The sequence below is a fragment of the Haematobia irritans genome, chromosome 2 (assembly GCF_050003625.1).
Source record: "Haematobia irritans isolate KBUSLIRL chromosome 2, ASM5000362v1, whole genome shotgun sequence".
Classification (NCBI taxonomy): domain Eukaryota; kingdom Metazoa; phylum Arthropoda; class Insecta; order Diptera; family Muscidae; genus Haematobia; species Haematobia irritans.
Genome location: NC_134398.1, coordinates 190,317,733 through 190,389,821, shown reverse-complemented (window position 1 = coordinate 190,389,821; position 72,089 = coordinate 190,317,733).

The window sequence follows — 72,089 nt, the reverse complement described above, 5'->3', positions numbered from 1 at the left end:
TAGAAAAATCGGGCGGTACATATATATGGGAGCTATATCTAAATCTGAACCGATTTCGATGATTTTTTGCACATATAGTTAGTGCTATAGAAGACTACATTTAGCCAAATTTGGGTAAGATCGGTTGATAAATAAGGGTTTTATGGCCAAATTTAGAAAAATCGGGCGGTACATATATATGGGAGCTATAGCTAAATCAGAACCGATGTGGATGAAATTTTGCAGACTTCAAGGGCGATGGAAATGATTACCTTTTGCCAAATTTGGTGACGATCCGTTTGAAAAAAAGCGCAACGTGACCCCATTTGTCGAAATCGGGCGATACATATATATGGGAGCTATATCTAAATTTGATCCGATTTCTTCCAAATTCAATAGCCCAAAAACCTCCCTGTACCAAATTTCATCAAAATCGGTTAATAATTGCGACCGGAATCCTGTGAACAACAAATACATGGATAGACGGACGGACACCAAGCGCTAGATCGACTCAGGAGGTGATTCTGAGTCGATCGGTATATATTTTATGGGGTCTAAAATCAATATTTCTGGTAGGCACATTTTTTGGCCGATCAAACTTATTATAACCTGACCACTATGTGGTTTAGGGTATAAAATTTGGCAAAATATTCTTTAGAAATAAAATTTTGACAAAATTTTCTATAGAAATAGAATTTTGACAAAATTTTCTATAGAAATAAAATTTTGTCAAAATTTTCTATAAAAATAAAACTTTGTTAAAATTTTCTATAAAAATAAAATATCTTAGGGATAACTAAGTAACCAGAATAACCGATAACATTTTCTATGGAAATAAAATTTTGACAAAATTTTGACAGAAATAAAATTTTGTCAAAATTTTCTTTAGAAATAAAATTTTGCTAAAAATTTATATAAAAAAAAATTGGCAAAATTTTCTTTAGAAATAAAATTTTGACAATATTTTCTTTAGACATAAAATTTTGACAAAATTTTCTATCATCTGTTTGCAGTTGTTTGTTCGACAATATATCAGAAAAGGTTTTAAATGAGATTGGTATTCTATTTCCCAAAAAAATCTTGATTTTAAAGAAGCAGAATCTTTGTCTCGGACTCAATACCAAAATCCTTAAGGAAAGGTCAAAATCATTGAATATCCCTACCAAAAATAATTAAAAAGTGTCTATAATGACCCCATCCAATTTACAATATCTTTTCTCTATGCTATAAAATTGGATGTAGTAGTAGTAGTAGTAGTATGTGTCAATGAGATTCTGACACACCCATAAGTGGTGACTAAGTGTATCCTGCTAGCGACACAAGCATATCTTAGGGATAACTAAGTAACCAGAATAACCGCATTAATGCCACAGATGGTTGTCAGCGAACAGGAGAGTTGTTCTCCACATTTTTAGATGCTGTCGAGGTTTTGAGGAGGAGTTTGAGGAACAACAGGCCAATATGTGTAGGGGTGTGTGTGTGAATAGATGAGTGAAGGTTAGAAATTAGGTGTGGTCAGGGTTGCCATTTTGGCCCGATCGGACTAAAATTGGCCCAAAAAATTATTAATTTTTAAATTTGGTTGATTTTGGTCCATTTTCGTCAAAACTATGAAAAAATTTTGTCTAGGAAGAAAATTTTGTAAAAATTTTATATGGAAATAAAATTTTGCGATAACTTCCTTTAGAAATGAAAATTTTCCAAAATTTTTTTATAGATTTGAAATTTTGACAAAATTTTCTATGGAAATAAAATTTGAACAAAATTTTCTAATGAACTAAAATTTTAACAAAGTTTTCCACAGAAATAAAATTTTGTCAAAATTTTCTATAGAAATAAAACTTTGACGACATTTTCTATAGAAATAAAACTTTGAAGACATATTTTATAGATGTAAAATTTTGACAAAATTTTCTATGGAAATAAAATTTTGACAGAATTTTCTATAGAAATAACATTTTGACAAAATTTTCTACGGAAATAAAATTTTGACAAAATTTTCTATAGAAATAAAATTTTGACAAAATCTAATATATAAAAATAAGTCGGGTTTTCCTTCCTGATGCTTTCACTCCAGAACGAACAAACCGATTTCCACGGTTTGGCATTCGTTGGAATGGTCTCGGGCTCCTTAAGGTTTATAGCAAAGGAAATTCAAGAAATGTTTCAACGGAAAAGCGGGAAATCTTTTTATACCCTCCACCATAGGATGGGGGTATATTAACTTTGTCATTCCGTTTGTAACACATCGGAATATTGCTCCCCATAAAGTATATATATTCTGGGTCGTGGTGAAATTTTGAGTCGATCTGAGCATGTCCATCCGTCTGTTGAAATCACGCTAACTTCCGAACGAAACAAGCTATCGACTTGAAACTTGGCACAAGTAGTTGTTATTGATGTAGGTCAGATGGTATTGCAAATGGGCCATATCGGTCCACTTTTACGTATAGCCCCCATATAAACGGACCCCCAAATTTGGCTTGCGATTGCTCTAAGAGAAGCAAATTTCATCCGATCAGGCTGAAATTTGGTACATGGTGTTAGTTTATGGTCTATAACAATCATGCAAAAATTGGTCCATATCGGTCCATAATTATATATAGCCCCCATATAAGCCGATCCCCAAATTTGACCTCCGGAGCCTCTTAGATGAGCAAAATTCATCCGATCCGGTTGAAATTTGGTACGTGGTATTAATATATGGTCTCTAACAACCATGCAAGAATTGGTCCATATCGGTCCATAATTATATATAGCCCCCATATAAATCGATCCCCAGATTTGTCCTCCGGAGCCTCTTGGAGGAGCACAATTCATCCGATCCGGTTGAAATTTGGAACATGGTGCTAGAATGTGGTCTCTAACAAACACGAAAGAATTGGTCCCTATCGGTCCATAATTATATATAGAGCCCCCATATAAACCGTTCCCCAGATTTGATCTCCGGAGCCTCTTGGAGGAGCAAAATTCATGCGATCCGGTTGAAATTTGCAACGTGGTGTTAATATAAGCCTGCTATAACCATGCCAAAATTGGTCCATATCGGTCTATAGTTATATATAGCCGATCCCCAATCACACAAAAATTGGTCCATATCGGTTCATAATCATGGTTGCCACTCGAGCCAAAAATAATCTACCAAGATTTTATTTTTATAGAAAACATTGTCAAAATGTTATTTCTATAGAAAAATTTGTCAAAATTTTATTTATATAGAAAATTTTGTCAAAATTTTATTTCTATAGAAACTTTAAACTTAATTATATACGTATTTAATCGGCCTTTTTCAGTTTAATATATACCACGTATGGACTATGTGGTATATATTACAGTGTTAGGAAGTTTTAAGATACCTTGCCATCGGCTTCAGTAGAAGTTTCTACGCAATCCATGGTGGAGGGTACATAAGCTTCGGCCTGGCCGAACTTACGGCCGTATATACTTGTTATAAAATAATTTTATTTTTTCAAATGCAAAATGTTCGGAGAACGAAGAGGGTAATAACGTGGTGAAAATAGGGTACCTCATTTTTTTGCCCGACTTTTTAAAAATTGGGTCAAAGTTCTCCGATTTGGATGAAATTTCCAAGGAAGGTTAGGGGTGATGTCTAGACAAAGACCCGATATTTGGTCGCGGAGGTGTACCAGCCCTTTATACGATGTTTTGTTAAAGTACCGTAAAAAAACAAAAATTATCTTTCTTACGTTAAGTTTATAGAGAATACGCCGTGAGATTATGAATTTATTATGGGGTACTTGTTTGGTCGGAAAGGGGGACCTCCCCGACTTTTTGAAAATTTGGTCGAGGAGGGGCCTCCCCTTTGTCCGACTTTTTAAAGTACAGTGAAAAAACTAAAAGTTGTCGATTTACTAAAAATTTTACGGATATCTTGGGAGAGATTATGAAATTTATATGAGGTATATGATTTTTTAATATTTGGTCGGGGCAAACTAAAAGGGCACAGGAAGACATCATTTCTCCTCAAGTACATACCGTGGAACAATTAAACTTTTCCAATTTACTTGAAATTTACAAAGGATGTGGGATAGGTTATATTATTATTGGAATGGATATCTGATTTTGTAATATTTGGAAGGGACAAGGGAATAGTGAAGTTGGATAGTTTGTGAAATGAATAAAGGGTATCTGGTCGGGGAGAAGCGAAGAGGGGGGTACACTTTTGCCCGATTTTTTTTTAAATAGATAGTAGATTATTGTCGATAAATGGGAACTCGGTACATAATTTTATGATTTTTCCACAGGCTTCTGCCAGAGTTTTTCAAGTAAACAAACTTAAATTTACATGAAGTTGACAGGCAACGTAGAGGGCGCTTCATTTTCCGGTATATGTTTGGGAAAGGCATGTTCTCCGTGTCCAACAAGTAGTCCAATTTTTTTGAAATGTACGGGACACGAGTGTGGAAACCATGGAGTGTTTAATCAGTACTTCAGTTTTTGTGCCAGACTTCCCCTGACCCTACTCTTTAAAAGAGTTCAAATCTTTTCAAATTTGTTTTCAGATCGAAGGATATGATTGACTAAGTTAACGAAAATATGCTTCGTGAGGCGCAGCGAATCGGGTTACGCTAGTCTTGTATAGAAATAAATAGAAATAAATAGAAATACAAATTTTGAATAGAAATAAAAATTTGAATCAATTTTCTATCGAAGTAAAATCTTGGGCAAATTTTTAACTCTTGAATGATATTAATTTAATTTGGAAAAATGGTCCGATCCAATTTTGGAAAAATGTTGGGCCAAAATAAAAATTCATTGTGGCAACGCTGGTTGTGGTAGTGGCAACAACAGAGCGAACTATAGTGACAATGTCATTTACCTGTAGCATTGAGAGATGTTGACATTTTCTCTCTACATCCACATATTCACATGCATTTATAGATGCATGTATGAATGTGTGCAAGTGACGAAGTTTTATTATGATATACAATAACATTTTTCTACTCTTGTTTAGTTTTTAAGTTAAACTAAATAATCATAAAAAAAGGAAATAAAATGAGAGAAGTCTCAACAGCACACATTTACAAGTATTAGTGGAATCTGCCTTGTTTTATGGTAAAATACTAAAGTCGTAAGGGGACCCTCAAAGAAAATCAACATCAGGGTAATGACAATCTCTCGTCATCTACAATCAGTTGGTCTTACTCAAAAAACCCGGATGAAGGGGAGTGCCTCTTTGTAAAACAACCTGTACGTAGTTATCTTATGATCTAATATATTAAAAACCTGGCAATTTTGTCTAACACCTGGGCCCATCGATTCTTAACCCTTCGGACCTTCTCATAAAATTGATCATAATATTCAGCGAAAAATTTTATCAAGTATGAAAACATTTATAATTACAATAGGGTTAATGTAGGGTATGATATGGACGAGTCCGCCTGACTTTATATCTACAAGGTAGCAGATATGTATTGCATCCAAATTCAAGTTGCTACAATTTCTGATTGATCTATATTTAGCAGGGAAACCGGAAGTGGCTATGGTTAAAGCAGTATTTCAATGTGGATACGTTTTTTTGATTCTTTTACCGTGATAACGATTGCCACTCGAGGAAAAATAAACTACCAAAATTTTATGAAGATTCTATCCAAACATAGAAATAAAATTTTGACAAACTTGTCAACAGAAATAACATTTTGAAAATTTTCCATAGAAATAAAATTTCCATAGAAATAAAATTTTGACAAATTTTTCTATAGAAGTAAAATCTTTACAAAATTTTCTATAGAAATAAAATTTTGACAAAATTTTCTATAGAAATAAAATTTTGACAAAATTCTTCTATAGAAATAATTTTTTACAAAATTTTCTATAGAAATAAAATTTTGACAAAATTTTCTATAGAAATAAAATTTTGACAAAACTTAATATAGAAAAAAATTTTTGACAAAATTTTCTATTGACAAAATTTTCTACAGAAATAAAATTCTGACAAAATTTTCTATAGAAATAAAATTTTCACAAAATTTTGTATAGAAATAAAATTTTGACAAAATTTTCTAAAGAAATAAAATTTTGACAAAATTCTTCTATAAAAATAAATTTTTACAAAATTTTCTATAGAAATAAAATTTTGACAAAATTTTCTATAGAAATAAAATTTTGAGGAAATTTGCTATAGAATAAAATTGTAACAAAATTTTCTATAGAAATAAAATTTTAACAAAATTTTCTATAGAAATAAAATTTCGACGAAATTTTCTATAGAAATAACAGTTTGACACAATTTTTTATATGAATAAAAGATTGACACAAAAAATTTTCTACACAAATAAAATTTTGACAAAATTTTCTATAGAAATAACATTTTGACAAAATTTTCTATAGAAATAAAATTTTGACAAAATTTTCTATAGAAATAAAATTTTTACAAAACTTTCTATAGAAATAAAATTTTGACAAAATTTTCTATAGAAATAAAATTTTTACAAAACTTTCTATAGAAATAAAATTTTGACAAAATTCTTCTACAGAAATAAATTTTTACAAAATTTTCTATAGAAATAAAATTTTGACAAAATTTTCTATAGAAATAAAACTTTGACAAAATTTTCTATAGAAATAAAATTGTAACAAAATTTTCTATAGAAATAAAATTTTACCAAATTGTCTATAGAAATAAAATTTTGACAAAATTTTCTATAGAAATGTAATTTTGACAAAATTTTCTACTGAAATAAAATTTTGACAAAATTTTCTATAGAAATAAAATTTTCACAAAATTTTGTATAGAAATAAAATTTTGACAAAATTTTCTAAAGAAATAAAATTTTGACAAAATTCTTCTATAAAAATAAATTTTTACAAAATTTTCTATAGAAATAAAATTTTGACAAAATTTTCTATAGAAATAAAATTTTGAGGAAATTTGCTATAGAAAAAAATTGTAACAAAATTTTCTATAGAAATAAAATTTTAACAAAATTTTCTATAGATATAAAATTTCGACGAAATTTTCTATAGAAATAACAGTTTGACACAATTTTTTATATGAATAAAAGATTGACACAAAAAATTTTCTACACAAATAAAATTTTTACAAAATTCTCTTAGAAGTAAAATTTTGACAAAATTTTCTATAGAAATAACATTTTGACAAAATTTTGACAAAATTTTCTATAGAAATAAAATTTTGACAAAATTATTCTATAGAAAAAAATTTTTACAAAATTTTCTATAGAAATAAAATTTTGAAAAAATTTTCTATAGAAATAAAATTTTTACAAAACTTTCTATAGAAATAAAATTTTGACAAAATTTTCTATAGAAATACAATTTTAACAAAATTTTCTATAGAAATAAAATTTTGACAAAATTTTCTATAGAAATGTAATTTTGACAAAATTTTCTATAGAAATAAAATTTTAATAAAATTTTCTATAGAAATAAAATTTTGACAAAGTTTTCTATAGAAATAAAATTTTGACAAAATTCTCTTAGAAGTAAAATTTTGACACAATTTTCTATAGAAATAAAATTTTGACATTTTCTATAGAAATAAAATTTTGACAAAATTTTCTATAGAAATAAAATTTTGACAAAATTTTCTATAGAAATAAAATTTTGACAAAACTTTCTACAGAAATAAAATTTTGACAACATTTTCTACAGAAATAAAATTTTGACAAAATTTTCTGTAGAAATAAAATGTTGACAAAATTTTCTATAGAAATAAAATTTTGTCACATTTTCTATAGAAATAAAATTTTGTCACATTTTCTATAGAAATAAAATTTTGTCATATTTTCTATAGAAATAAAATTTTGTCACATTTTCTATAGAAATAAAATTTTGTCACATTTTCTATAGAAATAACAGTCAATTTTTTATATCAATAAAATTTTGACACAAAAAATTTTCTACACAAATAAAATTTTTACAAAATTCTCTTAGAAGTAAAATTTTGACAAAATTTTGTATAGAAATAAAATTTTGACAAAATTTTCTATAGATATAACATTTTGACAAAATTTGCTACAGAAATAAAATTTTTACAAAATTCTCTTAGAAGTAAAATTTTGGCAAAATTTTCTATAGAAATAAAATTTTATTTTTGATTGATTATCGTTGGCCTTTTTATTTTATTTTTAAGCAATACTTATCATAGTTTCGGCTATAGGTCGATTAAAAAACATAGAATTGATGTTTTTATTTAAGTTTTATTTCCAATATTTCGGTTGACTTCGTCAAAACCGTTTTCAAGGATTTATTGTGGTGAGCACAGCTTCACCACTCTGTAAAACAAAATTTTTTATAGAAATAAAATTTTGACAAAATTTTCTATAAAATTAAATTTTGACAAGATTTTCTATAGAAATTCAATTTTGACATTATTTCTATAGAAATAAAATTTTAACAAAATTTTCTATAGAAATAAAATTTGACAACATTTTCTACAGAAATAAAATGTTGACAAAATTTTTTATAGAAATAAAATGTTGTCAAATTTTTTAAAGAAATACAATTTTGAGGAAATTTTCTATAGAAATAAAATTTTGACAAAATTTCCTTAGAAGTAAAATTTTGACAAAATTGACCACCTCCTTTCCTGCTTTGGTGGAGGGTATACAACTTATAGCGCTTTTTAAAGGATCCAAGGTCTGGATTCATTTCTCTATGGATGTAGATCACGACCACATACATACTGATACAAATTAAATATATGCTACATGTTTTTTTTTATTTATGAGATTTCGAGTTCTGTTTTAAAATAAGCTTCGGAAAATATACACAGTCTTACTGTTACGATGTGCGAGTGTCAAAGTTTCATATGTGTGTTGGTGTAGGTCGTTTCTATTTATTGTTATTGTTTTTTACAATGTGTGTGTTTTTTTTCTCTATTAACTTTTTTCCTCACTACTTCCATTTCATTCGTACTCTTGGAGTGTTTTCCATGTAATTTGATTTAATTTATGCCAAGAGCACTAAATGAAAAGAAGAAAAATTTAAAACAAACTAACTTTATAGTAAAGCGCGAGCAAGTTTTTTTTGTTTTTTTGTTATGGCTATATTCTATAGATGAACGGTGCAGATGTATAATTGCAATGAAGGTTGTGATGTTGCAGCAGCAAAGGTGAATATAACGACGTATTGAGGTCGGTATGCAGCACAAATAGTTCAAAGTGCAATAAACTCCTGGTTATAAAGTCATAATGTTTAAATAGCTGGGTGTGGATGATATCAAAGGAATACGGTTTGCAAGGTGAATTGAATTAAATTTGGGGTTATGTTATATATGTATATGCTACTTTGATGATTTCTTCCAAATTATCATATTAACCAAAGATTTTAAACTATTATATTAAACAGGGAATATATAAACGTTTTCACCATATTTGCTATGCATATAAATATTGATCTGAGATAGCATATAGAAATACAGTTCTTATATTGGCAATTAAAATTTCAGCAAATTTAGTTTCTTTTTGTATTTAGAGATATTTCTATAAGAGGAAAAAATATGAAATAGGGTCCCTACGGCAAAATTGCCACCATCGGATTTATCACATTTCCCTTGGAATGAGTCCAAACTGTATCCTAAAGTGTTAATTTATTTTAGATTTTTATTTCAGTATTTGCAATATCATATATTTTGATCTCTCCTATTAGAGATATTTTTTTTGCGTATAAAAATATCCCTTGAAATGCAAAATGTGCTGAATTTTAAATGTTATAACGATTTGCACCAACAAGGAAGAATAAGGGCGACCTTACTCACAATAGACTTTGATAGTACGATCGAACATAAAAATTAAAATTTTTAAAAATATTGAATTTATACAAAATTTGGACCATATATTATTTTTATAGCTTAATTTTTTTCAAAGTTTAACTTCTATAGAAAATTTTGTCAAAATTTTATTTCTATAGATAATTTTATCAAAATTTTATTTCTATAGAAAAGTTTGTCAAAAATGTTTTCCTATAGAAGATTTTGTCAAAATTTTATTTATATAGAAAAATTTGTCAAAATTTTATTTGTTATTGTTGTTTTTGATCTCAGCTTAAAGCCATGCATTGACTAAACTACAAGTGTAGCTTAACCAAAAGAGGAAAAGTATGCTTGTCAAATTTATTTGGGCAAAGCCCTATAGACTACAAGATGGTTGGATGTACAGCTCAAAAACAAACCGAGTCAACTATATTCAAATCGATGATTTGAGTTTGACAAAGGAAAAGAGATATGCTGGCAAATTTGTTGGTAGTAGCCGACTATCAAACCCTTTTTCGGAAGGTTCAAGTGTAATTCACTTTGGGTTGAGTGAATTATCCGAATTTATTCTGATAATTGGTTGATAGTTTTGCTGCAAGTAGAGGATGCTGATGAGGAATGTGGTAATTCCGAAACAGCTGTACATCCAACCATCTTGTAGTCTATAGGGCTTTGCCCAAATAAATTTGACAAGCATACTTTTCCTCTTTTGGTTAAGCTACACTTGTAGTTTAGTCAATGCATGGCTTTAAGCTGAGATCACAAACAACAATTACGATTGAAGAGAAGCCAACAATAACAAACAAAACGAAAAAAATTTTATTTCTATAGAAAAGTTTGTCAAAATTTTATTTCTATAGAAAATGTTGTCAAAATTTTATTTCTACAGAAAATTTTGTCAAAATTTTATTACTACAGAAAATTTTGTCAAAACTTTAATTATATGGAAAATTTTGTCAACATTTTATTTCAATAGAAGATTTTGTCAATATATTATTTCTAAAATTTTTTTTGCCAAAATTTTATTTCTATTTATTCTATTTATATAGAAAAATTTGTCAAAATTTTATTTCTATAGAAAATTTTGTCAAAATTTTATTTCTATAGAAAATTTTGTCAAAATTTTATTTCGATAGAAAATTTTGTCAAAATTTTATTTCGATAGAAAATTTTGTCAAAATTTTATGTCCATAGAAAACTTTGTTAAAATTTTATTTCTATAGAAAATTTTGTCAAAATTGTATTTCTATAGAAAATTTTGTCAAAATTTTATTTCTATAGTATATTTTGTCAACAGTTGATTTCTATAGAAAATTTTGTGAAAATAGTTTTCTACAGAAAATTTGGTCAAAATTGTATTTTTATAGAAAATATTGTCAAAATTATATTTCTATAGAAAATTTTGTCAAAATTTTATTTCTACAGAAAATTTTGTCAAAATTTTATTACTACAGAAAATTTTGTCAAAACTTTATTTATATGGAAAATTTTGTCAACATTTTATTTCAATAGAAGATTTTGTCAATATATTATTTCTAACATTTTTTTGCCAAAATTTTATTTCTATAGATTTTGCTTCTATACAAATTTTGTCAAAATTTTATTTCTATAGAAGATTTTGTCAAAATTTTATTTCGATAGAAAATTTTGTCAAAATTTTATGTCCATAGAAAACTTTGTTAAAATTTTATTTCTATAGAAAATTTTGTCAAAATTGTATTTCTATAGAAATTTTTTTTCAAAATTTTATTTCTATAGTATATTTTGTCAACAGTTGATTTCTATAGAAAATTTTGTGAAAATAGTTTTCTACAGAAAATTTGGTCAAAATTGTATTTTTATAGAAAATATTGTCAAAATTATATTTCTAAAGAAAATTTTGTCAAAATTTAATTTCTATAGAATATTTTGTCAAAATTTCATTTCTATAGAAAATTTTGTCAAAATTTCATTTCTATAGAAAATTTTGATAACATTTTTATTCTATAGAAAATTTTATTAAATTTTTTTTTCTGTGGATATTTTTGTCCAAATTTTTAATTTGTTCAAAACTTTACTTCTTGATAGAATTTGATTAAAATTTAACTTCTATAGAAAATTTGATAAAAATTTAACTTCTATAAAAAATTTCTACTTCTATAAAATATTGGTCCGAATTTTTCTTCTATAGAACATTTGCTCAAAATTTTTTCAAAATTGTATGTCTATACAAAATTTTGTAAAAATTTTATTTCTATAGAAAATTTTGACAAAATTTTATTTCTATAGAAAATTTTGACAAGATTTTATTTTTATAGAAAATTTTGTCAAAAATTTTATTTCTATAGAAAATTTTGTCAAAAATTTTATTTCTATAGAAAATTTGTCAAAACTTTATTTCTATGGAAAATTTTGTCAAAATTTCATTTCTATAGAAAATTTTGTTAAAAATTTTATTTCTATAGAAACTTTTGTCAAAATTTCATTTCAATAGAAAATTTTGTCAAAATTTTATTTCTAAAGAAAATTTTGTCAAAATTTTCCTTTGCCACCATCAAATCATAGATTTGAGTGCAGTTGGCTGGGTTTATTTTCATTCGCCTTGAATTTTTTTAACTGTATGAATTTATTCTGATAATTGGTTGATAGTTTTGCTGCAAGTAAAGGATGCTGATGAGGAATGTGGTAATTCCGAAACGTGCGTCCATACAATCATCTTGCAGTCTATAGGGCTTTTTCGGAAGGTTCAAGTGTGGTTCACCTTGGCTTTATTGAACTGTGTGAATTTATTCTGATAATTGGTTGATAGTTTTGCTGCAAGTACAGGATGCTGATGAGGAATGTGGTAATTCCGAAACGTGCGTCCATCCAACCATCTTGCAGTCTATAAGGCTTTGCCCAAATAAATTTGACAAACATTATTTTCCTCTGTTGGTTAAGCTGCACTTGTAGTTTAGTCAATGCATGGTTTTAAGCTGAAATCAAAAACAACAACAAAAATTTTATTTCTTTAAAAAATATTGTCAAAATTTTATTTCTATAGAAAATGTCGTCAAAATTGTATTTCTATAGAAAATTTCGTCAAAATTGTATTTCTATAGAAAATTTCAAAAAACCAAAATTTTATTTGGTGATAGTTTTGCTGCAAGTAGAGGATGCTGATGAGGTATATGGTAATTCCGAAAAGTGCGTCCATCCAACCATCTTGCAGTCTATAGGGATTTGCCCAAATAAATTTGACAAACATTCTTTTCCTCTATTGGTTAAGCTACACTTGTAGTTTAGTCAATGCATGGTTTTAAGCTGAAATCAAAAACAACAACAAAAATTTTATATCTATAGAAAATTGTTTCAAAATATTTACTTCTATAGAAAATTTGATAAAAATTTTATTTCTATAGAAAATTTTATTTTTGTACTTCTATAAAATATTTTGTCCCAATTTTACTTCAATAGAAAATTTTCTCAAAATTTTATTTCTATAGAAAATTGAAATACCCGTTAATTGGATTTTGCAAAATCTTCTAAAACTTCAAGAATTCAACTAATCTATTAAACACTAAAAAAACCTACTACTTTTGGTAGAATTCATTCTCGAAATCCACGCTGCAAATGTAGACAAATTGCTCGTGGATTGAACATATTGCCAGAACGGCTACAACACACGTGGAACCAGTAAGGAAAGTTTTAAGTCGCATTTTTAGTCCAATCGACTTAAAATTTGAAACAAGTATGTGTTTTGGGTAAGACTAAAAACCTATTGATTTTGGAAAAAATCGGTTCTGATTTAGTTTTAGCTCCCCTATATATATCTTTCGCCCGATATTTGATAATATGGCCCCAGAAGCCAGAGTTTTACTCCAATGTATGTGCAATTTTGTATAGAAAGTTAAATTAATATAAAAGGGTGATACGGTCACAATTTGGTCAAGGGAAAACGCGTGTAAATCGGTGAAATCGTTTATTTAAAAAATCAAATTAAATTTCTTTTTCAAGTTTAATTAGTATAAACTTCTGGAAAAATATTCAGTTAGGCTTTCGCTTTTCCAAATCCGAATTGCCGAGCCTCATGCTTGACACCTTCCATTAGATTTTGTACAGCCACCTTGTCGACCTTCTTCGCCGCAGAAAGCCTGTTTGCTTGAACTGCTGCTCGTCCTTAGCAGTTTTTTTGGTCTTCTTTAGGTTCCGCTTGACAATAGCCCAGTATTTCTCAATTGGGCGGTGCTCTAGCGTGTTGGGAGGATTCTTGTCCTTGGGAACCACCTGCACGTTGTTGGCGGCGTACCACTCCATGGCCTTTTTACCGTAATGGCAAGATGCCAAATCCGGCCAAAACAGTACGGAACAACCGTGTTTCTTCAGGAAAGGCAGCAGACGTTTATTCAAACACTCTTTCACTTAAATTTCTTGGTTGACAGTCCCGGAAGCTATGAAAATGCTACTTTTCAAGCCACAGATGGCTTGCCAAACCAGATATTTCTTTGCGAACTTTGACAGTTTTATGTGCTTGAAATTATCTGCTACCTTTCCCCTTCCTTTTGCCGTATAAAACTCCTGTTCCGGATGCTGCTTTGTCGTAGGTTTCGTCGTACATTACCACACAGTCAAACTTCGTCAGTATTTTGTTTATCATCGCGATTTGGAGTCACTACCTTCTTGTAAGTCGATAGTCTGGCTCGTTTTTTGGCTCGATGCACGGTTGTAGACAATACACCCAGCTTATTTGCGGCATCTCGGAGAGAGAGGTTAGGGTTTCGCTTGAAACTACCGGAAACTCTCTTTGTCGTCTCAGCGGCTTCCGGTTTTCGATTTCCCCCCGATCCAGACTTCCTGGCTGTCGACAAACGTTCCCCAAATACTTTAATTACATTTGTAACGGTTGATTTGGCAACTTTTAGCGATTTTGCCAGCTTTGTGTGCTAGTAGCTCGGATTTTCGCGATGCGCGAGCAAAATTTTGATACACTGCTCTTCTTGCTTGGACGGCATTTTGACAACTGAAGAGTGAATTCCAAAATCAAAATATATCAAAATAAATAGGAGCAACATTCTACACACACACCTTCAAAATGAGGGGTGTTCAGGTTTTTTAAATGCAAAATTGAAAGAAAGACGTCAAGTTTATGTTGACCAAATTTTGGCCGTATCACCCTTTACCCGTTAATTGGATTAAAAAAAACCTTCTCAAACTTCAAGAATTCTACTAAGCTATTAAACAGTAAAAAAAACGTACCACTTTTGGTAGAATTCATTCTAGCGACTGTGAATACCAGAAAAGATTCGAAAAAGGAAGGCCTGTTTTGTTCGAAATACACGCTGCAAAGGTAGAAAAATTGCTCGAGGGTTGAACATATCGCCAAAACGTCTACAATATATATTGAACAAGTAAGGAAAGTCATAAGTCGTATTTTTAGTCCAATCGACTTCAAATTTGACACATGTATGTGTTTTGGGTCAGAATAAAAACCTATTGAAAAAATCATTTCAGATTTAGTTATAGCTCCCATATATATCCTTCGCCCGATATTTACTAATATCGACCCAGAAGCCAGAGGTATACTCCAATGTATTTGCAATTTTGTATAGATAGTTAAATTAATATTATAATCCAACAAATTTGAAGAATTTGACTTGGTATCGAAAGTGTAGATCTACAATGTGGTGCAGGGTATAGTATAGACGGCCCCACCAGACTTTAGACTTTTCTTACTTGTTCGGTGGATTTTTAATGGAATTTGATAAAAATGTTCATCGATTATTTTTAACTCATACGAGTATGCTTCCCTTTCCTCTATAAAATCTTTTGTTTTGCGATGTAAACCATCACTATCGAATGAAATGAAAGGTATATAAAATTTTTTCTAAAGCAAAATTGAATCGCAGCTAAAAATGATTGAAATCAACATGTGGTCACTTAAAAGCTCATATTTGCAGCACATCAACTGAAAAGGACCTTTTCCGCAAATTAAATTGTCCTTTCTGGTATGTGTGAGTGCTCATGTGTGCGTGTGTTTGTGTGCAAAGTACACAATCTTATTAGGACTAACATGATTCCAGCATGTAGCCTCCATGGTAAATGGATGAGCATAGTCGTATTGCATTCCATTGTTTACACTTTGTGTTGTATGCATCGTTGGTTTTGCAACTCCAGAAACGGATGCTACTGCAGCATCAGTTTGTAAATTTGGCTCGAAATGGACTTCTCATGTTTTAAAGGACAAATAAACAAAAGAGCAAACAGATGGTCATTTCTTGGACTGACATTAGTAAATATTTTAGCCCCTCCTCTCAGTCTAAACAGAAAGGATTTCTATTTTACGAGCATGTCCCATGACAGTTGTATGTTAGTGCAGCTATTCCTTTGCCCAATTTTTGGTAAAAATCTTGAAATAAAAGCCAGTGCAATTTTCTTCAAAAGGTTTTTATTTGCAAGTCTTGTGTGTATGGCCAACAAACAATGACCAAAAATGTTGCCAAGAAATGTTCTCCAATTTTGTTTTTTTTTCATTCCAATCTTAACCTTCTAAGAGGTCCTTCATATAAACGCGTCCTTTTCAACTGGAACAACAAGCCTCTTTGAAGTTTTACCACATCTTACAATAGTTTGTCATGCCATTGCCTGGCATTGTATGTTCAACGAACTCTCTCCCTCTCTCTCTCTCGCTCTCACTGCCTCTTATTCAGTGAAATTGTTCGTTAGCCTTTTGTGAAATCTTCAACTGGACAAATGCCACCGGCACTAAACTTGAAAATGTAATTTATGTACTTTTCACCACGACAACCATTTACCCAAGACTCTCGAAAAATTGAAGAACATCTTCCTACTTGGCTATATTGAGAAAATAGTGGCGTACAACTTTCTTTGGCTGTTTCCAAAGCGAAAACTTCTTTAAGTAGGGAAACTATCCTCTTTTGACGATTTTCCTTCGAAATTCTTCTTCTTGTATCCTTTGGTCTTTCTTACAGTTTCCTAGGGGTTTGGATGGGGGTTTAGTGTATTTGTCTGTCCATACTTCTTTTTTTGCTTCCGCATATTTCAACTTCGTAATCAATTACGAAAGATGTCTAGAAATAATTGCTAAAAGAAAATTTATTACATGGCAAATTTTTATTTATGAAGTTCATCGTTTTAGGGGGTTGTGGCAAAAAAATTTGCCTCTCTTAGGGATATGTGTGAGAGCAACAATTCATGGAAGAGCAAGGACTTCGTCTTAATACATTAAGAATTTTTTTCATTGAAATTGAACAAAAGAAAAAAAAAACGAATAGTAACAATATAAATATTTAAGATGGAATAGCTATTAAAAAGATATATGGAGTAGTAGGTCTTTGTAAAGCTAGTTCGAGTATCTGGTTCAGGGTGAGGTGATACATAGTCCGGGATCTCATTACTAATTTTGATGAACCAATCCATTAGACACAGGCAGGGCTGCCAATAAAATTTCACGAAAAAAATCGTCATAATCGTCACTTCCATTTTAAAAATCATAACAAAATCTGCAAATTAAATAATATTAAAACCAATCTCATTTTTTCGGTTAAAAACAAAAATATATATTTCATATAAAGAAGAGAAAATTAATACAATTATGCATTTAACCAACAAAAGCAAATTGTATTCAGTCTTGTATAAAAATAACATTAAAAATTTTTATGCAAAAGAAAATTTTCTATACAAATAAAATTGTTGACAAAATTGTCTATAGAAATAAATTTTTGACAAAATTTTCTACAGAAATAAAATTTTGATAAAATTTTCTATAGAAATAAAATTTTGACGAAATTTTCTATAGAAACAAAATTTTGACAAAATTTTCTATAGAAATCAAATTTTGACAAAATTTTCTATAGAAATAAAATTTTGACAAAGTTTTCTATAGAAATAAAATTTTGACTAAATATTCTATAGAAATAAAATTTTGACAAAATTTTCTATAGACATAAAATTTTGCCAAAATTTTCTATAGAAACAAAATTTTGACAACATTTTCTATAGAAATAAAATTTTGACAAAATTTTCAGTAGAAATAAAATTTTGAAAAAATTTCTATAGAAATAAAATTTTCACAAAATTTTCTACAATGAAATTAAATTTTGATAAAATTTTCTTTAGCAACAAAATTTTGATACAATTTTCTTTAGAAACAAAAGTTGGACAAAATTTTCTAGAGAAAAAATGTTTGACAAAATTTTCTACAGAAATAAAATTTTGACAAAATTTGCTATAGAAATAAAATGTTGACAAAATTTTCTATAGAAACAAAATTTTGACAAAATCTTCTATAGAAATAAAATTTTGACAAAATTTTCTAAAGAAATTAAATTTTGACAAAATATTCTATAGAAATAAAATTGTTGACAAAATTTTCTATAGAAATAAATTTTTATTAATTTTCTTTTTATTCGACCTTTTATCAATATATAATGAAATGATTAGTCAAGCTCGAGGTCTTGAAATAAATTTTTGACAAAATATTATATAGAAATAAAATTTTGACAAAATTTTCTATAAAAAAAAATTTTTTTGACGAAATTTTATATAGACATAAAATTTTGACAAAATATTCTATAGAAATAAAATTTTGACAAAATTTTCCATAGAAATAAAATTTTGACAAAGTTTTCTATAGAAATAAAATTTTGACAAAATATTCTATAGAAATAAAACTTTGAAAAAATTTTCAATAGAAACAAAATTTTGACAAAGTTTGCTATAAAAATAAAATTTTGACAAAATTTTCTATAGAAATAAAATTTTGACAAAATTTTCTATAGACATAAAATTTTGACAAAACATTCTATAGAAATAAAATTTTGACAAAATTTTCCATAGAAATAAAATTTTGACAAAGTTTTCTTTAGAAATAAAATTTTGACAAAATTTTCAATAGAAATAAACTTTTGACAAAATTTTCTATAGAAATAAAATTTTTACAAATTATTCTATAGAAATAAAATTCTGACAAAATTTTCGATAGAAATAAAATTTTGACAAAATTTTCCAAAGAAATAAAATTTTGAAAAAATTTCTATAAAAGTGAAATTTTGACAAAATTGTCTATAGAAATAAAATTTTGACAAAATTTTCTACAGAAATAAAATTTTGACAAAATTTTCTATAGAAACAAAATTTTGACAAAATTTTCTATTGAAATAAAATTTTGGCAAAATTTTCTATAGAAATATAAAATATAGAAGTAAAATTTTGACAAAATTTTCTATAGTAATAAAATGTTTACAAAATTTTCTATAGAAATAAAATTTGACAAAATTTTCAAAATAATAAAATTTTGACCAAGTTTTCGATAGAAATAAAATTTTGACAAAATTTTCTATAGAAATAAAATTTTGACAAAATTTTCTATAGAAATACAATTTTGACAAAATGTTCTATAGAACTAAAATTTTGACGAAATTTTCTACAGAAAAAAATTTTTGACGATATTTTCTATAGAAATAAAATTTTGACGATATTTTCTATAGAAATAAAATTTTGACAAAGTTTTCTATAGAAATAAAATTTTGACAAAATTTTCTATAGAAATAAAATTTTGACAAAATGTTCTATAGAAATAAAATTTTGACGAAATTTTCTATAGATATAAAATTTTGAAAAAAATTTCTACAGAAATTAAATTTTGACAAACTTTTCTATAGAAATAAAATTTTTACAAAATTTTCTATAGAAATAAAATTTTAATAAAATTTTCTATGGAGAAAAAATGTTGACAAAATTTTCTATAGAAATATAGAAGTTAAATTTTGACAAAATTTTCTATAGTAATAAAATTTTGACAAAATTTTCTATAGAAATAAAATTTTGACAAACTTTTCTATAGAAATAAAATTTTGACAAAATTTTCTATAGAAATAAAATTTTGACAAAATTTTCTATAGAAATAAAATTTTGAACAAATTTTCTATAAAAATGAAATTTTGACTAAATTTAATATAGAAATAAAATTTTGAAAAAAAAAATCTATAGTAATAAAATTTTGACAAAATTTTCTATAGAAATAAAATCTTGACAGAATTTTCTATAGAAATAACATTTTGACAAATTTTTCTATAGAAATAAAATATTGACCAAATTTTCTATAGGAATAACATTTTTATGATTTTTATCTCATAATCTCGGCTATAGGTCTATAAATTAAACTTGAAATTGTTGGTAGAAAAACAGACAGCGAAGTAACAAGACAGCTCCGCAAATCCTTGAAAACGGTTCTGACGAAGTCAACCGAAACATCGGAAAATAAAAAAAAACAAGAAACCAACAATTTAAAGTTTAATTTATAGACCTATAGCCGAAATTATGAGAAAAAAATCACAAAAATTAAAATAAAAAGGCCAACAATATCAACAACAAACACAAAATAAGATTTTGAAAAAATTTTGTATAGACATAAAATTTTGAACAAGTTTTCTATAAAAATTAAATGAAAAATTTTCTATAGAAATAAAATGTTGACAAAGTTTTCTATAGAAATAAAATTTTGACAAAATTTTCTATAGAAATAAAATTTTGACAAAATTTTCTATAGAAATAAAATTTTGACAAAGTTTTCTATAGTAATAAAATTTTGCCAAAAATTTTTATAGAAATAAAATTTTGACAAAATTTTCTATAGAAATAAAATTTTGACAAAATTTTCTATACAAATAAAATTTTGATAAAATTTTCTATAGAAATAAAATTTTGACAAAATTTTCTACAAAGAAATTGAATTTGGAAAACCTTTTCCATAGAAATAAATTTTTGACAAAATTTTCTACAAAGAAATTAAATTTTGAAAACCTTTTCTATAGAAATAAAGTTTATTATAAATTCATGCCCTGTTCCTGTATATCGAACGAAACCCCATTCGAAAGAAAGGCAGTCACTCGAATTCGAATGAACTTGGGTTTTTGTATTTTTGAAAGTTCGTTTCGTTGTATAAGAATACATTGATTATCAAAAATGAGTATTTTCAAACTTTCTGCCTGAGAATTCATTCAAATATTAACAATGTTTTTTCTTTTTTCTTGACAATTATTGTATATGTTCGTTTATTGCTCGACAACAAAATATGAAGGGACTTGCCTTTCGAAATAAGAGAACAAAACTCAATTTTCTTTCGTTTGGGATACGAAAAAAAGCTTTCCTTCGATATACAGGAACAGGCCATCAATATAAAACAGTTATTTCGAATAAAACATTTTTTTAAATACTAACCAAACAAATTTGATCAAAAACTTCAAAATAATATATTTTTTTTTTTTGTTAATTTGGTAGAAGTAAAATTTTCTTCAAATTTTGTTGGTTTATTCGTGGAACGAGTGGCAACCGTGATACTAACACTGTAGGTTAGGTTAGGTGGCAGCCCGATGTATCAGGCTCACTAGACTATTCAGTCCATTGTGATACCACATTGGTGAACTTCTCTATTATCACTGAGTGCTGCCCGATTCCATGTTAAGCTCAATGATAAGGGATCTCCTTTTTCCGAACGTTCCACATTGCAGTCAAACCACTTAGAGAAGCTTTGAAACCCTCAGAAATGTCACCAGCATTACTGAGGTGGGATAATCCACCGTTGAAAAACTTTTTGGTGTTCGGTCGAAGCAGGAATCGAACCCACGACCTTGTGTATGCAAGGCGGGCATGCGAACCATTGCACCACGGTGTAAAATGAGGTATAGCTCCTACATGTATGTAATCTCTAGCAATAAATTGCAATTTCTCTATCTGACAATTGTCAAATGTATTCTCTCTTTTGCTGGCTCTAAACGAACTTCTAGTAAAAATTGTTGAACGGAGCTAATATCGTCATTTTTGAGGCAAAAATCGGAAACCCGGCATTTGCCATTTTTTGATTAAAAAATCGTCAAAATGCCGATAAATCGGCAAGATTGGCAGCCCTGGACACAAGGTATTAGTAATTGGACTTTCACAAACACATGGACATGGCTAGATCGGCTCAGGAGCCGGCCCTGAGCATTGTTGGCAGAGACACCATGTGTCTATCTTGTGTGGCGAAGGGTATAAAAAAATTTGCTTGCTCCTGAAGGTATTAAAAACCATAATTTTGTTGCGTGTCTAAAAATAAAATAATTACCATAGTTTAGTCATACTAAAATATAAATAATCACTAAATTATTCGAGCGTATCCAAAATTAAAATAATTTATAAAATTACAACTAAACTTTGTAATTATGATGTTACATTAACAAAAAAAGATTTTTATTAACAATTCAAGCGTGAAATTATCACTTTACAAAAATATTCTCACACTCAACACAGTAACGTTTTCATTTGGCAAACAAAGCTATTCCCTCCCTTTTTGGTCTGGGTAAGTCATGATGTGTTCCCGTGTAAAAATTGGTGGATCTAAATAGATATAATCATATCTCAAAATTGGCCGCTTCAGATCTAGGCAGATACACCCAGATATGATGATATAGAATTAGATATAATTATATGTAATTCCATATATAGGGAGATCTGACACCAGATCTACTTACATATAGGGATAGATATAATGATATCTAAGACATTAGATCTGGGCCAATTTTGAGATCTGATCAGATCTATTTCCATAGTAATTAGATATGATTAGATCTTACCATTTTTCGGATCTACTCATATCTAATCATATCAAATTAGATCTCTCAATTTTTACTCGGGTTGAAAACAATTTTATATAAAATTTATAAAGCAATTTCCGACTAAATGGGCATTTCATACACTTTTGATTGTTTTATGTTCCATCATCAAAAAAAAACAAAGACAAGAGAGAAAGAAACAAAATATAACAATGCAATAAAATTTACAAAGGAAAGAAAATGCATTGGCGCGAATAAAAACGTCGATGTTACGCCTTAAAATAAGACTTCAAGCAATGCTTCAATGAATACGTCAAGAAATGTAACGCTTCGATAATAAAATACAAGGGAGGAAGACCAAAACTAAACTAAAGTTAAATTTTTAAATTTATTTCAACACCCCGACAACATTTACCTGCATATCCGCTAACACTTACGATCTTAAGCAAACACATACACACACACACATATGTAAATGGTCTACCATACAGGGTTGCCACAAAATAAGCCAAAAATAATTTGATCACAAAACTACCAAACAAAAAATCATATTTTTTAAAATTTTATTTCTATAAAATTTTTTGTCAACATTTTATTTCTATAGAAATTTTATTTTATTTTATTTATTTCTATAAAAATTTTTGCTAAAATTTTATTCTATAGAAAATTTTCTCAAAAATTTTTATTATGATAGAAAATTTTGTCAAAATTTTCTGTCTATGAAACATTTGTCAAAATTTTATTTCTATGGAAAGTTTTGTCAAAATTATTTTGCTACAGAAAATTTTGGCAAAACTTTTTTGCAATAAAAAATTTTATCAAAAGTTTATTTCTATAGAAATTTTGTCAAAATTTTATTTCTATACAAAGTTTTGTCAAAATTTTATTTCTATAGAAAATTTTTGTCAAAATTTATTTCTATAGAACATTTTTGTCAAAACTTTATTCCATGGAAATATTTTTCAAACTTTTATTTGGATAGAAAAATTTGTCAAAATTTTATTTCTATAAAATTTTTTTTTATTTCTATAGAAAATTTTTGTCAATGTTTTATTTTTATAAAAAATTTTGTCTAAATTTCGTTTCTACAGAAAATTTTGTCAAAATTTGTTTATGGAAAATTTTGTCAAAATTTTATTTCCATTGAAAATTTTGTGAAAATGTTATTTCTATAGAAAAATTTGTCAAAATTTTGTTTCTATAGAATATTTTGTCAAAATATTATTTCTATGAAAAATTTTGCCAACATTTTATTTCCATAGAAAATTTTGGTAAAATTTTATTTTTCTAGAAAATTTTGTCAACATTTTATTCTATAGAAAATTTTGTCAAAATTTTATTTCTTTTGCAGCTTCAAACCATACATTGACTAAACTACAAGTGTAGCTTAACCAACAGAGGAAAAGAATGTTTGTCAAATTTATCTGGTTTATGGTTTTAAGCTGCAATAAAAAACAATAACAATGCTTAAAGAACAAAACCAACAATAACAAAACAAAAAGAATGGAAAAATTTTATTTCTGTAGAAATTTTTGTCAAAACGTTATTTCTATAGAAACTTTTGTCATCATTTTATTTCTATAGAAAATTTTGCCATCATTTTTTTTTCTACAGAAAATTTTGCCAATATTTCATTTTCATAGAAAATTTGGTCAACATTTCATTTCTATAGAAAATTTTGCTAAAATTTTATTTCTCTAGAAAATTTGCCAAACATAATATGACCACAAAACTACCAAACAAAAAAATCATATTTTTCCAAATTATATTTCTATAAAATTTTTTGTCAACATTTTATTTCTAGAGAAATTTTAATTTATTTATTTCTATAGAAAATTTTGTCAAAATTTAATTTTTATAGAAAGCTTTGTCACAATTTTATTTCTATAGAAAATTTTGTCAAAACTTTTTTGCAATAAAATATTTTATCAAAACTTTATTTCTATAGAAAATTTTTTCAAAATTTTATTTCTATAGAAAATTTTGTCAAAATTTTATTTCTATAGAAAGTTTTGTCAAAATTTTATTTTTATAGAAAATTTTTGTCAAAATTTATTTTTATAGAACATTTTTGTCAAAAATTTATTTCTATAGAAATATTTCTCAAACTTTTATTTCGATAAAAAATTTGTCAAAATTTTATATCTATAGATTTTTTTATTTATATTGAAAATTTTGTCAATATTTTATCTCTATAGAAAATTTTGTCAAAATTTCATTTCTACAGAAAATTTTGTCAAAATTTGTTTAAAGAACATTTTGTCAACATTTTATTTCCATTGAAAATTTTGTGAAAATGTTATTTCTGCAGAAAAATTTGTCAAAATTTTATTTCTATAGAATATTTTGTCAAAATGTTATTTCTATGAAAAATTATGTCAACATTTTTTTTTCTATAGAAAATTTTGATAAAATGTTATTTCTCTAGAAAATTTTGTCAACCTTTTATTCTATAGAAAATTTTGTCAAAATTTTATTTCTGTAGAAAATTTTGTCAAAACTATAGAAATTTTTGTCATCATTTTATTTCTACAGAAAATTTCGCTATCATTTTATTTCTAAAGAAAATTTTGCCAATATTTAATGTCCATAGAAAATTTGGTCCATATTTCATTTCTATAGAAAATTTTGCCAAAATTTTATTTCTCTAGAAAATTTGCTAAAAATAATATGACCACGAAACTACCAAATAAAGATAATCATATTTTTCCAAATTATATTTCTATAAAATTTTTTGTCAACATTTTATTTCTAGAGAAATTTTATTTCATTTATTTCTATAGAAAATTGTGACAAAATTTTATTTCTATGGAACATTTTGTCAAAATTTAATTTCTATGGAAAATTTTGTCAAAACTTTTTTGCACTAAAAAAATTTTATCAAAACTTTATTTCTATAGAAAAGTTTATCAAAATTTTATTTCTATAGAAAGTTTTGTCAAAATTTTATTTCTATAGAAATATTTCTAAAACTTTTATTTTGATAGAAAAATTTGTCAAAATTTTATTTCTATAGATTCTTTTTTATTTATATTGAAAAGTTTTTTCAATATTTTATCTCTATAGAAAATTTTGTCAAATTTTCATTTTTACAGAAAATTTGGTCAAAATTTGTTTAAAGAAAATGTTGTCAAAATTTTATTTCCATTGAAAATTTTGTGAAAATGTTATTTCTACAGAAAAATTTGTCAAAATTTTATTTCTATAGAATATTTTGTGAATGTGTTATTTCTATGAAAAATTATGCCAAAATTTTTTTCTATAGAAAATGTTGATAAAATGTTATTTCTCTAGAAAATTTTGACAAAATTTTATTTCTGTAGAAAATGTCAACATTTTATTTCTATAGAAAATTTTGTCAAAACTTTATTGCTATAGAAAATTTTGTCAAAACGTTATTTCTATAGACATTTTTATCATCATTTTATTTCTATAGAAAATTTTGCCAAAATTTTATTTCTATAGAAAATTTTGTCAACATTTTATTTCTATAGATTTTTTTGTTATTTATATTGAAAATTTTTGTCAATATTTGATTTCTATAGAAAATTTTGTCAAAATTTTATTTCCATTGAAAATTTTGTGAAAATGTTATTTCTACAGAAAAATTTTTCAAAATTTTATTTCTACAGAATATTTTGTCAAAATGTTATTTCTATGAAAAATTGTGCAAACATTTTTTTCTATAGAAAATTTTGATAAAATTTTATTTCTCTAGAAAATTTTGACAAAATTTTATTTCTGTAGAAAATTTTGTCAAAACGTTATTTCTATAGAAATTTTTATCATCATTTTATTTCTATAGAAAATTTTGCCAAAATTTTATTTCTATAGAAAATTTTGTCAACATTTTTGTTCTATAGAAAATTTTGCCATCATTTTATTTCTAAAGAAAATTTTGCCAATATTTCATTTGTTTTAGAAAATTTGGTCAATATTTCATTTCTATGGAAATTTTTTTCAAAATTTCATTTCTATAGAAAATTTTGTTAAAATATTATTTCGATAGAAAAATTTGTCAAAATTTTCTATTCTATAGCAAATTTTCTCAAAATATTTCTTTAGAAAATTTTGTCAATTTTATTTCTATAGAAAAATTTGTCAAAATTTTATTTCTATAGAAAATTTGTGTAGAACCTCATAAATTGGGTATATTTTGCAACATCTACCAAAACATCAAGAATACTACCAATCTATTAAAGAATAAAAATTCTACCATTTTTGGTAGAATTATACCAACTGTGGCAACAGTGCTTCCATACCCATATTTGCTTGCTGTGTCATTAAGACCAAAACTAATTGCATTTCCGGTTAATCACAAAGCATAACCAGATGACAATTGATCTGTTACGATTATTCATTCGTTGAACGATACAAGGGTATGGTGGTGTTATGGGATAAGAAAAAATCAAAGACATTTTTTCACAACTAAGGTGGGTGAGAAAATAGTCCAAACTTTCCCATGTACAATGGATTCTATTAAAATCCAATTAGAAATTAACTTTGTTCGGTCAGCTTATTTTCAGTTTTTTTTTTTTTCAACAGAACCAAGACCACCGCCTTAAGTCTATTATTCAGTCTTTATTTAGTTGACTGAGTTAATTTTCCTTCATTGTTTTTTTTTTTTTTTTAGGTTGAGAGAGAGAAGGCGATTGCACTTTAATTGAATCACATCTAACCACACTTTTGTTTATATGCAACAATTCCAGAACATTAGATATTAATTATATTTACATAGAACCATACAAATGGTCATTTAGTAAAATGACTTACTTTGGAGATGGTGGTCGTGGGTGTTTGATTTTTGACCCTACATTGCTTACAATTGAAAAATGCTACGAGTATTCGTGGTTTTTGACCTATTCATAAATTCACATTATGGTCATTAATCTGTAATTACAAACACTTATCGTTTTCGGTAGTGAAGGCAAATGTCATTAGGGTAACCACCACACAATAGGTGCATGCAGGATGACGATTATCATAATGGTGTAAGAAGTGCTTTCATGATGATGATGATGGTAAAGGCGGCGTGTGTGGTTCCTGTAAAATCTTCCCCTTATCAGTAAGCAAACGTTACTTGTCCCAATCTGGGGTCGGTGATAAATTATGGTACATTTTAATTACTTGCCAAAAATAAAAGTTTTGTCTATATCTTATTTCTTTAGAAAATTTTGGAATTTTTTTTTTGAAATTTTTGTAAAAATTTTATTTCTATAGAAATTTTTATCAAAATTTTATTTCTAAAGGGTGATACGGTCAAAATTTGGTCAATATAAACTTGACGTATTTCTTTCAATTTTGCATTTAAAAAACCTGAACACCCCTCATTTTGAAGGTGTGTGTGTGTGTGTAGAATGTTGCTCCTATTTTGATTTTGGAATTCACTCTTCAGTTGTCAAAATGCCGTCCAAACAAGAAGAGCAGCGTATCAAAATTTTGCTCGCGCATCGCGAAAATCCGAGCTACTTGCACGCAAAGCTGGCAAAATCGCTAAAAGTTGCCAAATCAACCGTTACAAATGTAATTAAAGTGTTTGGGGAACGTCTGTCGATAGCCAGGAAGTCTGGATCGGGGGGAAATCGAAAACCGGAAGCCGCTGAGCGAAACCCTAACCTCTCTCTCCGAGATGCCGCAAATAAGCTGGGTGTATCGTCTACAACCGTGCATCGAGCCAAAAAACGAGCCGGACTATCGACTTAAAAGAAGGTAGTGACTCCAAATCGCGATAATAAACAAAATACGACGGCCAAAGCGCGATCCCGGAGGCTGTACACGACGATGCTGACGAAGTTTGACTGCGTGGTAATGGACGACGAAACCTACGTCAAAGCCGACTACAAGCAGCTTCCGGGACAGGAGTTTTATACGGCAAAAGGAAGGGGAAAGGTAGCAGATATTTTCAAGTACATAAAACTCTCAAAGTTCGCAAAGAAATATCTGGTTTGGCAAGCCATCTGTACCTGTGGCTTGAAAAGCAGTATTTTCATAGCTTCCGGGACTGTCAACCAAGAAATTTACGTGAAAGAGTGTTTGAATAAACGTCTGCTGCCTTTCCTGAAGAAACACGGTTGTTCCGTACTGTTTTGGCCGGATTTGGCATCTTGCCATTACGGTAAAAAGGCCATGGAGTGGTACGCCGCCAACAACGCGCAGGTGGTTCCCAAGGACAAGAACCCTCCCAACACGCCAGAGCTCCGCCCAATTGAGAAATACTGGGCTATTGTCAAGCGGAACCTAAAGAAGACCAAAAAAAACTGCTAAGGACGAGCAGCAGTTCAAGGCAAACTGGCTTTCTGCGGCGAAGAAGGTGGACAAGGTGGCTGTACAAAATCTGACGGCAGGTGTCAAGCGTGAGGCCCGGCAATTCGGATTTGGAAAAGCGAAAGCCTAACTGAATATTTTTCCTGAATTTTATACTAATTGAACTTGAAAAAGAAATTTAATTTGATTTTTTAAATAAACGATCTCACCGATTTACACGCGTTTTCCCTTGACCAAATTTTGACCGTATCACCCTTTATAGAAAATTTTGTCAAAATGTTTTTTCTGTAGAAAATTAAGTTAAAAATTTTATTTCTATTGAAAATTTTGTCAAAATTTTATTTGTTTTTGTTTTGTTTTTATTCAGTCTGCTTGTTTCAAAATGCATTGATCAGCTATGATGCGCGCATTCGAGACTGTTGTTGTACGAAGTACATTATTGTACTCTAGTACATGTAATGATATTATGGATTGCTTGAAGCTCATTCTTTGCAATATAAGAAAGCTTTACCAATATTGTCTAATAATTGAAATGAGTAGATCGTCCAATAAAGGGAACTGATGAGGATGTGGAAATCCGAAACAGTTGTCTTCCCAACCATTTTGGACAACATTTTTGCTCTTCCATAACATCATAAAAAATGAGTAATGATAGGCTCATATATATGAGCCATAATATCATTACATGTACTAGAGTACAATAATGTACTTCGTACAACAACAGTCTCGAATGTGCGCATCATAGCTGATCAATGCATTTTGAAAATTTTATTTCTATAGAAAATTTGTCAAAATTTTAGTTCTATAGAAAATTTTGCCAAATTTTTATTGCTATAGAAAATTTTGTAAAAATTTTATTTCTATAGAAAATTTGTCAAAATTTTAGTTCTATAGAAAATTTTGTGAAAATTTTAGTTCTATAGCAAATTTTGTCAACATTGTATTTCCATAAAAATTTTGTCAAAATTTTATTTTTATAGAAAATTTTTCAAAAAAAAAATTTAATTTTATACAACATTTTGTCAAAATTTTATTTCTATAGACAATTTTTCAAAATTTTAGTTTTATAGAAAATTTTCACAATATTTTACTTCTTTCAATAGAAAATTCTGTCAAAATTTTATTTCATTCGTTTTGTTTGTTATTGTTGGCCTCTCTTCAATCGTTATTATTGTTTTTGATCTCAGCTTAACGCCATGCATTGACTAAACTACAAGTGTAGCTTAACCAACAGAGGAAAAGTATGCTTGTCAAATTTATTTGGGCAAAGCCCTATAGACTGCAAGATGTTTGGATGTACAGCTGTTTCGAATTTATTCTGATAATTGGTTGATAGTTTTGCTGCAAGTAGAGGATGCTGATGAGGAATGTGGTAATTCCGAAACAGCTGTACATCCAACCATCTTGCAGTCTATAGGACTTTGCCCAAATAAATTTGACAAGCATACTTTTCCTCTGTTGGTTAAGCTACACTTGTAGTTTAGTCAATGCATGGCTTTAAGCTGAGATAAAAAACAAGAATAAAAATTTTATTTCTATAAAAATTTTGTCACAATCTTATTTCTATATACAAATTTTGTAAAAATTTTATTTCTATAAAAATTTTGTCAAAATTTTATTTCTATAGAAAATTTTGTCAAAATTTTATTTCTATAGAAAATTTTGTCAAAATTTCATTTTTACAGAAAATTTGTTCAAAATTTTATTTCTATAGAAAATTTTGTCAAAAATTTATTTCTATATCAATTTTTGTCAAAATTTTATTTCTATAGAAAATTTTGTCAAAAATTTATTTCTACAGAAATTTTTTTCAAAATTTTATTTCTATAGAAAATTTTGTAAAAATGTTATTTCTATAGAAAATTTTGTCAAAATTTTATTTCTATAGAAAATTTTGTAAAGATTTTATTTCTATAGAAAATTTTGTCAAAATTTTATTTCTATAGAACATTTTGTCAAAATTTTATTTCTATAGAAAATTTTGTCAAAATTTTATTTCTACAGAAAATTTTTTCAAAATTTTATTTCTATAGAATTTTTTGTCAAAATTTTATTTCTATAGAAAATTTTGTAAAGATTTTATTTCTATAAAAAATTTTGTCAAAATTTTATTTCTATAGAAAATTTTTTCAAAATTTTATTTCTATAGAAAATTTTTTCAAAATTTTATTTCTATAGAAATTTTTGTCAAAATTTAATTTTTACAGAAAATTTGTTCAAAATAGAAAATTTTGTCAAAAATTTATTTCTACAGAAATTTTTTTCAAAATTTTATTTCTATAGAAAATTTTGTCAAAATTTAATTTTGCAGAAAATTTGTTCAAAATTTTATTTCTATAGAAAATTTTGTCAAAAATTTATTTCTATATCAATTTTTGTCAAAAATTTATTTCTATATCAATTTTTGTCAAAGTTTTATTTCTATAGAAAATTTTGTCAAAAATTTATTTCTATAGAAAATTTTGTCAAAATATTATTTTTACAGAAAATTTGTTCAAACTTTTATTTCTATAGAAAATTTTGTCAAAAATTTATTTCTACAGAAATTTTTTTCAAAAATTTATTTCTATAGAAAGTTTTGTAAAAATTTTATTTCTATAGAAAATTTTGTCAAAATTTTATTTCTATAAAAATTTTGTCAAAATTTTATTTCTATAGAAAATTTTGTCAAAATTTTATTTCTATAGAAAATTTTTTCAAAATTTTATTTCTATAGAAATTTTTGTCAAAATTTTATTTCTATAGAAAATTTTGTCAAAATTTTATTCCTATAGAAATTTTTGTCAAAATTTTATTTCTATAGAAAATTTTGTCAAAATTTTATTTCTATAGAAAATTTGTCAAAATTTTAGTTCTATAGAAAATTTTGCCAAAATTTTATTTCTATGAAAATTTTGTCAAAATTTTATTTCTATATAAGTGTTGTCAAAATTTTATTTCTATAAAAATTTTGTCAAAATTTTATTTCTATAGAAATTTTTGCCAAATTTTATTTCTATAGAAAATTTTGTCAAAATATTTATTTCTATAGAAAATTTGCAAAATTTTAGTTCTTTGGAAAATTTTGTCAAAATTTTATTTCTATAAAAATCTTGTCAAAATTTTATTTTTATAAAAATTTTGTCAAAATTTTATTTCTATAAAAATTTTGTCAAAATTTTATTTCTATAGAAAATTTTGTCAAAATTTTTTTTCTATAGAAATTTTTGTCAAAATTTTATTTCTATAGAAAATTTTGTCAACATTTTATTTCTATAGAAAATTTTGTCAAAATTTTATTTCTATAGAAGAAAATTGGTAAAGTACCTCTTAGTTGGAGAGGAATATTGTGCAAAATTTACCAATAAATAAAGAATTCTACCAAACAGCAACAAATCTATCATTTTTGGTAGAATTCTACCAACTCTGGCGACCGTGGATGCAACACTGTCATTATCATGGTAACAAGCAATAGTACAAGCAACAAAATACTTATTCACGTTTGAATGTTAGAAGGCTCAAACAATTACCAGTTGTTGGTTTCCAGCTAAATATAAAGCAATCACGCTTGAATTACATCTCGAGTAACTTTATTTTGTGAATGCAATAGATTAAATTGCTTTTGTTCGCATTTAAACAATAAAATGAGCTGTCACTCGAATATATCTATCAGTTGTCAAACGTGTTGCTTAGAAATAATCAGAATTTGGTTGCAATACATATCAGCCATCCTGTGTAGGTATGTAGCTCTCGTATAAACCTGTCCCATGATTCGACTTCTTGAGCCTTAAAGAGAAGCAAATTTAATAATAGCCCTTGAAGTTTTGTATTTGATGTCAGTATATGAATTTAAGCAAATAATTTGTTAGCAGGTCACATTATTTAGTAGGACTTTGTACACAATCCATGGTGGAGGGTACATTAGATGCGGACTAGCCGATCTTTTGATAGATATTGGACTAAAAGTCTTTGGTACATTGTAAAGGAAACACCAACTCCCGTTCTTCATTTCAGTTTTATGGAAGAATGCGATATCATCGTAAAAGAACTTCAGTGCGATTCTAGACAAATGTCCACTTTCGGAGGAAACAGTAGGACAAAAATTGCATTGAAGTATAGAAAATTGGTTATCCAATCAAAACCAAAAAAAGCTTCCCAGATTAATGAAAAATATGAATTTTGTCACTCTCCGCTTTCGATTTTTATAATGGAATCCGGTTAACCGATGAACCGTTGTCGGTTTTGGACACCCTAGTACTTTTTTTCAATTTTGCTTATCATTCGACAGACTCTTCGGAGAAAAATGAAGTATCTCAAAGGAGAAACCCTATTTGGAGTCAACATAACTTATCCGAATTACTTGAAGAAACACCTGGGAAGATCATATTTAAATGGGACATATCAGACCCTAAATATGTATAGTCCTCATACAGACCAATTCTAAGATTTGACTTCTATAGAGTCCTGAAGGCTTAGTTTTCATCCGATGTGCCTGAACATTTTTGTTTTTAAACATGTTTGTTGAATAAAACATACTAACCATAATTTCCATACTTTCGCTCTACGACAACATTAGAATTAGTTTCTGATTGAGTTTGTGTCGTTCTCTATTAATTTTTTGGTTCAGTATTATCGGGGTGTTTGTAGCATTATTGGCATGAATGCACTTTATGCGCTATATAATCAGCTTAAAACCTAATCATTTAGGCTCATAGTCGCGAATGCCACTTAATACTGTAGAATGCTGACACATGCATCACAATAGATGGGGATTTGTAGTAGAATTTAGAAGGCCATGTATATTGAGGCCGGGTTTCACAAAGAAAATAGGTTTTATTTCAAGGACACTTTTTATACCCTCCACCATAGGATGGGGGGTATATTAACTTTGTCATTCCGTTTGTAATACATCGAAATATTGCTCTAAGACCTCATAAAGTTATATATTCTGGGTCGTGGTGAAATTCTGAGTCGATCTGAGCATGTCCGTCCGTCCGTCCATCCGTCTGTTGAAATCACTCTAACTTCCGAACGAAACAAGCTATCGACTTGAAACTAGGCACAATCAGTTGTTATTGATGTAGGTCGGATGGTGTTGAAAACTTTCACGTATAGCCCCCTTATAAACCGACGCTCAGATTTGGTTTGCGGAACCTCTTGGAGGAGCAAATTTCATCCGATCCGGTTGAAATGTGGTACATGGCGTTTGTATATGGTCTCTCACAACCATGCAAACATTGGTCCAAATCGGTCCATAATTATATATAGCCCCCATATAAACCAATCCCCAGATTTGGCTTGCGGAGTATCTAAGAGAAAGAAATTTTAGCCAATCCGGCTGAAATTTGGTACATAGTGCTAGTATTATAGTCGTCTCTAACAACTGTGCAAAAATAAGTCCATATCGGTCCATAATTATATATAGCCCCCATATAAACCGATCCCCCGATTTGGCTTGCGGTGCCTCTAAGAGAAGCAAATTTCATCCTATCCGGCTGAAATTTGGTACATGGTATAAGAATATGGTCTCTAACAACCATGCACAAATTGGTCCATATCGGTCCATAATTATATATAGCCCCCATATAAAGCAATCCCCAGATTTGACCTCCGGAGCCTCTTGCAGGAACAAAATTCATCCGATCCAGTTGAAATTTGGTACGTGGTGCTATTATATGGTTTGTCAATATGTTATTTCTACAGAAAATTTTGACAAAATTTTATTTCTATAGGAAATTTTGTTAAATTTTTACTTCTAAGAAAGTTTTGTTACAATTTTAATGCTATAGAAAATTTTGTCATAATTTTATTTCTATAGTAAATTTTGTCAAATTTTTGCTTCTATAGAAAATTTTGTCAAGATGTTATTTCTATAGAAAATTTTGTCAAAATTTTATTTCTATAGAAAACTTTGTCAAAATTTTCTTTCTATAGAAAATTTTGTAAAATTTTACTTGTATGGAATATTTTGTCTAAATTTTATTTCAATACAAAATTTTATTAAAATTTTATTTTATAGACTATTTTATCAAAATTTTATTTTTATAGAATATATAGAACATTTCTTTTTTTATACATGTTTGCTGAATAAAACATACCAACCATAATTTCCAAACTTTCGCTTACCGACAACCATGCAACCATGGTCCATATCGGTGCATAATTATATATAGCCCCCATATAAACCGATCCCCAGATTTGTCCTCCGGAACCTTTTAGAGGAGCAAAATTCATCCGATCCGGTTGAAATTTGGTACGTGGTGTTATTATATGGTCTCTAACAACCACGCAAAAATTGGTCCACATCGGTTCATAGTTATATATATATCCCCCATATAAACCGTTCCCCAGATTTGATCTCCGGAGCCTCTTGGAGAAGCAAAATTCATCCGATCCGTTTGAAATTTGGAACGTGGTGTTAGTATATAGCCGCTAATAGCCATGCCAAAATTGGTCCATATCGGTCTATAGTTATATATAGCCGATCCCCAATCACGCAAAAATTGGTCCATATCGGTTCATAATCATGGTTGCCACTCGAGCCAAAAATAATCTACCAAAATTTTATTTCTATAGAAAATTTTGTCAAAATTTTATTTCTATAGACAATTTTGTCAAAATTTTATTTCTATAGAAAATTTTGTTAAAATTTTATTTCTATGGAAAATGTTGTCAAAATTTTTGTTCTATAGAAAATTTTGTCAAAATTTTATTTCTATACAAAATTTTGTCAACATTTTTGTTCTATAGAAAATTTTGTCAAAATTCACTTTCTATAGAAAATTTTGTCAAAATTTTATTTCTATAGACAATTTTGTCAAAATTTTATTTCTATAAAAAATTTTGTCAAAATGTCAGATTTGAAAGTAATGTTGGTAAAAAATTGTGTAGTTTAAAAACATCGCTGTTCTGTATTCTCTACTTAAATCACATCGTTTATTTGTAAATAAAAACTTAGTTTAATGCGCATTGTAGTTTTTAAGGTACAGCCACTATTTGTTTAAAAACCACACAAATTTATTATTATTATTTTTTTTAATGTGGTATGCAGATGATCTTTTTTACCATTTTGCATATTATATATTTTTCGGAGGAATCGGTGATAATGTGCATTTAGGGGTTAAAAGCACTTCAAAAATTTCCTCCCAAAGAAGTTCTTTATTATATGTTAACTACACAGTAAGTTCTTTTAATTCAATTTTTTATAACTTGTTTTTTTTCATATTTTAATGGGTCATTTTAGATTTTTTTTGTAATAGTAAGAATTAATAAAATAGGACCAATTATATAAATTTTGTCGAAAAAATGCAAAATCGATTCTAGAAAAGTTGCGAATGTTTGAAAATATTTGATATCATTGCAATATTGACTTTACCTCATTTGCAATATTGGCCTTTCCTTCCTTAAATATCCTACTGGACTGCATAAACCTCTCTTTCCACTCAAGTTCTCATACCTGTTTGCCAAAAGTCCTTATTCACGAGTTTATGACTACTCTTTATAATGGCAATAGGCAGCAACCATAACGAGTTGGTTCTTAGTAAATTATTATCGCATCGCCAACTGCACTGGTTTATATTGGAGGTAAAGTTCAAATTTGATCCTTTGTGCAAACCTGCAAAGTGTGAATAGGATGATGCCTATGATGATTATGATACATAATGCTTTGCGTTAATCATGCGGTTTAAGTTTATCGGTGGTTATAATGATGCCATTAAGACTAAACGCTACGGTAATCTCGGATATTCACACATTTATATTTTCCAAATATCTCCAATTTATAATGGGAAATGAGTGAACTATTCAATTGGAAAATTTACAGTTTCAATGTGTCCACATCTGCTTGAGTAATATACAAACAGAGCGAATATTACTTTGATACTAATTTTTTACAAAAATATTATTTCATATATAAATTTACAAACACAACTATCTGTGCTTCAGAACTACTGATCCTAACACCACAAACTATCTCTTATCAACATTCCCACATTAAGACCCCAAGAGAACACACGTCGCACATGCGCGATTATCACCCACTGTAATGAATTTATTGTAACTCCAAGTAAGCTAATGTCAAAATTTTATTTCTATAGAAAACTTTATCAAAATTTTATTTCCATAGAAATTTTTGTCAAAATTTTATTTCTATAGACAATTTTGTCAAAATTTAATTTCTATAGAAAAATTTCTCAAAATTTAATTTATATAGAAAATTTTGTCAAAATATTTATATAGAAAACTTTGTAAAAATTTTATCTTTATAGAAAATTTTGTAAAATTTTTATTTCTATAGAAAATTTTGTTAAAGTTTCATTTCTATAGATAATTTTGACAAAATTTTATTTATATACAAAATTTTGTCAAAATTTTATTTCTATAGAAAATTTTGTCCAAATTTTATTTCTATAGACAATTTTGTCAAAATTTTATTTCTATAGAAAATATTATCAAAATTTTATTTCTATAGAACATTTTGTCAAAATGTTATTTCTATAGAAAATTTTTTCAAAATTTCATTTTTATAGAAAATTTATTTATATAGAAATTATGACAAAATATTTCTATAGAATACCCCAGCAAAAAAATTTAGAAGTTCTTCTATAGGCACAACTTTAAAAGCACTTCCAAAAATGTCCTCCCAAAGATGTTCTTTATTTTAACTGCACAGGAAGTTCATTTGACTCAATTTTTGTATTACTGTTTTTTTTCATATTTTTAATGGAAAATTTAAATTTTTTTGTTTCAAATAGTTTAAGAACAATTTTAGAATTAATAAAATGGTAAAAATTATTTAAATTTGGCCGAAAAACATGATAAATTTTAGAAAAATAGCGAATTCTAGAAAATATTTGATGTCAAACGTTCCAGACAAGACTGCATTAAAAATTATAAAAATTTTAAAAATTATTTAGTTATAAAAATATCACAAAATTTTTTAATTCACATCCAAAACTCTGAATTCGCATCACACCTTAAGAAGTTATGCGAATTTAGTGCACCGGCTGTTGAAAGGTGGACTTCTGGACGTCTTATGACAAGACCATGTTAAATTCATCGCTTCTGCGCCAATTTTGCACCACTTCCGGATCCAAAAAGAACATTTCCACCACTTTTTTGGCGACGTTTTTTTTTACCATTATAGAAAATTTTCTCAAAATTTTATTTCTATAGAAAATTTTTTCAACATTTCATTTCTTTAGAAAATGTTGTCAAAATTTTTTTTTCCTTTGAAAATGTTGAAAAAGTTTTATCTTTATAGAAAATTCTGTTAAAATTTTATTTCTATAGAAAATTTTGTCAAAATTTTATTTCTATAGAAAATTTTGTCAACATTTGTACAAAGATTTATTTCGACAAAAGCTATCACAAACCTTTTTGGAGGGTTCAAGTGTGGTTCACTTTGGGTTAAGTGAACTACCCGTATTAATTCTGATAATTGGTTGATAGTTTTGCTGCAAGTAGAGGATGCTGATGACGAATGTGGTAATTCCGAAACGAGCGCCCATCCAACCATCTTGCAGTCTATAGGGCTTTGCCTAAATAAATTTGACAAACATTATTTTCCTCTGTTGGTTAAGCTACTATTCTAGTTTAGTCAACGCAATGGTTTTTAAGCTGAGATCAAAACAACAAATATGATTGAAGTACAAACCAACGAAAAAAAACAAACAAAATTTCTGTAGAAAACTTTGTAAATATTTTTGGTATAGAAAATTTTGTGAAATTTTTTTTGTATAGAAAATTTTGTAAATTTTTTTTTGTATAGACAATTTTGTAAATTTTTTTTTTTGTATAGAAAATTTTGTCAAATATATTTTTATAGAAAATTTTGTCAAATTTATTTTTATAAAAAAAAATTTGTAAAAAATTGTTTCTTGTTTTATCAAAAAATTTTCTATAGAAAATTGTATTTCTATAAACATTTAAGTACATCTAAGGTGGATAATAATATTTTGCAAAATATACCAAAATATCAAGAATTATATCCATTTAACATACAATCTATAATATTTGGTAGAATTGTCCTAACTGAGGCAACCGTGTCAGCATGCTCGTGTCATTATGCATGTTAAACTTTTTTTCTATAGAAAAAAAAATGTTGTCAAAAGTTTTTTTCTATAGAAAATTTTGTCAAAAGTTTTTTCTATAGAAAATTGTTTCAAAATTTTTATACCCTCCACCATAGGATGATACCCCCCATTAACTTTGTCATTCCCTTAATAACACGTCGAAATATTGCTCTAAGACCCCATGAAGTATATATATTCTGGGTCGTGGTGAAATTCTGAGTCGATCTAAGCATGTCCGTCCGTTCGTCCGTCCGTCTGTTGAAATCACACTAACTTCCGAACGAAACAAGCTATCGACTTGTAACTTCGCACAAGTAGTTTTTATTGATGTAGGTCGAATGGTATTGCAAATGGGCCATATCGGACCACTTTTACGTATAGCCCCCATATAAACCGACGCTCAGATTTGGCTTGCGGAGCCTATTGGAGGAGCAAAATTCATCCGATCCGGATGAAATTCGATACATGGTCTCTCACAACCATGCAAACTTTGGTTCACATCGGTCCATAATTATATATAGCCCTCATATAAATCGATCCCCAGATTTGACCTACGGAGCCTCATGGATGAGCAAAATTCATGCGATTCGGTTGAAATTTGGTACGTGGTGTTAGTATATGGTCCCTAACAACCATGAAAAAATTGGTCCATACCGGTCTTAATTATAAATAACCCCCATTTAAACCGATCCCCAGATTTGACCTCCGTGCTATTGGAGGAGCAAAATTCATCCGACCCGGTTGAAATTTGGTACGTGGTAAAATTTGGTACATTGCGCTAGTATATGGCCGCTAACAACCATGCCAAAATTGGTCCATATCGGTCTATAGTCGATCCCCAAAATCTACCAAAATTTTATTTCTATAAAAAATTTTGTCAAAATTTTATTGCTATTGAAAATTTTGTCAAAATTTTATTACTATTGAAGATTTTGTCAAATTTTATTACTATAGAAAATTTTGTCAAATTTTACTACTATAGAAAATTTTGTCAAAATTTTATTACTATAGAAAATGTTGTCAAAATTTTATTACTATAGAAAATTTTGTCAAAATTTTATTACTTAGAACATTTTGTCAAGATTTTATTTTTATAGAAAATTTTGTCAACATTTTATTTCTATAAAAAATGTTGTCAAAATTTTTTTACTATACAAAATTTTGTCAAGATTTTATTTCTATAGAAAATTTTGTCAAAATTTTATTTCTATACAAAATTTGGTCAAAATTTTATTTCTATAAAAAATTTTGTCAAAATTTTATTACTATACAAAATTTTGTCAAGATTTTATTTCTACAGAAAATTTTGTCAAAATTTTATTTCTATAGAAAATTTTGTCAAATTTTATTGCTATAGAAAATTTTGTCAAACTGAATTATTTACTTATTTAATCGGCCTTTTTTTGTTTAGTATATACCCCGCATGGACTATCTTACAATTGAGAACGCGGTGTTAAGAAGTTTTAAGATACCTTGCTATCGGCAAATGTTACCGCAACCCAAGTAATTCTATTGTGGATGACAGTCTTTAGTACAAGTTTGTATGCAATCCATGGTGGAGGGTACATAAGATTCGGCCTGGCCGAACTTACGGCCGTATATACTTGTTTTCTATATATTTTGTCAAAAAATTATCTATAGAAAATTGTATTTCTATAAAAATTGAAGTACATCTTAGTTGGAGAGTACTATTTTGCAAAATATACCAAAATATCAAGAATTATATCAATCTACCAAACAGTACAAAATCTACAATTTTCGGTAAAATTCTATCTACACTCAAAAAAATATTGTCGTGAGGTCAAAGATTTCATGTCTTTAAAATACGAATGCAAATTTTGCTTAGCATAGAAGACTCATTTCTCTAGTATAAAGTTTTTTCCTTGACCAAAGGTCGATAAATTTTTCAATGAAGTCGTATTGTCCTTATAATTAAGTGATTTGATTTGAAAATGGATATCATAACATGAAAGAAAAAATGTTTGGGCTAAGGTCAACTTGACTTTAATAATTTAAAAAAAATCTCTAAGTCCTTTTGCATCTTTTTGCATCTTGCATCAATACCAATTTTTTTAAAGTAAAGACAAAATCTTTGGAACCGGGTATGCTTTTTTTCAGTGTACTGTGGCAACCGTGTCAACAAGGCGGGTGCCTTGCATACAAAGAGTCCTAGTTTAGGGTTAATTTTGTCAAAATTTATAGAGAATTGTTATAAAATTTTATTTCTCTAGAAAATTATGTCAAAATTTACCTCTACAGAAAATTTTGATATTTAAAATTAAATTTCTCTAGAAAATTTTCTAAAAATTTGCCTCCATAGAAAATTTTGTCAATTTTTTTTTCTATGGAAAATTTTGTCAAAATTATTTTCTATAGAATATTTTGATAACATTTTTTCTATAGAAAATTTTACCAAACTTATTTTCTATAAAAAATTTGGCAAACGTTTTTTTTTATACCCTTCACCACTACTGTGGTACAGGGTATAATAAGTTTGTGCATTTGTATGTAACGCCAAGAAGGAAAAGTCTGAGACCCATCGTTTAGTATACCGATCGTCTTAGAATTAAATTCTGAGTCGATTTAGAGATGTCCGTCTGTCTGTCTGTCCGTCTGTCTGTCTGTCTGTTGATGTATTTTTGTGTGCAAAGTACAGCTCGCAGTTTTAGTCCGATTGTCCTAAAATTTGGTATAGGGTCCTGTTTCGGCTCAAAGACGATCCCTATTGATTTTGGAAAAAATCGGTTCAGATTTAGATATAGCTGCCATATATATTTTTCACCGATCTGGTCATAATTGGCGTGTATATCAACCGATCTTCCTCAAATTCCGTACATCCGAATATTTTATGAGTCTTGCAAAATATCAGCCAAATCGGTTTAGATTTAGATATAGCTCCCATATATAGCTTTTGCCCGATTTACACTCATTTGCCCACAGAGGCCAATTTTTTGCTCCGATTTAGTTGAAATTTTGCACAGGGAGTAGAATTAGCATTGTTGCTATGCGTGCCAAATTTGGTTGAAATCGGTTCAGATTTAAATATAGCTCCCATATATAGCTTTCGCCCGATTTACACTTAAATGACCACAGAGGCCAATTTTTTGCTCCGATTTAGTTGAAATTTTGCACAGGGAGTATAATTAGCATTGTTGCTATGCGTGCCAAATTTGGTTGAAATCGGTTCAGATTTAGATATAGCTCCCATATACAGCTTTCGCCCGATTTACTCCGATTTAGTTGAAATTTTGCACAGGGAGTAGAATTAGCATTGTTGCTATGCGTGCCAAATTTGGTTGAAATCGGTTCAGATTTAGATATAGCTCCCATATATAGGTTTTTCTGATTTCGACAAAAATGGTCAAAATACCAACATTTTCCTTGTAAAATCGCCACTGCTTAGTCGAAAAGTTGTAAAAATGACTCTAATTTTCCTAAACTTCTAGTACATATATATCGAGCGATAAATCATAAATAACCTTTTGCGAAGTTTCCTTAAAATTGCTTCAGATTTAAATGTTTCCCATTTTTTTTAACTAAAATTGTGTTCCACCCGAGTGCATTAGCCGACACAAATTTTGAGTCTATAGATTTTGTAGAAGTCTATCAAATTCTGTCCAGATCGAGTGGTATTTAAATGTATGTATTTGGTACAAACCTTTATATATAGCCCCCAACACGATTGACGAATGTGATATGGTATCGAAAATTTAGATCTACTAAGTGGTGCAGAGTATAATATAGTCGGCCCCGCCCGACTTTAGACTTTCCTTACTTGTTTTTCTATAGAAAAATTTGTCAATCTTTTTCATTAGAAAATTTTGTTTCTATATATTCTGTCAAAAAATTTTCTGAAGAAAATTTTATTTCTATAAAAATTAAAGTACATTTTTATTTGGTCGCCAAAAATGTAGTGAACATGTTCTATTTTGATATGGAAGTGATGCAAAATTGGCGCAGAAGCGATGAATTTACCATGGGCTTGTCATAGGACGGATGTCCACCATTTTAACAGCCGTTGCACTGGATTTGTATCACTTTTTAAGGTGTGATGTGAATTCTGTGTTTTGGATGTGAATTAAGAAATTTTGTAACATTTTGACAAAAAAAAATTGTTAAAATTTTATATGATTATTAATGCCTTCTTCCGCTTGTCTAGAACATTTGACATCAAATATTTTCAAAAATTTGCAATTTTTCTAAAATGGATTTAGCATTTTTTCTGCAAAATTTAAATAGTTTTTACCATTTTATTAATTCTTAACCTGTTTTTAAGCAATTTGAAACAACAAAAAAATTTTATATTTTCCATTAAAACTATGAAAAAAGCGAGTCATAAAAAATAGACTCAAAAGATCTTGCTGTTCAGTTAAAATAAAGAACATCTTAAGGAGGATATTTTTGGAAGTGCTTTTGAAGTTGTGCCTTTAGAAGAACATCAAATTTTTTTTCTCTGTATAAAAAACCCCAATGGTTATAGTACGCCATCCAATCCATATCACTCCATTAGGCTATACACAATTTTCGGAATCTAGAAAATACTCCAAATTGATTACGTTTTCATCAAAACTGTCTTAATATTGTACGCGTGTCATCCAACATATCTTCCAACCATTTCAAGACTATTTCGGCAATAGATTTTGGCTTATAACGTGACCGAGTGAATATGTAGACATGTATGTGTTGACGATTTATGGCTGAGTGGATATTAAAGATGGGAAAATGTCCTTACCATCAGTCGGACTCTTATAACGAGGATATTGTGTCCAAAACCCCCAACAAAAACAATTCTGAAGTGAAAAAATATGTGTCTGGTGTTAGATAGATCAGACTTTGTACATGCCATGATATGTTGTGGTTGTAGTTGTAGCCGGGGTTTTTATTATATCCAACTCATTACCACACATGCAGACCCACTTGTTTTGGACCAAATCACCTTTTAGTCTTAATCGAAGTGATGCCAACATGTGCCCATTGCCATTTCCGTTTCCGTTTCCTGTATACGATTTTCATGAATTGAAGACAACAACAACCGAACACCAGATTGCTCTATTGTGACTCTAATGTATTTTAGTGTGGTGTAGCGTGGCGTGGGTGTCATTGTGGTCGCTCTGTTGTTATCCTTTTTTGCAATTTGATAACATTATGCTTTGAGTCTAATGAGAACCTTTTGTTTGCCAATTCAGAATGTTTTCTTTTCTTCCCGTATGAATTGAAGCTTTTGTCTATGTAGTAATTCTTTTCTACTCCTTTTTGACCATAATTACTTAATATCATTAAATAATTCTCTAATGCATTATATTCCTCTGTCTAATAATTTAGTCATTGAAGGAAGTAGATCCTTTGGTTTACACTGAACATAGGACTTAGGGTTCTTCCTTTTTGCTATTGAATGAGGGATGAATCCTCCTACCGCCGACTAACTCCTGGGGCGGTATTTATTGATAACTATCATCATTTAATGGCCCTTCTTTAGTAATAAATGAAAGAAGGTCTTAAGAGATAAACGCACCATAGAAATATTATATCTAGCATGTGCAATTGAAGGGTGCTGCTATATCCTTTCAACGAAAAGCGTATTAGATTGCATTCCATATAAATAATTTTGGGATATTTTATTGCTATAATTTTGGGAATTTATTAATTGCAGCAATATCTATTTTTTTCATTATGTGTATCATAGTGCATGGTTATTATCTCATGAAGAATTAAGAAGAATATATGCTGCAGATGACCTTTGAGTGGTTGATATCAAGAAGGATATAAGCAAATACACGGGAAAATAAATAGGGACAGTATTTCGTAAGATTTTGTCTTTACACTAATGTTTGGTATTGATTCCGAGCCAAAGAATCGGGGAATTGAAGTAAATACTCTTTTACGACACAATTCTCTTTTAAATTTGGGTTTTGCAATCTTGATTCTAGGAAACAAATTTTGATCTAAATTTTTTTTTCAGCTGTTTTTTTCATATACTATCAAAATCTTTTAACAACGTGCTATGTTTCAAGTAAAAAACTACTTTAAAATAAAGTGTTGAAAAACATATCCTATTTTTGAACCCTATTTTGCTTTATAGTCAAGATACAAAATTCGAAAAATTAACAGACGGTTTCACTAATTTTCAAGAATTTTTCAGACTTTTTATAGTCTAATTGACTTTGGTCAAACAAAATGTTCTTTGATGTAAAAATGCACAGTTTTAAGTTGAGGTACTTAATTTTAAGGATAACGAATTCATTGAAAAGTTGATCGACTTTTGAAAACTCTATTTCTACAGAAAATTTTGTCAAAAATTTTATTTCTGCACAAAATTTTGTCACAATTTTATTTCTATAGACAATTTTGACAATATTGCATTGCAATATTGACAAAATATTGCAATATTACATTTGAAAATATTGTCAAAATTTTATTTCTACAGAAAAATGTTTCATGTCAACATTTCATTTCTAAACAGAATTTTGTCAAAAATTGTATTTCTACAGAATTTTGTTAAAATTTTATTTCTATAGAAAGTTTTGTCAACATTTTATTTCTACAGAAAATTTAGCTAAAAATTTTATTTTTATGGAAAGTTTTGTCAAAATTTTATTTCTATAGAAAATTTTGTCAAAATTGTATTTCTATACAAAATGTTGTCAAAAATTTTATTTCTACAGAATTTTGTAAAAATTTAATTTCTACAGAAAATTTTGTAAAAATTTTATTTCTATAGAAAATTTTGTCAAAATGTTACTTCTATAGAAAATTTTATCAAAATTTTATTTCTTCAGAAAATGTTGTCAACATTTTATTTCTATAGAAAATTGTGTCAACATTTTATTTCCACAGAAATACTTTGTCAAAATTTTTATTTCTACAGAAAAATTTTGTAAAAATGTTTATTTCTACAGAAAAATTTTGTTAATTTTTTTATTTTTAGGGAAAATTTTATACAAAATTTTATTTCTGTAGAAAAATTTGTCAACATTTTATTTCTAAACAGAATTTTGTCAAAAATTGTATTTCTACAGAATTTTGTTAAAATTTTATTTCTATAGAAAGTTTTGTCAACATTTTATTTCTACAGAAAATTTTTGAAGTGGAATATTTTGCAAACATCAGAAATTCTATCAATTGAGCAAACAGTAAAGAATTTACCCCTTTTGGTAGAATTCTATTAACTGTGGTAACCGTGCTCAGCGGCTGACCCACAGTGCGTCGACAGCGTTAAAAAATTGTTCTTTAAGTTTTATTTTTATTTCTGTTTTTGATAGTCTACGATATCAAGCTTGGAATGCAAAAAATTGTGCTATAATTTACTGCAGCTATTTCTAAACAATATTTGAATTTTTTTGGTAGAAAATGGGCTTAGATTACTTGAATGGTGCAAAAGAACGAGTGATCCGATTTCAGTCAGGCTATGTTTGAACTAAATTCAATTTTGGCAAATTAAAATTTTGACAATTTTTTTTCTACCAAAAAAGGATAATTTACCAAATTCAATTTTGTTGTCATGCAATATTTAGGATTGATTTAATAATTCTCTAATGCAATTCTGCTATTTTTGTTTAGAAATATTTTTAAAACATTTTTTCTTTTGGAGTATATTTGTGGTAAACAAAACCCTCATTTATAACAACGAATGGATTTTGGGTAAACGAGTTTTTGTCATGTATTGCATTTGATGCTAATTTTATTGGGTTTTTGTTTCTGAGTTTAGGTTAGGTTAGGGGGCAGCCCGATGTATCAGGTTCACTTAGACTATTAGAGACCATTGTGATACCACATGTGAACTTCTCTCTTATCACTGAGATCTGCCCGATTCCATGTTAAGCTCAATGACAAGGGACCTTCTTTTTATAGCCGAGTCCGAGCGGCGTTCCACATTGCAGTGAAACCACTTAGAGAAGCTTCGAAACACTCAGAAATGTCACCAGCATTGCTGAGGTTGGGATAATCCACCGCTGAAAAACCTTTTGGTGTTCGGTCGAAGCAGGAATCGAACCCACGACCTTGTGTATGCAAGGCAGGCATGCTAACCATTGCACCACGGTGGCTCCCGACTTTACGTTTGTTGTCGACTTCAGTTTATGTTTGTTCTTAACTATCAACGCCAAAGATCAAATTTGGGCTCACTACAATATTTTTTCAGTGCACGACCTAAAATATACATCACACTTTTATATTCTTTTTTGTTAATTTTTACCGAAAAACTACTTCAACCATAGGCTAAAGCCTATTTGCCAGATTTTGAATCTTAGAATTTAAAGCATCAGTAAAAAATCCGATTTTCAAACTGACAATTATTTGTACATAAACAGCTATTTTAATTGAAAAATTAAATTAATTAATTAATTTATTTTGGTCGCAAACCTTAAATATTTTTTAATTGATTCTATCAATTGTTTGTTGTTTTTTTATTTATTCATAATTAGTTTACCTTCAGATGAAATATTTTTTTGTTATTTTATAAGACTTTGTACATTCCTATGAATTTTCCGATTGTATCTATGTTAGATTTTTTTTGGATTTGAGTCAAAATTTAATGCATCAGAGAAAAATTTGCATTTATTCTTTTAATAGGAATTATTTTTTATTAAATTAATATTTTAATTGGGATAATTAATATTTTCATTAACAACTTAAAAAAATCAATTGGAAAACTACGTTTTCAGCTTCAAATCACTTTTTAATTGGAAATATTTGTTATTTTAAAAAAGCAGCATCTTTAGGTTAATAGTAATCAAAACGAAAATCCTTAAGGGAAGGTCAAAAACTTTGGATAGAAGTAAATTTTGTTGTTGAGTGTATTCTTCTTATTACTCTGATAAAACGATTTTTTACTTTACTAAAATTCATAAGAGAAAATTATTTTGACCTGAGGTCAATTTTCGCTTCGTCATTGGGAAATTCGATCATAATTTATACCTTGACTATAAAGCTTTGTAAGAAGCTGAAGACGACGATTTTTACTTCAAATATAACATAATTTGTTCAGTGTATGACTGAATCCTAGCAGACGATTCTATTTCCATGGCAACTCACTGGGTGGTCCTTTCTGAATTGCTCGTTCATCATCCACATCATTATCACAATCGCTATCCGATGGAAAAGTTGAAGCCATGTTTTGACCCTGAACTTGTTAGCTTAACACTTTATGGCTTGTTAGTCTTAGGCTTGGTGATATGCATTCATTTTGCTCTTCGTATTTTGCATTTCTTTTAGATTACCCTACGAGAGGGAATTGTTACAGGAACATTACCAATATTTTTGGTTTCCTGTGCCGTCTCCTTCTTAGATAGTTAGGTTATGTTAACATCAAAGCCATACAAATGTAATTGTATGGGCGGTGTTGGCTTTGGTAACTAACGTCAGAGATTTCCCATGTGAAACAAAAAAAATATGAGATTGGTTGTACAAAGCGAGCAGTAGTTGTCACATGCCAAAAAGATCAGACACGTTCGACATTAAATATATGTGTAATTAAAATGAAAAGGAGTTAGATACGAGGGATAGATATCAGGATTAAATATCACAATGGACTGAATAGTCTAAGTGAGCCTGAATCTTAATCGGGCTGCCACTTTAACCTAGATACGAGGGAATCTAAATTTCTCTTAGAAAATCCCAAAACCTAACGTCCTGTTAAAACAACTTCAAAATGCTTTATCTAAATAGTTAGTAAGGATTTTGACTTTACATTAATGATTTTGGTATTAAATTACATTAAATATGCTTAAGTTTCAGTTCACAAATAAAATTTAAGAAAATGTACTTTCCAAATTTTCAAACTATTAATCCTATAGAAAATATTTATCAAAATTTTATTCCTATAGAAAATGGTTTCATAATTTAATTCTTTTAAAAACTTTTGTAAAAATTTGAAGAACATTTTACCAAAAAATCTTATTTTGCAAAATTTTATTTTTATAAAAAATTTTGTAATAAATTTCATTTCTATAGAAAATGTTGTCAAAATTCTATTTTTATAGAAAATGTTGTCACATATGTTTTTCTATAGAAAATTTTGTCAAAATTTTATTTCTATACAAAATTTTATCACAATTTTATTTTTTTAGAAAATTTTGTCAAAATTTTATTTCTATAGAAAATTTTGTCTAAATTTTATTTCTATAGAAAAATTTGTCAACATTTTATTACTATAGAAAATTTTGTCAACATTTTATTTCTATAGAAAATTTTGTCAAAATTTTATTTCTATAGAAAATTTCTTCGGTTCTACTGTAATCGCATAGAAATCTTCAAGCCTACAATTTCAACACTAAGATCTTCGGATCTACAGCGCCACGACTTCGTTCATCAGATCTACAGTTATCCCACTGAAACCTTCGCGCCTACAATTCCCTCACTAACATTTTTGGGTCTGACCCGGATCTTCCCATCTAGAGTTCGATCTCTAAGACCTTCGGATCTACAGTTCTAACTGTGTTTTTTGGATTCATTACTGATACCATCAGGCTTAGATTTCCACCAGTGATACTTTTGGGCCTAAAGTTACAGCACTGAGACTTTCGGGCGAACAGTTCAACCACTGAGATCTTTCAATCTACAGTTGTCCCACTGAGACCTTCGGGCCTACATTTCCACCAGTGATCATGGATGGAAAATGCAGTACTATAGTACTTTTTTCAATACATTTTCACCCCGGTCAGTACCGTAGTACCCCCGCGAAGGATTTAGTACCTTTTGTGTAGACATTTTTGAGTCGACATCAGATTTATGGTACAATGGCTTTGACAAAATATTTTAATATTTTGAGAAAGTCTTTATCAACCTTATTTGCTAATAGTCTTTTACAAATATGGCAAAACAGACATGTTCATGTGGGAAGAAAATCTCGATTTTGTAAAAGACATAGTCAAAAACAGGATTTTATTGAACTTCAAGAATGTTTTAGTCGAAAAAAGGACGCGATTCTATATTATCGATTTTTTATTTCGGTAGAAAATGTTGTCAAAATTTTATTTCTATATAGAATTTTTGCAAAATTTTATTTTTATAGAAAATTTTGTCAAAATTTTATTTCAATTGAAAATTTTGTAAAAATTTTATTTCTATAGGAAATTTTTGCAAAATTTTATTTCTATAGAAAAAATTTTGCAAAATTTTATTTCTATAGAAAATTTTTGCAAAATTTTATTTATATAGGAAATTTTGTCAAAATTTTATTTTCTTTAAAATTCAGTCTCTTGACAATAATCTTCCAGTGAAATTTTTGTTGAAATTTAGTAAAAAGTACCTTTCCGCTCAAAAAATACCTTTTTTGTACTTTCTTAAAAATTGTATTTTCCATCCCTGCCAGTGATACATTCGGGACTAAAATTCGTTTGGGCCAACAGTTCAACCACCGAGATCTTCGGATCTACTGAAACGTTTAGACCTACGGTTTTACCACTAATATTTTCGGATGTACAGTACTTTCACTTCTTTCATCGGATCTATAGGTATCCAACTGAAACCTTTAGGGACTACAGTTTCCTCATTAACATCTGTGGTTCGCATTGTAATATTCGCATCTACAATTCTATTTCTATAGAAAATTTTGTCCAAATTTTATTTTTATAGAAGATTTTGTCACAATTTTAATTCTTTAGAAAATTTTGTAAACATTTTATTTCTATAGAAAATTTTGTCACAATTTTATTTCTGCAGAAATATTTGTCAAAATTTTATTTCTATTTCGTCACAATTTTATTTTTGTAGAAATATTTGTCACAATTTTATTTCTATTTCGTCACAATTTTATTTTTGTAGAAATATTTGTCACAATTTTATTTCTATAGAAAATTTTGTCAAAAGTTTATTTCAATAGAAAACTTTTGATTTCTACAGAATATTTTGTCAAAATTATATTCTTATAGAAAATTTTGTCAAAATTGTATTCCTAAAAAAAAATTTTGTCAAAATTTAGATTTCTACCGAAAATTTTGTAAAAAATATAATTTTTAAAGAACATTTTGTCAAAACTTTAATACTATAGAAAAATGTTGTTAAAATTTTGATTTTTGTAGAAAATTTTGTGAATATTTTATTTCTATCGAAAATGTTGTCATCAAAAATTTATTTTATAGAAAATGTTGTTAAAACTTCACTTCTATAGAAAATTTTATTGTAATTTTGATTTCTATAGAAATTTTGTCACAACTTTATTCCTATAGAAAATTTTGTCAACATTTCATTTCTATTGAAAATTTTGCAAAAATTTTGTTTCTAAAGAAAATTTGGTAAAATTGTATTTCTATAAAAAATATTGTAAAGATTTTTATTTATTTATTAAATGTTGTAAAGATTTTTATTTCTATAGTAAATTTTGTCAAAGTTTTGATTTCTATAGAAAAATTTCTCAAATTATTGAAAAATTTTGTCCAAATTTTGATTTTTATAGAAAATTTTCTCAAAAATTTATTTATACAGAAATTTTTTTCAATATTTTATTTCTATAGAAAATTTTGTTAAAATTTTATTTCTCGTGAAAATTTTGTAAAAGTTTTGATTTCTATACAAAATTTTATTTCTGTAGAAAATTTTCTAATAATTTTGATTTTTAAAGAAATTTTGTCTAAACGTTAGTCCTATAGAAAACTTTATCAAAATTTTACTTCTATTGAACATTTTGTTAAAATTTTATTTCTATAGAAAATTTTGTCAAAATTTTATTCCTATAGAAATTTTTGTCAACATTTTATTTCTATGGAAACTTTTGTCAAGATTATTATTATTATTATTTCTATAGAAAATATTGTACAAATTGTATTTCTTTAAAAATTTTGTCCAAATTTTGCCAGCATTTTATTTCTACAGAAAATTCTGTCAAAATTTTACTTCTATAGAAAATTTAATCAAAATTTTGTTTTTAAAGAAAATTTGGTAAACTTTTATTTCTATAAAAAATGATGTAAAATTTTGATTTCTAAAGAATATGTTCTAAAGATTTTTATTTCTATAGAAAATTTTGTCAAAATTTTATTTCTATAGCAATTTTTCTCAAAATTTTGATTTCTATAGACAATTTTCTCAAAATTTAGATTTCTATAGAAAATTTTGATTTCTATCGAAAATTTTGTAAAAAAATATAATTCTTAAACAAAATTTTGTCAAAACTTTAATACTATAGAAAAATTTTGTTAAAATTTTGATTTCTATAGAAAATTTTGTCAATATTTTATTTCTATAGAAAATTTTGTTAACATTTTGATTTCTATACAAAATTTAGTAAAATTTATTTCTGTAAAAAATTTTGTCAATATTTTACTTCTATGGAAAATTTTGTTAACATTTTGATTTCTATACAAAATTTAGTAAAAATTGAGATTTCTATACAAAATTTTGTCAAAAATTTATTTTATAGAAAATTTTGTCAAAATTTCACTTCTATAGAAAATTTTGTTATAGTTTTGATTTCTATAGAAATTCTGTAAAAACTTTTACAGAAAATTTTGTTGTAATTTTGATTTCTATAGAAACTTTGTCAAAACTTTATTCCTATAGAAAATTTTGTCAAAAGTTCATTTGTTTTGAAAATTTTGTAAAAATTTTATTTTAAAGAAAATTTATTAAAATTTTATTTTTATAGAAAATATTGTAAAAATTTTGATTTCTATAGAAAATGTTGTAAAGATTTTTATTTCTATCGAAAATTTTGCCAAAAAATTATTTCTATAGCAATTTTTCTCATAATTTTGATTTCTATAGAAAATTTTCTCAAAATTTAGATTTTTATAGAAAATTTTGATTTCTATCGAAAATTTTGTAAAATAATATAATTTTTAAACAAAATTTTGTCAAAACTTTAATACTTTAGAAAAATTTTGTTAAAACTTTGATTTCTATAGAAAATTTTGTCAATATTTTATTTCTATAGAAAATTTTGTTAATATTTTGGTTTCTATACAAAATTTAGTAATAATTAAGATTTCTATACAAAATTTTGTCAAAAATTTATTTTATAGAAAATTTTGTCAAAAATTTATTTTATAGAAAATTTTGTCAAAATTTCACTTCTATAGAAAATTTTGTTATAATTTTGATTTCTATAGAAATTTTGTCAAAACTTTATTCATATAGAAAATTTTTTCAATATTTCATTCCTATTGAAAATTTTTGCCAAAATTTTATTTCTAAGGAAAATTTGGTAAAATTTAATTTCTATAGAAAATATTGTAAAGATATTGATTTCTATAGAAAATGATGTAAAGATTTTTATTTCTATTTTTTGTCAAAATTTTATTTCTATAACAATTTTTGATTTCTATAGAAAATTTTGTCAAAATTTTGATTTCTATCGAAAATTTTGTAAAAAAATATAATATTTTAAAGAAAATTTTGGCAAAACGTTAATACTATAGAAAATTTTTGTTAAAATTTTGATTTCTGTAGAACATTTTGTAAAAATTTTATTTCTATAGAAAATGATGTAAAGATTTTTATTTCTATAGAAAATTTTGTCAAAATTTTATTTCTATAACAATTTTTGATTTCTATAGAAAATTTTGTCAAAATTTTGATTTCTATCGAAAATTTTGTAAAAAATATAATTTTTAAAGAAAATTTTGTCAAAACTTTAATACTATATAAAAATTTTGTTAATTTAAAATTTTGATTTCTGTAGAAAATTTTTTGAAAATTTTATTTCTATGTTGTCATCATCTTATTTCTATAGAAAATTTTGTCAATATTTTATTTCTATAGAAACTTTTGTTAACATTTTGATTTCTATACAAAATTTAGTAAAAATTAAGATTTCTATACAAAATTTTATCAAAAATTTATTTTATAGAAAATTTTATTATAATTTTGATTTCTATAGAAATTTTGTCACAACTTTATTCCTATAGAAAATTTTGTCAACATTTCATTTCTATTGAAAATTTTGCAAAAATTTTGTTTCTAAAGAAAATTTGGTAAAATTTTATTTCTATAGAAAATATTGTAAAGATTTTGATTTATTTAGAAAATGTTGTAAAGATTTTTATTTCTATAGAAAATTTTGTCAAAGTTTTGATTTCTATAGCAAATTTTGTCAAAGTTTTGATTTCTATAGAAAATTTTGTAAAAATTTTGATTTCTATAGAAGATTTTGTCAAAATGTTGGTTTTTTATAGAAATTTTTCTCAAAATTTTATTTCTACAGAAATTTTTTTCAATATTTTATTTGGTTAACATTTTGATTTCTATAAAAAATTTTGTAAAAATTGAAAAAATTAAAAATTTTGTCAAAAATTTATTTTATAGAAATTTTTTTCAAAATTTCACTTCTATAGAAAATTTTGTTAAAATTTTATTTCTAGTGAAAATTTTGTAAAAGTTTTGATTTCTGTACCAAATTATATTTCTGCAGAAAATTTTCGAATAATTTTGATTTCTAAAGAAATTTTGTTTAAACTTTATTCCCACAGAAAACTTCTATTGAACCCTTTGTCAAAATTTTATTCCTATAGAAAATTTTGTCAACATTTTATTTCTATGGAAACTTTTGTCAAGATTATTATTATTATTTCTATAGAAAATGTTGTACAAGTTGTATTTCTATAAAAATTTTGTCAAAATTTTGCCAGCATTTTATTTCTATAGAAAATGATGCAAAGATTTTGATTTCTATGGAGAATTTTGTCAAAATTTTATTTTGATAGAAAATTTTTTAAAATTTTATTTGTATAGAAAATTTTGTCAAAATTTTATTTCTATAGAAAATTTTGTCAACATTTTATTTCTATAGAAAATGTTCTCAAAATTTTGATTTCCAACTAAGAGGTAATTCACAAAATTTCTAAAGAAATGAAAATTTTGACAAAATTTTCTATAAAAAAAATTTTTCTATACAATTTCTATAGAAAATTTTGATGTCTGTATAAAATTTTGTCAAAATTTTATTTCTATAGAAAATTTTGTCAACATTTTGATGTCTATAAAATTTTGTCAAAATTTTATTTCTATAGAGAATTTTGTCAAAATGTTGACGTCTGTATAAAATTTTGTCAAAATTTTATTTCTATAGAAAATTTTGTCAAAATTTTATTTCTACAGAGAATTTTGTCAAAATTTTGATGTCTGTATAAAATTTTGTCAAAATGTTATTTCTATAGAAAATTTTATCAAAATTTTATTTCTATAGAAAATTTTGTCAAAATTTCATTTCTATAGAAAATTTTGTCAACATTTTATTTCTATAGAAAATGTTCTCAAAATTTTGACAAAATTTTCTATAAAAACAATTTTTCTATAAAATTTTGTTTCTATAGAAAATTTTGATGTCTGTATAAAATTTTGTCAAAATTTTATTTCTATAGAAAATGTTGTCAAAATTTTGATTTCTATAGAAATTTTGTGAGTTACCTATTAGGTGTAGAGGAATATTTAGGAAAATCTACCAAAACATCAAGAATTCTACCAATCGACCAAGCAGTACAACAGTTTTTTTTGGGATAAAATTTTTGGACCATACTTCCGGCTGGGTATATTTCTATATTCCATATATCCACAATTATTAATTGTTCTTCATTTGAATTTGAACCTTTCCCAACTTCCCTATAAAACATTTAGGTTAATACCTCTTTTTGCATGGCCAATGACATTTTGTTTAATTTACGAAATAAAACAACATGTTACACAAAGAATTTCTTATGCCAAGAAATAAAAAAAAAAAAACAATACTGTACAACCTTAATTGTAGAAAGTTCATACAGAACATTCATAATAACTTCCAGACGCACTTAAAATCCGGAAAAATATACTGGCATGTCTTTTGATGTTGTATCCCAGACGCAAACACATTTTAGTGAAGGTTTCTAGACAAATTATATTCCAATTTTGGCAGCTTTCCAAAGCTAAAAAAACAAGAGTTGGATGATTGTTCTCCTCAAAAACCATAGGCATTGTGAATTGCAATTAAAATAAATATATTTTTTTTTTGGTAGAATTAAAGCATGAGGAATTTTTAAGGATTGACTAAAGATACTTTAACATTTTAACAAATGCTCTAACAGCCACTGAAACAATGGTAAAACGGATGAAATAAAACTAAAGCCTTACAATACTAAAAGATATTGCAAAACTTAAAAGTTACGCTCGTGATCATAAGTCACGTGCGTAGCGCCTCATTACGATGTTTAAATTTCGATGAACAGTGGGATGAAAAAATATCGAATACTTAACACAAAGGATCATATTTAATTGTTTATCTGACAAGACAGTATGTCACAGAAGGACCAAAGATCAATGTCGTATATTAGTCAATATTCTGGTAGCGGCAAGAGCTAAAGTTATATTCGAATTATTGGAGAAAGGCGACTGTCACGAATCACTGGACAAACGATAAACAAGCATGCATTTACCCGAAGCCTTAGGCCCAACCAAATCAAGTGAAACGTTAGGCGCAAACCATCAATCAGCCAGCCTGAATACTAAACGAACAAATTGGTGACTGTGTTCTTGTATGCCAACATGATTTCAGTTTGCATATTAAATTAATTGAAGACGATATAATTCTCAATTAGTCAATCGGACGAATGTGTCTTATTGTTGGCCTTTGGTAACCAAAAACAGACTCCCATACGCTACTGAGACTTTGGACATCATGGTACCTTCTCTGTTTTCGGTTACATGCTGATCGGGTAGCTCATTGCACATTTCCTAGCTTTCATTTTCAGATTGTGTCATTTGGCTTGTTCCGGCCTACAGATTTGTGGCTAGCGATGTATTGTTCATTGGATTGAGTTTTTTTTATACCCTCCACCATAGGATGGTGTCATTCCGTTTGTAACACATCGAAATATTGCTCTAAGGCCCCATAAAGTATATATATTCTGGGTCGTGGTCACCATACAAAAATAACATTTTGCTCTTGAAACATGTTTGAGGTAATCATATTCCTTCTCTGCGTGTAGTCTCTAATGACCATGAAAAAATTGGTCAACATCGGTCCATAATTATATACACACAAAGAAAATTTCATTAAAACTCAGCCAACGAAATATTTTCATTGATATAACGAAACATTTTCATGAATACAATGAAAATATTCGTTAATAGTACGAAACGTTACGTTAATTAACAGAAAATTCGTTATAATAACGAAAACGTTCATTGTATTAATGAATTTATTTCATTGGCTGACTTTTAACGACACATTTCGTTAATATAACGAAACTTTTTCTATTAGTGTATAGCCACCATATAAACCGATCACCAGATTTGACCTCCGGAGCCTCTTGGAAGACCAAAATTCATCTGATTCAGTTCAAATTTGGTACGTGGTGTTAATATATGGCCTCAAACACCCATGCAAAAATTGGTCGAAATCGGTCCATAATTACATACAGTATGTCAAGAAAGTCTTTTGACATTGCCAAATATTTCAAATTCCAGAAATAATTGAAGTAAAAATCGAGTTGTTAATTCGTTTAGAGAAAAATAAAATATGTATACTTTGCAAAATACATAATAAAATATTTTTTAAAATTAAATTATATTTAATTTTGGAACAAAACATAATTTTTATCCTATTGTCAAAACACTTTCTTGACATACTGTATAGGTCCCTTATAATCCGATCCCCATATTTGGTTTTGGAGCCTCTTGGAGGAGCAAATTTCATCCGAGTCAGTTGAAATTTGGTACATTGTGCTAGAATATGGCCGTTAACAACCATGCCTAACTAGGTCCATATCGGTCTATAGTTATATATAGTCCTCATTTAAATCGATCCCCAATCACACAAAAAGTGGTCCATATCAAGTTCATAATTGTATATACCCCCATATTTCAATTCTGGCTCTCTACGTATCGCGCAAAAAGTCCATATCGATTCGTTATTATTTGTAGACTTACCTATACATAACTTTTTTGTCTAATATATACCACGTATGGACTAACTTACAATTTACAAAAGGATGTTAAGAAGTTTTAAGATACCACAACCCAAGTAATTCGATTGTGGATGACATTCTTTCGATGAAGTTTCTTCGCAATCCATGGTGGAGGGTACATAAGAATCGGCCTGGCCGAACTTATATACCGCCATATATACTTTTTTTGTTAATAAATTGTCAATCATTTTAAAGATCCTGCATTTGCGACCCTAGCAGTTTTTTGCGCGTGCCTAGGAATTTATTCCTTGGCGCGTAATACATATAACCACTAAAACCTACGGGCCTGTAGTTCGACCATTGATCGGATCTGCAATACTCCCACTGAAACCTTCAGGCCTACCGTTTCAACACTAAGATCTTCGGATCTACAATGCTAACACTTCGTTCATTAGAGCTACAGTTAGCCCACTCAAACCTTTGGACTTACAGTTCCCTCACTGACATCTTTAGTTTTTATCTGCATCTCCAATTTACAGTTCAATCATTAAGATCTTTGGATCTAAAGATCTATCTGCGTTCTTCGGATCTACAGTTCCATTAGTGATACCTTCAGGCCTAGATTTTCACCAGTGATAACTTCGGGCCTAAAGTTCCATCACTGACATCTTCGGGCGAACAGTTAAACCAATGAGATCTTCGAATCTACAGTTCTCGAACTGAAACCTGCAGGTCTATAGTTTCACTAATAAAATCTTTGGATCTACAGTTCTACCACCTCGTTCATCTGATCTAAAGTTGTCCCGCTAAAACCTGTCACTTTCGGGATCTGGAATCTTCGCATCTACAGTTCGAACACTGAGATCTTCGGATATACAGTTCCACCACTGGCCTTCAGTTCCAGCACAGAGACCTTCAGGCCTAGATTCCACCAGTGATAACTTCGGGGGCTAAAGTTCCTTCGGGCAAACAGTTCAACAACTGAGATATTTGGATCTACAGTGCTACCACTTCTTTCATCGGATCTGTCTACTGTTCCCTCACTAACATCCTTAGTTATCACTAGAATCTTCGCATCTACAGTTCGACCACTGGGATCTTTGGATCCTCAGTTCGAACTGCGTTCTTCGGATATACAGTTCCATTACTGATACCATCAGACCTAGATTTCCAACAATGAATCCTTCGGGCCTAAAATTCCAGCACTGAGAACTTCGAGCGAACAGTTCAACCACTGAAATGTTCGGATCTACAATTCTCTCATTGAAACCTTCAGGCCTACAGTTTGACAATTAAGATCGTTGGATCTACAGTTCTACACGTCTACCACTTTGTTCATCGTATCTACAGGTTTTCTACTGAAACCTGCCACTTTCGGGATATGAGACCTTCGCATCTACAGTTCTACCACTGAGATCTTCGGATATACAGTTGCACCACTGAGAACTTCAATCCTACATTTCCACCAGTAACGCATTTGTGGCTAAAGTTTCTTTGGACAAAAAGTTTAACCACCGAGGTCTTTGGATCCACTTAAACCTTCAGGCCTACGGTTTCACGACTAAGATCTTCGTTATCACTTCGGAAAGACGTGCTAGCTCTTCTTTCATCGGATCTACAGGTAACATATCCAACTGAAACATTTCTGTCTACAGTTCCCTCACTAACATCTTTGGACCTTATTGTAATATTTGCATCTACAGTTGCATCACTGAGACCTTCGTGCCTACAGTTCCAGTACTGAGACTTTCGGGAAACAGGTCAATCATTAAGAACTTTGAGCCAACAGTCCAACCACTGAGATATTCTACCACTAAGTTTTCGAGTCTACAGTTCAACCAATGAGATCTTCGCATGTACAGTTCTAGCACTGCGTTCTTCAGATCTACGGTAATTCCACTGAAACCATTGGACCCACAGTTTTACTACTAAGATCTGCGGATCAACAGCTCTCCCAATGAAACCATTGGGTCCAACGTTTTACCATTGAGATCTTCGGTTCCATGCTTCCGCCGCTTATATCATCGGATCTACAGTCCTACAACTGCGTTATTCGGATCTATAGTTCTCCTAGTGAAATCATTGGGCCTACAATCTTTCCACTGAGATTTTTGGATTAATGCTTCCACCACGGAAACTGTTGGGCCTATAGTTCTCCCGCCGGATCTGCGGTTCTACTGTTTCCACATAAGTTAGCTAATAAAGTACCTCGAATCTATAGTTCAACCAATGATATCTTCGGATCTACACTTCCTCCACAGCGTGATTTTAATCTAGGGATATATCACTTTGGATCTACAGTTCTACCACCTCGTTCATCTGATCTAAAGTTGTCCCGCTAAAACCTGTCACTTTCGGGATCTGGAATCTTCGCATCTACAGTTCGAACACTGAGATCTTCGGATATACAGTTCCACCACTGGCCTTCAGTTCCAGCACAGAGACCTTCAGGCCTAGATTCCACCAGTGATAACTTCGGGGGCTAAAGTTCCTTCGGGCAAACAGTTCAACAACTGAGATATTTGGATCTACAGTGCTACCACTTCTTTCATCGGATCTGTCTACTGTTCCCTCACTAACATCCTTAGTTATCACTAGAATCTTCGCATCTACAGTTCGACCACTGGGATCTTTGGATCCTCAGTTCGAACTGCGTTCTTCGGATATACAGTTCCATTACTGATACCATCAGACCTAGATTTCCAACAATGAATCCTTCGGGCCTAAAATTCCAGCACTGAGAACTTCGAGCGAACAGTTCAACCACTGAAATGTTCGGATCTACAATTCTCTCATTGAAACCTTCAGGCCTACAGTTTGACAATTAAGATCGTTGGATCTACAGTTCTACACGTCTACCACTTTGTTCATCGTATCTACAGGTTTTCTACTGAAACCTGCCACTTTCGGGATATGAGACCTTCGCATCTACAGTTCTACCACTGAGATCTTCGGATATACAGTTGCACCACTGAGAACTTCAATCCTACATTTCCACCAGTAACGCATTTGTGGCTAAAGTTTCTTTGGACAAAAAGTTTAACCACCGAGGTCTTTGGATCCACTTAAACCTTCAGGCCTACGGTTTCACGACTAAGATCTTCGTTATCACTTCGGAAAGACGTGCTAGCTCTTCTTTCATCGGATCTACAGGTAACATATCCAACTGAAACATTTCTGTCTACAGTTCCCTCACTAACATCTTTGGACCTTATTGTAATATTTGCATCTACAGTTGCATCACTGAGACCTTCGTGCCTACAGTTCCAGTACTGAGACTTTCGGGAAACAGGTCAATCATTAAGAACTTTGAGCCAACAGTCCAACCACTGAGATATTCTACCACTAAGTTTTCGAGTCTACAGTTCAACCAATGAGATCTTCGCATGTACAGTTCTAGCACTGCGTTCTTCAGATCTACGGTAATTCCACTGAAACCATTGGACCCACAGTTTTACTACTAAGATCTGCGGATCAACAGCTCTCCCAATGAAACCATTGGGTCCAACGTTTTACCATTGAGATCTTCGGTTCCATGCTTCCGCCGCTTATATCATCGGATCTACAGTCCTACAACTGCGTTATTCGGATCTATAGTTCTCCTAGTGAAATCATTGGGCCTACAATCTTTCCACTGAGATTTTTGGATTAATGCTTCCACCACGGAAACTGTTGGGCCTATAGTTCTCCCGCCTGATCTGCGGTTCTACTGTTTCCACATAAGTTAGCTAATAAAGTACCTCGAATCTATAGTTCAACCAATGATATCTTCGGAACTACACTTCCTCCACAGCGTGATTTTAATCTAGGGATATATCACTCAAATCTTGGGCCTACAGTTTCGCAACTAAGATCTTCGAATCGAAAGTTCTAATAGATCGAAAGTTCTAACATTGGAGCCTACAGTTCTTCCATCGGTTATCACTGGGATCTCCAGATCTACAGTTACCACGTAAATTTGCTACTAAAGTACTTGGAATCTACAGTTCAGTTCATCTTCGCATCTACACTTCTTCTAATGTGTTATTCAAATCTACGGTTATCTAACATAAACCTTCGAGCCTACAGTTTCTCCACTAAGATCTTCGGATCTGCAGTTATAACACCGAAACCTACTGCTTTCACTGAGTCCTTCTGATCTCATTGGGATCTGCAGATCTACAGTTCCCAATCGACCACGTCCGACTACCAAACCGAAGCTGCTGCTGAAGCCGAGACGACTACTACACTACTAACGAAACCGAAAACAATCCACGTCTATGAATCATCTCAAAGACAAGAACAAAAATCAACTGAAGCAACCATCTGAGGGCAGTTCTTGATCACCCAAAGTCGACAAAGACATGGATCAACTACGAATCGACAAATACAAAGCTTCCTAATCAACAACGACCAATCACCGACCTATCAATGAATGCAGCAGTCTTCAGTCACCAACGAACCCAAATTCTCATAAATTACCCACCGTTTACGAACCGAATTTCTCATCAACTTCCGATCATCAATAAATTGAATTCTGACTATCACGGAACCGACGTTTCCATGAACTACGAAACAACGACTCGACCTTCTCATATCGCACAGATTTTCTAGGAACCGATTTCTTTGTGAACGACTCATCTCACGAATCGAAGTTCTCATCGATTACCGATCATCAACGAATCAGATTTCTCATCACGTACTGATCATCAAGGAACCAACGTTCTCTTCAACTGCCGATCATTAACAAACCTAAGATCTCATATCCTAGGGTTATCTACGATCCGAATTCACTATGAAGGTATCATCTTCACCAGCCAGTTATCATCTGTAAACCAACGAATATCCGATCATTTCCCTTTCATCTTCCGGCCAATACCAATCAACTTGATTTGAGCGAAGATACCAGTTCCCGATCATCTTCTAAATGCCTGCTGCCATCAGATTTTACATCTACATACAAATAAATTATAAAATTATGTCTATCAATAAAATCAAATGAGTAAATATCTTCCCCAAGAGAGAGATAAACTCTTGTATTCTTATCTGGAAAGGTTTAATGGATTCTCACCAGGACTTGAAGATGTAAGCTCAGACGTTGGGAAAACCACGTTAAAATTTCCGTAATGCCATGTTGCATCTATTGCTTTTAGACCTTTGGAACAAGTAGTCAGCTGTCACAACGGCATTAGTGTCATGTTAGTTATCACTGTAGTCCGAACTTGGCCCTGGAACTCTGGTTATAGGTGCCAACTTTTCTCCATTTATGCTTTGGAGCCGTCAACACTGTTCACTGCTTTCGACATAGGATGATTGATCCCTTTTAGATATTGGCGAATCATTCGGAGATCGTTCACATTTTACCACTTCAATAAATTCTTGCCTATTTTCTAAAGAGCTTCTCTGCCTCTTCTAAATATTCTTGCTTGATCCTCTATTGATATCAAAATTTATTCAGCACGAGCGAAACATTTCAGCATTCCTTACCATCCTTGCTCAGGAGTTCCAGGATATCTAGAATTTTTGGATATGCTTCATGCAACCTACGAAGTCGTATTGAAAGAGAATCTCTTTATGATGGGGATTGAAGTGCAACAATGATTGTGAAAAAGAAAATGTGTGTGTGAAAATACTCAAATACAGTAATACTCAAATTGCATTTATTGATGTGATAACGGTCATAATTTGACAGAAACAAAAAAGTCTGTATACCATTTATTCCCTATGAAAGATTCCACTTTTCCGAATTTTTGCACAATTTGTCCCACTATTAATATTGCCTATTTTGCCTTTTATGGAAAATCTATTGCAAAAGGCAAAGATTGTTTTCTTGGCCCATGGTTAAGAGATACTCGTACTACAGCATTTTAACGCGCTTAACTAATTTGTGCACACAATAAGGCCATCATTGAAGTTTTTCCTGAACCAATTTCGAGTAGCAAAATAGAAGAAACCATTACACAGAATGTCTTCCATATCTTCCATAGTGCTACTCGTAATCTCCACAAGAGGAGAAGCAAAACGATAACGATGACAAACGTAACAAATGATGCCACTTTGGAAATTGAGAACAAAATTGCCTGGATGGCTGGTTGGCGTATTACTGGCATTGTTGCACATCTATAAGTGCCTGGATGGCTGTTTTCCTCCTATAACTTAGCCTTTAAGTTAGTGCATTGGAAACCAATTTCTTGTAGGCTTTTGACAATGTTTTTCAACCATGTAAGAAACTTAGAAAAGGAAGTAGGATGGGAAATTTGCTGCTGATGCTTTTGTCGAATTTAAAATTTCGCGATCCTAATCTTAACGCGCCTAGTCCCCAGACCAGCTTGTAATCACATATGTTCTATTAAAATTTGTGGAGTAATTTTACTCCCTACATTAGTTCATAACATTTGTAAAACAGTGGTTTATGGCCCTAAAGCGAGGCTTTATACTTTTTAGCCGGTTAATGGGCTTTTTAATTCAATTTTAGTTTAATTTTCATTCACTTCAATAGGAAACTGTCTATAGAAAATTTTCTCAAAATTTCATTTCTATAGGAAATTTTGTCAAAATTTCATTTCTTTAGAAATTTTTTTCCAAAATTTATTTTTATAGGAAATTTTGTCAATGTTTTATTTCTCTAAGAAATTTTGTCAAAATTTTATTTCTATAAGGTATTTTGTCAAAATTGTATTTCTATAAGAAATTTTGTCAAAATTTTATCTTTTTATAAAAATGTTGTCAAAATCTTATCTCTACAGAAAATTTTGTCACATTTTATTTCTATAGAATATTTCGTCAAAATTTTATTTCTATAGAATATTTTGTCAAAATTTTATTTCTATAGAATATTTTGTCAAGATTTCATTTCTATAGAAAATTTTGTAAAAATTTCATTTCTATTGGATTTTTTTTTTTAATTTCATTTCTATAGGAAATTTTGTTAAAATTTCATTTCAAAAGAAATTTGGCAAAATTTCATTTCTTTTGGAAATTTTTTCAAAATTTTATTTCTATAGGAAATTTTGTCAATGTTTTATTTCTATAAGAGATTTTTTCAACATTTTATTTCTATCAAAAATTTTGTCACAATCTAATCTCTATTGAAAATGTTGTCAACAATTTATCTTTATAGAAATTTTTTCAAAATGTTATCTCTATATAATTTTTATACCCTCCATCATAGGATGGGGGTATATTAACTTTGTCATTCCGTTTGTAACACATCGAAATATTGCTCTAAGACCCCATAAAGTATATATATTCTGGGTTGTGGTGAAATTCTGAGTCGATCTAAGCATGTCCGTCCGTCCGTCCGTCTGTTGAAATCACGCTAACTTCCGAACGAAACAAGCTATCGACTTGAAACTTGGCACAAGTAGTTATTATCGATGTAGGTCGGATGGTATTGAAAATGGGCCATATCGGTCCACTTTTACGTATAGCCCCCATATAAAGGGACCCTCAGATTTGGCTTGTGGAGCCTCTAACGGAAGCATATTTCATCCGATCCGGCTGAAATTTGGTATATGGTGTTTGTATATGGTCTCTAACAACCATGCAAAAATTGGTCCACATCGGTCCATTATTATATATAGCCCCCATATAAACCGATCCCCAGATTTGGCTTGCGGAGCCTAAAAGAGAAGCAAATTTCATCTGATCCGGCTGAAATTTGGTACATGATGTTAGTATATGGTCTCTAACAACCATGTAAAAATTGGTCCACATCGGCTTGTGGAGCCTCAAAGAGAAGAAAATTTCATCCGATCCGGCTGAAATTGGGTACATGATGTTGGTATATGGTCTCTAACAACCATGCAAAAATTGGTCCATATCGGTCCATATCGGTCCATTATTATATATAGCCCCCATATAAACCGATCCCCAGATTTGGCTTGTGGAGCCTCTAAGAGAAGCATATTTCATCCGATCCGGCTGAAATTTGGTGCGTGGTGTTGGTATATGGTATCTAACAATCATGCAAAAATTGGTCCACATCGGTCCATAATTATATATAGACCCCATATAAACCGATCTCCAGATTTGGCTTGCGAAGCCTCAAAGAGAAGCAAATTGCATCCGATCCGGCTGAAATTTGGTAGATGGTATTGGTATATGGGCTCTAACAACCGTACAAAAATTTGTCCACATCGGTCCATAATTATATATAGCGCCCATATAAACCGATCCCCAGATTTGGGTTGCGGAGCCTCAAAGAGAAACAAATTTCATCCGATCCGCCTGAAATTTGGTACATGATGTTGTTAAACCGATCCCCAGATTTGGCTTGCGGAGCCTAAAAGAGAAGCAAATTTCATCTGATCCGGCTGAAATTTGATACATGATGTTAGTATATGGTCTCTAACAACCATGCAAAAATTGGTCCACATCGGTTCATAATTATATATAGCCCCCATATAAACAGATCCCCAGATTTGGCTTGCGAAGTCTCCAAGAGAAGCAAATTTCATCCAATCCGGTTGTAATTTGGAACATTGTGTTAGTATATGATCTTTAACAACCGTGCCAGAATTGGTCCATATCGGTCCATAATTATATATAGCCCCCATATAAACCGATCCCCAGATTTGACCTCCGGAGCCTCTTGGAGGAGCAAAATTCATCCGATCCGGTTCAAATTAGGAACGTGGTGTTAGTATATGGTCGCTAACAACCATACCAAAATTGGTCCAATCACACAAAAATTGTTCCATATCGGTTCATAATCATGGTTGCCACTAGAGCCAAAAATAATCTACCAAATTTTATTTCTATAGAAAATTTTGTCAAAATTTTATTTCTATAGAAAATTTTGTCAAAATTTTATTTATAGAGAAAATTTTGTTAAAATTTTATTCGGTTCATAATAAAATTGTCATCATAGTCAAAATTTTATTTCTATAGAAAATTTTGTCAAAATTTTATTTCTATAGAAAATTTTGTTCAAATTTTATTCTGTTCATAATCATGGTTGCCACTCGGGCCAAAAATAATCTACCAAGATTTTATTTCTATAGAAAATTTTGTTAAAATTTTATTTCTGTAGAAATTTTTGTCAAAATTTTCTTTCTATAGAAAATTTTGTCAAAATTGTTATTTCTATAGAAAATTTTGTGAAAATTTTATTTCTATAGAAAATATTGTTAAAATTTTATTTCTGTAGAAAATTTTGTCAAAATTTTATGTCTACTTTGTCAAACTGAATTATATACGTATTGAATCGATCTTTTTTGATTTAATATATACCACGTATGGACTTACATACAATTTAGAAGATGGTGTTAGGAGGTTTTAAGATACCTTGCCATCGGCAAGCGTTACCGCAACTTAAGTAATTCGATTGTAGATGGCAGTATTTAGAAGAAGTTTCTACGCAATCCACGATGGAGGGTACATAAGCTTCGGCCTGGCCGAACTTACGGCCGTATATACTTGTTTTTTTTTTCAAAATTTTATCTCTACAGGAAATAGCAAATTTTGTCAAGATTTTATCTTTATAAAAATTTTGCCTCTATATAAAAATGTTTGCAAAATTTTATGCCTATAGAAAATTTTGGCAAAATTTTAAATCTATAGAAAATTTTGACATAATTTTATCTCTATAAACGTGTTTGCAAAATCTCTATAGAAAATTTTGTCAAAATTGTATTTGCTGTTTTGATCTCAGCTTAAAAGCATGCTTTGACTTAACTACAAAAGTAGCTTAACCAACAGAGGAAAAATATATTTGTCAAATATAATTGGGTCCTTTTGGCTGCAAGATGGTTGGATGGACGGCCGTTTTGGGAATAACCACATTCATCATCAGAAATAAAGGATCTATTTATTTCTATAGAAAATTTTTCCAAAATTTTATTTCAATTAAATATTTTTTAAAATTTTATATCTACAGAAAAATTTTATCTCTTTAGACAATTTTTGAAAAATTTTATTTCGATAGAAAATTTTTGCAAAATTTTATCTCTATAGAAAATTTTGTCATAATTTTATCTCAATAGAAATTCTTTTGCAAAATTTTATCTCTATAGAAAATTTTCCAAAATTTTATTTCTATAGTAAATGTTTGCAAAATTTTAGTCTATAGAAAATTTTGTTAAAATTTCATTTCGATAGAGAATTTTATCAAAATTTTATTCATATTTGTTGTTTTGATCTCAGCTTTAAAACCATTGTGTTGACTAAACTACAAGAGTAGCTTAACCAACAGAGGAAAAAAATGTTTGTCAAATTTATTTGGGCAAGGACTGCAAGATGGTTGGATGGACGCACGTTTCGGAATTAACACATTCCTCATCAGCATCCTCTACTTGCAGCAAAACTATCATCCAATTATCAGAATAAAATCAGGCAATTCACAAAACCCATGGTGAACCACACTTGAACCTTCCGAAAAAAGGTTTATGATAGCCTGCGTATGCCGAAATAAATTCATACAAACATTTCTCTTTTCCTTTGCCGCCATCAAATCATCGATTTGAGTGCAATTGGCTGGGCTTATTTTGAGCGTGCTTCCTCTTACTTCATTCGTGCTTTGTTCTTTACTGTGGGTTTGTACTTAAATCATATTTGTTGTTTTGATCTCAGCTTTAAAACCATTGTGTTGACTACACTACAAGAGTAGTTTAACCAACAGAGGAAAAGAATGTTTGTCAAATTTATTTGGGCGAAGCCCTATAGACTGCAAGATGGTTGGATGGACGCACGTTTATTCCAAAGACAATTTTATCAAAATTTTATCTCTATAGAAAATTTTGTCAAAATTTTATTCCTATAGAAAATTTTTTCAAAATTTTATCTCTATAGAAAATTTTGTCAAAATTTTATCTCTATAAAAAGTTTTATCAAAATTTTATCTGTATAGAAAATTTTGTCAAAATTTTGTCTCTATAGAAAGTTTTGTTAAAATTTTATGTTTATAGAAAATTTTGCCAAAATGTTATCTCTATAGAAAGCTTTGTCAAAATTTTATCTTTATAGAAAATTTTGTCAAAATCTTATCTCTTTAGAAAATTTAGTCAAAACTTTATCTCTATACAAAATTTTGTCAAAATTTTATCTCTGTACAAAATTTTGTCAAAATTTTATCTCTATAGAAAGTTTTGTCAAAATTTTACCTCTATAGAAAGTTTTGTCAAAATTTTACCTCTATAGAAAATTTTGTCAAAATTTCATTTCTATAGGAAATGTTGTCACAATTTCATATAATAGAAAATTTTGTCAAAATTTCATATAATAGAAAATTTTGTAAAAATTTTATCTTTAGAAAAGCATATCAAAATTTTATCTCTAAAATTTTGCTAAAATGTTATCTCTACAGAACATTTTGTCAAAATTTTATCTCTATAGAAAATTTTGTCACAATTTTATTTCTATAGAAAATTTTGTCAATATTTTATCTCTATAGAAAATTTTGTCAAAATTTTATCTTTTGAGAAAATTTTGTCAAAATTTTATCTCTATGTAAAATCCTGTCAAAATTTTATCTCTATAGAAAATTTTGTTAAAATTTCATTTCGATACAGAATTTTATCAAAATTTTATTCCTATAGAACATTTTGTCAAAATTTTATCTCTATAGAAAATTTTGTCAAAATTTTATCTCTATAGAAAGTTTGGTCAAAATTTTATCTCTATAGAAAATTTTGTCAAAATTTTGTCTCTATAGAAAGTTTTGTTAAAATTTTATCTTTATAGAAAATTTTGCCAAAATTTTATCTCTATAGGAAATTTTGTCAAAATGTTATCTCTATAGAAAATTTTGTCAAAATTTTATCTGTATAGAACGTTTTGTCAAAATTTTATCTCTATAGAAAGTTTTGTCAAAATTTTATCTTTATAGAAAATTTTGTCAGAAAATTTTGTTAAAATTTAATTTCGATAGAGAATTTTATCAAAATTTTATCTCTATAGAAAATGTTGTCAAAATTTTATCCCTATAGAAAATTTTGTCGAAATTTTATCTCTATAGAAAATTTTGTCAAAATTTTATCTTTATAGAACATTTTGTCAAAATTTTATTTCTATAGAAAATTTTGTCAAGATTTTATCTCTATAGAAAGTTTTCTCAAAATTTGATCTTTATAGAAAATTTTGTCAAAATTTTATCTCTATAGAAAATTTTGTCGAAATTTTATCTCTATAGAAAATTTTGTCAAAATTTTATCTCTGTAGAAAATTTGGTCAAAATTTTATCTCTATAGAACATTTTGTCAAAATTTCATTTCTATAGGAAATTTGGTCAAAATTTCATATAATACAATATTTTGTTAAAATTTTATCTCCAAATATAGAAAATCCTGCCAAATTTTATTTCTAAAATTTTGTTAAAATTTTATCTCTATAGAAAATTTTGTCAAAATTTTATCTCTATAGAAGATGTTGTCAAAATTTTATCTCTATAGAAAATTTTGTCAAAATTTTATCTCTATAGACAATTTTGTTAAAATTTTATCTCTGTAGAAAATTTTGTCAACATTTTATCTCTATAGAAAATTTTGTCAAAAATTTATTTCTATAGAAAATGTTGTCAAAATATTATCTCTATAGGAAATTTTGTTAAAATTTCATTTTTATAGGAAATTTTGTCAAAATTTCATATAACAGAAAATTTTGTTAAAATTTTATCTCTATAGAAAATCCTGTCAAAATTTTATCTCTATAGACAATTTTTTCAAGATTTTATTTCTACAGGAAGTTTTGTCAAAATTTCATTTCTACATGGATCTAAAGATTTTGACCTTCCCTTATGGATTTTGGTATTGATTCGGAGCCAAAGATGCGGCTTCTTTAAAATAAAGACATTTTTTACGGACCTCCATGGCTTAAAATCTAGGGTCAATAAAATTAAAATTGGATACAGATCTCATTCATTGAATGTTTATTCTTTTTTTGCGATATATTAATAAAGGTATTTATATACAAACAAATTCCAATTTCAAAATCCAAATTATGCCAGGTTACTTCAAAGTAAAAACAGTTTTCTTAATCCTAAAAAAAAACTTTAAACCAAAGATGCAAATCCTTAAAAGAAGTCTTAGCCTCAAGCGATTTTATCTTAAATTTAAAAATACAATATGTCAGTTGATTTAAAGACGATTTCTTGAAATTAAAAATGTTTTTCTTTATTTTAAGGAAACTTTGTCTTACTTCAAAGATCTACAACTTCAGCAGAGAGACGCAAAATTTCAAGATTTGTGTCCTAAATTTTAATTAAAATGTCATTATTTTAAAGAATATTGTCCTTTACATTGCGTAAATTTCGAGTCCTAAAATGTAAGTTGCATAATCTTCCATATTAGGTCAATATTTTTTTCAGTGCATAGAAAAATTGTGGCAACATTTTTATCTATAATATATTTTTGCAAGATTTTATCTCTATAGAAAATTTTGTCAAAATTTTTTCTCTATAGTAAATTTTGATAAATTTTATCTCTATAGAAAATTTTTGCAATTTTTTTTTATAGGAAATTTTGTCAGAATCAAAAGGATGACATCCGGAGGTGGTCATTATGTGGTAGAAGTGAAGCGAAGTACCTCCTTCGTAAGCCATGTGCTAAGTGCGACGGCCCTGAGTCCTGTTGGAATGTCGTAGAAAGAATTGATTCTGTTATCCCTAATAAAGTAAAAATTCTCCAAAAAATTAGTTCACGTTTTTCAACATCGTTAATTTTACCACTGTATATTAAACCAAATGCCATGCTTCGACAAACGATTTAGAAATTTTAGTTTGGAACTTACAAAATTGTTGACAAAGCATGAAAATTGGCTTTGTAGCCTATTAAATGCTAGTTGAGTCTATTAAGTGGTGGTTGGTATTTCAAAGGAGGCCACTACTGATGCCCGGTCATATTCCAAGTTTCGTTGGTTTTTTCTTGCTTCCATGCCACCACTACCGCCACCACCTACAATAAACTGAACAAGAACAAATTTTATGGGAGCATAAGTAATATCAAATATCAGAAGAGTAACTGGCGTTGCCAGCCTATGGAAGTAAACATTGTGACCAATGTAATAACAAGAGGTTTAACATGTAACCCTCGCTGCTGAGGCCATGGGAGCTTCGCATCCAGCAGTGCTAGTCAGCAGGAGTGCTGTGTTAGTGTCTGTCTCGTTAGCTTCATATGTACTTCACTGCTCACATTTTGTTGCAATTGCATTGTTTTGTGGTAGGTATTGTTGTCGTCGTTGTTGTTATTCTGAAGGGATTTCCCACTTAAGAACGGCTTTGTGGCACTTTGAAGTACTTAAAGACAAACCTTTTTTCTTGTTTGTGTAAAATCCAAGTCAGAGACAAGTACCAGCATGCCAAAACCAATTTTTTGGTGTTTTTGCTTTATTTCAAATATCGTTTGAAGTACAGGAACTTCTTACCTGATTGGCGCTGGTGCATGATGCAGATATGGATACATGCGGGTTTCCTAGCTATTGTTAGGAAAAAAATATTTATACAGTAAGGTAATGGGCTCAAAAGGAATAAAAGAGTAACTTAATTTTTATCATAATATTCTAGCCGAGGTCGAAATTCTCAGATGATTTAACGATGTCCGTCCGTCTGTCAGCTGCATGGGCTACATGGACTTATCGTTCTGTAATTTGGAAGAGATTCGTTTCTTGGTCAACTTCGAAGATGGGCCAAGTCGGTCCGCCTTGGTATGAAAATTGGCCCGGTAAATTATGCCCCCCAAATGACGTAGGACCAACAATTGTTTGCCACCAT